We start from the raw sequence: 72,089 nt of genomic DNA, 5'->3' as shown, positions 1-72,089 counted from the left end.
TAACTCTTGAAACTTTGAGTTTATGTATTTTGTAACTCTTGAAAGTTGAAACTTTGAATTTATGTATGTATGAAACTTTGAATTTATGTAGGTTTGACATTTGGATGTACAATAATTTTAATTTTTTTAAAAAAAATGAACAATTTTGAACTTTACAAAAATTAAAATTTAGAAAAGAAAAAAAAAACCGACAATCCAAAATTCAAATTAATCCAACCAACCCGAAAATATGAGTTGGGTTGAGAACCCAATCCAATTACACACTAACTCTATATCTTATATTAATATTTACAGTAAATTTAAATTTATTAGAAGCACTCTCAATTTAATATTTGAAACTACATAAAAATTGAGATCAAAATGAGATTATAATTTAAAAAATTTGATGGTGGAATGTATGTTGTAGGATTGAAAATTGGAACTGAATCAACCACACTACCATCTCCTTTCGAATACAATTTTTTTTAGCAAACTCAAACCCTTCCAATAAAACGACCAACAAAACATTAACAAAATTTGAAATAAAATGGGAAATGAAAGATCAGGTAAATGGAACAACCTCAAACAAGACTTTTTTTTTTTTCATTATTTTCAAGTTCTATTATACATTATCAATGAAAGAAGAACCAAATTAATTATGAGCAATTTTCTTAATGAATATTGGTAAAGAAATTAAATATTTTGTTCCAAATACAACGAAATCCATTTTGTTCTTTTTCTTTAAATCTTCTGTCTCTCTCTAGTTTCCCTCAATTTAACAATCATTGCTTTTTTGTTGTCACTGCCGGAGATGCTGCCTCATCAACCGTTGTTTTCTTTTCCGCCGATGATTGTACCTCCACGCCGGTTTTCTCTCCGTCGGTGGCTTTTTTCGGCTCTGTTGCTGCCTCCACGGCGGCTTTTTGTGGTTCAGCTGCTGCTACAACGGCGGTGGCTTTCTGGGGTTCAGCTGCTGTTATAACGGCGGTGGCTTTCTGGGGTTCAGCTGCTGCTACAACGGCGGTGGCTTTTTGGGGTTCAGCTATTTCTACAACGGCGGTGGCTTTCTGAGGTTCAGCTGCGGGTACAACCGCGGTGGCTTTTTGTGGTTCCGCTGCTTGTATAACGGCGGCGGCTTTTGGGGGTTCAGCTGCTGCTACAACGGCAGTGGCTTTTGGGGGTTCAACTGCTGCTACAGCGGCGGTGGCTTTTGGGGGTTCAACTGCTGCTACAATGGCGGTGGCTTTTGGAGGTTCAACTGCTGCTACAACGGCGGTGGTTTTGGGGGGTTCAGCTGCTGCTACAACGGCGGTGGCTTTTGGGGGTTCAGCTGCTGCTACAACGGCGGTGGCTTTTTGGGGTTCAGCTGCTTCTACAACGGCGGTTGCTTTTTGGGGTTCAGCTGTCGTCAGTGCAACGATGGGGGTAGCTTCCGGTGCTGCTTCTATTGGTTTCGCTGCCTCAACCTTTACTTCTTCTTTGGGTTCTTCTTTTTTTGTTTCAGTTGGAATTTCTACTTCTTTTTTGTCCTAAAATTTAAAAATAAAATAAGTAAATAGTCTTATTGAAAAAAATGAAACTTTTCTCTTTAGAAAGAAAAAAGGAATGAGAAATATATTACTAATTTTAAAATAATACAAAATTACCAAACCAAAGTTTATTTTTTCTTAGAAAATATAGATTAATTAAGGGTTGGACCTCTTTGGTAGACTCAGATGAAATACTAAAAGGTTAAGTTATAAGAAAGAACCTGAATGAGCAAACATCCAAGAGAGAGCGGCTGGGTATCCTCCTCAACCTTCTTTTCGCTCACATCAACCTTCTTCTCATCAACTTGATCATCGCTTTCTTTTTCTCCATTTTCGACCTTGGCTTCCTTGGGTACGACCTCCTTCTTTGACTCTTCCACAGGCAAAGGGGTGACTTCTTTCTCAATGCCTGTCTTTGGCTTACTAGCACAACCACCCATGTTAAAGTATTTGAGGAAGAAAAATTAGGGTTTTAGTTAAATATGTTAAGAGAATGGGTAATTTATATATAAGAGAAAGAAGACCAAAGAGTACTTCTTTCTCTTCTTTATTCAAAAGGAATCACAAGCGCTTTGGAGAAGATAAAAGCGAGAGAGGAAGTTGAAGGCTGAGGATGATGAAAAGTAAGAGAGGATTTTTAGGTATTTATATTGCACAAAATTATTCGAAACTTTTATATTAATGAGTGGCTAAACAAGATTTGGGGTAAAGGTTGTTATAATTTCCATTTTCAACCATAATAATTGTATTAAAAGAAAAAAACTATTTTTGGCAATTGTATAACTAATTGAAATTGGTCAAATTTAGCTGCCAACTAAATTCTGTCTGGGTTTTGGTTAGGGTTAGGGTCTTTTTACAAAATAGAACAAAGTGACAAAATATTTATATTATAAAACAATTTCGAAAATAAAAAAAAAGCTCACAGCTCCACTGTATAAAATACTAAAAAATAACCCGTCGACAACACACGCCTAATATATTTGGTACACAATCATTTAGGTTTGACTATTGTTTGATTTACGACCGTTTAGATTTGGTCATTTAATTTGGCAATTATTTTTTAATTTTATCATTTAATTTGGTTACACAATTGTTTAATTTAGTTACGTTTAAAATTGGTTACATGATCGTTTAGATTTGGGTAGGCAAATCGTTTCTGTTTGCTACATGATCATTTAGATTTGGCTAAATGATTTTTTAAACGCGATCATTTACTTTTTTTTTACACGATTGTTTAGATTATTTTTTTACACGATCATTTAGATTTGTCTATACGATCATTTATTTTTTCAAGATTCTTTACTACACGGTTGTTTAGATTTGGATAAACAGCTTTTTTTTTAATTAATTTGGTATGCGATCGTTTAGATTTATCTACACGATGATTTGTTTTTTTACACGATCGTTTACTTTTTTATTTGATCGTTTACATTTGGCTACGCCAATCTAAATGATTTTTTTAAGATTCTTTATATACGATCTTTTAGATTCTGCTATTTTTTGTACACGATAGTTTAGATTTGGTTATCCAAATTTAAACGACGTAAAGAAGAAGAAAAGAAGAAAGACGAGAAATCACAGAGGAAAAAAAAAAGAGGAAAATAAGAAAGAAGATGGAAAGATTAAACTACGTATAAAAAGAAGAGAAAAAGAAGAAAGACGATGGAAATAAATCGCAACGAAAAAAAAGGAAAAGAAGAAGAAAGACGACGAAAGAAATCGCAACGAGGAGGGAGACGATGAAAGAAATTGCAAGGAGGAAAAGAAAGACGAAAGGGCAAACATGAAATATTTAAAAAATGACTAATTTTATGGGGTTTGTTACACAGATCGTAAATAGTTTGGTGTTTTGTTATCTTTATGAAAATTTTCCTTTTGGTTATTTTATTTTTTAAAAAATATATACGAAGGAATTTTTAGTTTTATATTATAAATTTAAGGTAACTGTTTAAATTTATAATCTTACTATAAAGATAATTTTAAGTGAAGGGGTCTTTTGATTAAAGTTGTTCTTTTCCGGGGCTAAAAAGAGGATTTATTTGCAATCTTATTTGTCAAGATATGATTTAATTTACCAAAAATGTTTATTTAGAGATTAGTTTCCATTTATCCTTCTGTTTATGGAATAGAATTACTTTATTTTCAGTAATAACGTTCGAAGGTATATTGTTTTTAAAAATATATTATTAGATTAATTATTTGGCCATCATAATTTGATTGCTTTTAAATAATATGGGGGAAAACATCTAATTGTATTATAAATTTTATTAAGTAGATGTCCATTATGCTTAGGGTTAAAATATATTGCATGTGTTATTGTGCATCTAATTCACTTTGCAAAATTATATATAAATAATGTTATTCGGTAAATTTTGTAAGGTTAAAATTCTAAAGAAATTAGAGATAAAGATATTTTAGAAAAATTCCCTATTTTCATAATTTTTTAATATACCACTTGTGCAGCAAGACTAATCAACAAATCATGTAGTAACTACATCGCCAGTCAAATGTTCAACATATTTAATAATTGATGGAGAATCAAATCCAACGTATATACCTAACCTCATTTGAGGACGTATATTGTGGTAGAGCAATTGGAACATATACTTCACACCAAAAAAATACTCAAATAATAAATATCTTTGGACAATTCAATTTTAGAAGCACAAATATCTAAAAATGTAAATACATAACCATAAAAAATCCAACAAAAGAAAAAAAAAATCAATAATCGTTGCGAGATAATATAATATCAACTAGACAAAAAAATGTTTAATTCGATCACGTTCTTCATTCATCTTTATTTCACGAACTGAACGATTATGTTCTTCATTAACGTCGTCCTCATGATTTCTTTCATAGATGTTATGACAAAGTAGATTTGGCTGAGAGATGAATATTTGCAAATCTCTATATTTGAATGTATATGAACACATATTGAAAAAATATTCAAAGTATTTTTTTTAAAAAAAAAGAATGATGGAGTGAAAAATAGATAGAAAAAATAGATGAAGAAAAATAGATATTTGGGAAAGATTTCTCATTAAACACCACATAAACATTTGTTCTAAAATTTGGTTGCATATATTTTTTTTAAAATAATTTATTTCATAATCTCATTTTTTTAAAAGGTATTTTAAACCAATGCCAAATACCTCAATTTTTCTTTAAATGAATTATTTTAAAAGTTAAACACTTTAATAATCAATCTAAACATATCTTTAATCTCTCTATAAAATTTCAATTTACAAAGATAATAAACAATAACAACAATAAATATAAGACTCTAGCTGAAAGCTTAACCTACTTGTGTTTACTGTCTATAATCGGCTTTAAATACTTCTGAAGCCCCATTATAGTTTCACCATATAATTTTTTGAAGCAAAAACTTACAACAAAATTTCTGAAGTTGTTAGCAAAAATGAAAAATAAAAAACTCAAATTAAAATATCACCAACCCTTGTTAAACTTTTAATTAACTATAAAAAGATGTATTTACAAAATCCCAATTTTCTGTTTGAACATAAAACTCAATATACCTAAAAAATTCAAATAATAAATCATGTACTCACCTTGCTACATTGAACCCAACTTTAAGCAAGTATTGAATAAGAAATTTTGGAATCAATCACAAATTGTCATGTCATTTACTAAAATAATTGTATTTGAGATTACTTAAAAATTGGCATTCCAAATTAAATTTAAAGACAAACTGGTCAATTCTAATGATGTTACATGTCTTTATTATGACAATTTGATCAAATTAGTTATCTTGGTTCAATTAAATATTGTTTACTTAGGCTAAAATTTAATTGAGTCAAAAAATAAGTTTAATTTAGCCCAAAGTTAAATATGACCTAAATCCATGTGATTGAACCCATGGGTCAGGTCCATGGACCAACTAAGCCCAAGTCCATAAAAGCTCACCAAGGAACTCTATAAATAAAGTAGTTCTCTTCATTTATAGGGTTGGAAATATTTTACTCTAGAAGGCGTAGAGAGAATTCTCCCAAGAGCTAGAAGACTCACCAACTCTTGAAGTCGATCGTCCTCGAAGAGTGAAGCTCTTTTGAAGATGTCCTCACAAAGAAAAGTTGGTCACAATTAATGGAATCTCCTAAAGGCAAGATCATCATCAAAGAGAATCCTTTGTTCGACAACTCTACTCCTGCTTCTGATCTATCAGAGAAAGAATCACACCTTGAAGTAGTGTCTGTCGTGATGGTAGATGTGACACCTAAGGCAATCATGACTGAGATGGAGAGGAAAATAAATTTCCTAATGAAAGTTGTCAAGGAGCGAGATCATGAAATCGTCATCTTGAAAGATCAAATGAAGGCTTGTGAAACTACTGAGTCGAGCAAGACTCTTGTTGTTAAAACTGATGATAAAGGAAATCTGTGTTGCAAGAAAACTTGACGCAACAATCCATCTCTATCGCCTCCCTGTCAGTCCAACAACTGCAAGATATATGATCACAAGCTTCATAAGAGCTCAATATGGAGGACTACCACAAACTTTTTTCATGTACTCCAATCCATACGTCAAGAGAATCAATGGCCTGCAAATGCCTGTTGGGTACCAACCTTTAAAGTTCCAACAATTCGACGGAAAGGACAATCCAAAGCAACATATTGCTCACTTTGTTGAGACATGCGAAAATGCAGGATCAAGAGGAGACCAACTAGTCAGGCAATTCATTCGAAGCTTGAAAGGAAATGCTTTTGTGGTATATCGATTTGGAGCCTGAAGTCATTAACAGTTGGGAATAGCTGGCACTACAAGAAGTGAGGGGAGTCCTGATGCACAAAAACGTTAGCGAAAGTGGTAAAGACATTGGGAAAGGAATTCCCAACGTAGAAAGCTACATCATAAAGGTCGTCGGAAGAAATGTGTTGGGAGAACGATTCCCAATGCCTCACCAACAAGGCATCGGGAATAACCTTCTCCCGACGTCGTCTTTACTGACGCCATCAATGCGTCGGCAATATGTAATTCCCAACGTCCTCATTTTTGACGTTACCTATGCGTCGAGAATAACTACTCCCGATGTCATTATATCCCATGTCGTTCATGCATCAGAATAACTATCCCCATTGTGTCGTTTACAAGGAATTCTCGATGTTTTGTTGCATCGAAAAATTCTTTTTATATGTAATTTTTATATTTTAACTATGTAATTTTTATTTTTTTTCCTAAAATATTTTCCTATAATGTTTTTCAATCGAGTCTCTATTTTCTAAAATATTGACATTTGTTTTGGATTAAATTAAAAGAAATTCAAAATAAATTAGTAAATTATGAAATACGAACAAAAATTCAACAAAAAAATTTAGTGTTGATAATACAAAGAATTCAAAAAATGTAATAGCGTTCATAATATAAAAAATGTAATGTTCATAATACAAAAAAGCGTTAACCGAATCGTACGTCTCCTAATGAGCCTTGTACGCCATTCTACACTACAGATTCTACAATGATACAAAAATGGCTAATTTTAGTACATATATATTCATATCATCACTGTATACCATCATTTCAAAAACTTATGAATAATGAAAACATATATACGTAGCGCAAAGCTAGGGATCATGTAGCGGTCCTTGCTGCACTCTAGTCATATCTTCCATTAGCTTCCGCATTTGTGCCACTTTTGAAATTAACACTTGGTGATTTCTTGTGTGCTCTTCAATCCATTCTAATGCTTGATCAAGCTTAGCTTGTAATTGAAGCTCTCTTTCTGTGGACTGTGGACATGACTTCGAGGAATTGCTCGCACTCGTCGTCTTACAGACCTTCGACTTGGATCCCCAACCAAGGTCTTTTGAGTAGCCCGGTCATCTACCCAACACCTGATCGCATGTCCTCTAAGGTAGGCTGGGATTAGAGTTCTAGCATTTGATTCTACAACAAATTTAAAAACAAAGTTAGTAAGTTAAAAAATATATTATCAAAGAGGACAATTAATAAGGAAAAAGTATTGCTTTGATAACTTATATGCGCATCCTCTACGGCCTGCGACACAAACGTTTCGACTGGAACATATGTTTGTCGAAACAACTCCACATGGTTGACCAGCTTCCCTCTTTGCTCAGTGAGCTCGTGTTGTCATTGTAGAAACGACTTTGACCCTCTACTATGATTGTAAGGCTGCTTCTGTCTAGCAGCCTTGTTCGTCCGTGATTGCTCCTGCATGAAAACAATTATATTGTTTATTTCTTATATATATTAAAAGTTGAAATTATAATTAACCATGACAAATGGTTCAATTGCTCACCTAGAATACACGGCTCATGTAGTAGTCATAGAGGAAGTGTCAATTCTTACTACGTCCCACCAATAGGTTTGGTGGGTTTGCACGAGCCTCCTCGAGGTCACTGTACTTTTTGAAGTACCTGTGACAGTCGTCCCGAAACTCTTTAAAGGTGCTGAGGATCTGATGCTCAACAAACTTATTCATTGCTTGATCATTGAAATCAAGCACAAAAAGCGACTACACATTACAAAGACTATACATTACAAAAACAACACATTAGCTTGGTTAACTTAAATATGTTTCAAATGAAATCATAAATGTGTAGTGGACTTACGTGGAGGTCGCCCTTGACAACCTCGAAGTATTCTCTACCTATGTTTGCCAACTTAACGCAGCAGACGGGAAATATCTTTCGTACACACACGCTTATCACCTGGCTGAAGCGAACGCCGTGTGTGGAAATAGGCTTCTTCGAGTCAGGGCGATTGTCATCGAAATGCACCCATTGGCTGCAACGTAGCGCTCCAACTCTAAGAGTTGAGACTGCGTACGTCTCCTAGGAGTCAGAGTCGGAGTCGCATATGGTCGAGAAGACGACCCTACTCAATAAATTATAAGAACATATAATGTTAGAAAAAACATGAAATAATCATAAGTTAAAATGTATACAATTTTCAGACTCACCTAAATTGTCGCCCACCGACGACGACCCTCCCACAAGGTTATCTAAATCGTCTGCAAACTCGAGGAGCATAGCGTCCGTCTTGAGGAAATTATTGTGTGGGTATGACAATATAATGCTTGTGGACATAGAAAACAAACATTCAATAAGAAAATACGAACACATAGCTAGAATCAAAATATATAAACTACATAAATATGTAGGTACATCGTTCGTCACTATAATTTGTCGTCGTCACTTGCATGTGACAAGTGTTCATCTACATCGTCGATGAAGTCATCACTGACATAACACACAACCAGTCTTTCAACAATTGTGGGATCAACGTCAGTTCTGTACAGAGTGTCATCCTGGATGTGCTCATCCACTTGATGACTCACAACGATTTCTAGTATATTAAGGTGCTCATTCTCAACATCGTCCACTTCTGGCACATCCCATATACGCTTATTCTGGACGATTTGCACAACTTTCCAATTGCTACCATTTTTTGGGTCATCTAAATAAAAAACTTGATGTTCTTGCGTCGCAAGAATTACAGGTTCCTCCGCATACCAAAAACGGGACGTGTTGAGAGATTTATACCCTAGTTCAACATGTGTTCTTTGACTTTTATTGACATTTGTGTCATACCACCGACACTTAAATAGCCATACATTTCTTCCTAATGGATATTGAACGTGCAATACTTCGTCCAGAACACAGTAGAAATTATTCTCGCCACTTTCACTTGCATCGCTTTTACCAATGACCATCAGTCCACTATTTTGTGTAGTGTTGAGAATCAAGTTCTGACGTATGAAATCCCAGCCCACCCACGATGTGTCCATTGTAACAACGAATGTCAAATAATGGTTCCATTGCAAGTGAGAAGAAATTGTGGGATAGATTTTCAGACTCATACAGTTCTAACATCTAAAATCAATGTGAAAATGATTATAGACATTTCACATGCTTAAATACGTTAGTGCATACATGTAACATGAAAACTTGCTATATACCTATGCTCGAAACCATTCAGGGAATGCCCGTTCATGTCTTTTATATAAATCTTTAGCATTTTGAGCATGTCGACGTATTAGCCTCAAATGCTTCGTGACGGGGATGATTATGAGTTTAATTTGTGTAAGAAAAATGTATAACAAATATTCAACAACTATACCTAAGAATTACAAAGATGAGGAATGCTTACTTGCGATACTTCGATATTTCGTCTACATAGTTCAATATGTACCAATGGAAGAGGCGTTTTTCTTCCTGTGATATAGTACGAAGACTTGATGCACCTAAGGGTCGTACTTTCTGCTTGAAAATTTCAAACTCACCAATTACCTCATCCTTTACAATGGTATCACCAGTTCGCTCATCTTTTGTGAATTGAGTCTCTATACCAGTTAGGTAACGCGAACAAAAGGTGCTTGATTCATTCATCACATACACTTCTGCAATTTATCCCTCAAAACGTGCTTTGTTTCTAACATATTGTTTTAAAGTACGTAGACTTCTTTCAATGGGTTACATCCAATTGTAAGAAACTGGACCAGTAGCCTTGGTTTCATATGGTAAGTTAACGACTAGGTGTACCATAACACTAAAGAAGGTAGGTGGAAATATTCTTTCCAACTTACAAAGTATGATTATGATGTCTACTTGCAGTCTGTCCAAATCACTTACTCTTATCATTTTGTCGCACAAGTCACGAAAAAATTACATAATTTGGTAATAGCAGTGTACACGTTTTTTGGTAAGAATGCTCAAATACCAATAGGTAGCAGTCGATGTAATAAAACATGACAATCGTGCGTTTTGAGTTCTGATATTTTTCCCTCTCTTTTATACACAGATCTCGATATACTGAAAACAAATCCATCGAAAAACTTAACTGATTTTAGAAACTTTCACAACTCAACTCGTTCACTACTTGTTAATGTGTAGCTCGCGTGTGGCTTGACCAATTAGTTACCAACTTCTATAAGGTGAAAATTCTTTCTTATCTTTAGATCTTGTAGGTCCAACCGAGTATCAGTGGTATCCTTGGTTTCCTTTCGATATTCAATAACGTACCAACAAAATTGTCACAAACATTCTTCTCAATGTGCATTATGTCAAGTTTGTGACGTAACAGTAGTCTCGACCAGTAAGGAAGTTTGAAAAAAATACTTCTCTTTGTCCAATTAAGAGCGTTTTTTTTCTTATCCTTTATTGAATGATGTTTACTCATAACTGAAAACTCCAACTAATCTAGCTATTCTAAGATTTCATGCTCATTCATCATCACTAGAGGAGTCCTACGCTCTACTTTTTCATCATGTAGCCTACTTCTACGCCACACGTGGTTCTCTGGAAGATAGCGTCAATGTCCCATGAAGGATATTTTACCTCGTATCCTAAACGATGATCTATCACTCATGCATATAGGACATGCCAATACCCTATTGTACTCGACCTTGATAGGTCACCATACGCCGGGAAGTCATTAATCATCCACAACAAGGGTTGCATGTAGCTGAAAGAACCGACTTGTAAGAGAGTCATACGTACGCACCCTGAAAGTTTATAAATCTTTCAGTTCCTCAATCAATGTTTGGAGATACACACTGATTTTTCTACCAGGAGATCTAGGACTGGGTATAAGTAGTGACATGAAGAATTTATCTCTTTCATGCATTTTTATGGTGGCAAATTGTAAGGAAGTAACACAATAGGTCACATATTGTACGAGGTACTCATTTTACTAAATGGGTTAAACTCATCTGAAGCCAACCCTAAAGGCACATTCCGTGGATCAGAAGCAAAATCAAGATATTTAGAATCAAAGTGTTTCCTTCCCTCTACATCAGTTGGATGTATCAACATATCATCTGTTTCAACACGTTTATCCCTATGTCAGCGGACCTTTCCGACAATACAAACAAGCGCTGTAATCTCGGTACCAAAGGAAAGTGGCACAATACCTTATGCAAAATTTTTTTGTCTCTATTATGATTAATCTTGTACCGAGTCTCGCCATATGTAGGATAATGTTTTAATTAGCAAATTCTTTCCAATACAATACACAGTCGTACTTGCACGCGTGAATAGTCTCATATCCCAAGCCCAAGTCACGAAGTTTTCATTTTGCTTCATAAAATGAACTAAAGATAGTACTACTACACATTGAAAACATTGCTCTTAAGAGTTCTAACAACATGTCGAATGACTTGTTACTCCAACCATATGGAACCTTCACATGCATGAACTTAACCAAAAAATTCAACAACGAAAATTCAAAACAACCGGGGTACAACTCATTACGCGCTTCATTCAATAAGTTCTAAAATATGTTTGTTCTATCTTCATCTATATCTACCCCAATATTCCTCGGCATTTCATCTTCCAAACGACGTTCCTCCGTTTCTTCTTCATGTTCAATCGGGGCTTGTCAAGCATTCAGCATACCAAACATATCATCTTCTTCATTAAATTTCCTACTACTAGTTCCTTCATCAAAAGGGTTACTACTAGTTTATTCCTCAAAGTTTTCTGTACCTCTAAAGCTTAATGACTCTCCATGTGCACCCATTCTGTGTAGTAGGGGGATATTCCAATAGTCAATAGATGTCGTTCCACACCCTCTAGTAAGTTCCAATTTAAGTTCATACATCTCTTGCATGGACACCTTATTCGTCCATAGGTATCAACATGAAACTTGACAAATTCTAAAAATTGGGTCAATCCCTCTCTATACTCAAGGGAAACTTATTCCTAAGTTTCATCCAACCATTTTCCATCGTTTAAGTCCCTAAAGCATAAATAGGTTTGATTATAAATATATTACTCACCTGAATATACAATCTCTCAAAATTTTTACTAAAACTAACTTCAAACTACAGAGGCTTCCATAACTGCAGGTCAACACAACCTAATTATTAACCACAAAATACTTTAATCTTCGAATCCTACCCACCCCTTCCAACAATGCTACCATACAAGTTATCCTACTACCACCCCTTCAAACCCTGAGAAATGCAAAAAAAAATTCAAAACAAAAAAGGCTACCATAACTGCAGGATAATCATCCCAAATCAACAACAAAGTTATTTAAAACTACTAAAAAGTAAACTATTATAATTGAACTAAAGGGTACCATAATTGCAGGATAGCTAAAACGAATCTTAACACATATTACAGAATTTTTAACACAAACAAATTCCATTGCCTTCCTCCCCCTCAAATTTTCAACCTTAATCCATTAAAATTTCAATTCAACCTACCCCCCTCCCCCAACTTCAAATTTTCAATTCAATCCCCAACTTCAAAATTTCAATTCATCCTCCACCCCCTTCAAATTTTCAATTCAACCCTCCTCCCCACTTCAAAATTTTAATTCAACCCTTCTGTTCAAAACTTCAATTCAACCCCCCCAACCCACATTCAATATTATAATATTGTTATATTGGGATTGTGTCATCCAGAAAGAGGGAATCGAGTGATTCTCTCTTTCTTTTTTTCGCTTGAAATGAAAGTATCGACCGATACGATCGCAAAAGAGATGGTCTGAATCAATTTTTCTTTTATTTTGAAAAGTAAAAACAAAAAAGAGTTCGGATTATAAGTTTTTAAGTGGATCCATACTTTCAACACGAAAGAACATAGACATAATGGTTGTCCAATGAGATACTACGCATAATAATATACTATCTCATAATAAGATAGTACCTCGGAGTAGCCACCCACATATTACGTGCTTACCACTTCTTTTATTTATTTATTATTAGTATTTTAGTTATTTCCAAAATAGGATTTTTTTTCTTGTTTTAGGGAACTCATTTCATATCATGCTTCAAACGTTAAATAAAGATGGGGTTTGCTAATTCTTTTTGAAATCCGAAGATAAAAAGTTCCCATGGAACCGAACTCCTGGATCATCTGTCAACTGCTCAATCAATTATTTCTTATATTTCTACATCTAGGATCCGACTTGTATCATTGATACTACTAGGAATTGAATCATTATGGCAAGGAAAATTTTAATTCAGAGGGTGAAGAAGAGGCAAAAATTGGAACAAAAATATCATTTGATTTGTCGATCCTTAAAACAAAAAATAAGCAAAGTTCCATCGTTGAGTGAGAAATGGGAAATTCATGGAAAGTTACAATCCCCACCGCATAATAGTGCACCCACACGTCTTCATCGACGTTGTTTTTTAACCGGAAGACCGAGAGCTAACTATCGAGACTTTGGGCTCTCTGGACACATACTTCGTGAAATGGTTCATGCATGCTTGTTGCCTGGGGCAACAAGATCAAGTTGGTAAGGATTCAAATATCTCTTTCTATTAATTTCTATGATCATAGAGGGACCCCTTTACCATTCTGTATAAATGGACTATTCTATTTGTATAGATATGGTATAGGGGTGCATTCAATCTTTGTTTGTCTATTAGTTCACCATTCTTCTCTTTATCGCGGGGTAGAGCAACTTGGTAGCTCGCAAGGCTCATAACCTTGAAGTCACGTGTTCAAATCCTGTTTCCGCAAAATTTTTTTGTCTAAAAAAATTGAGGTTTGATCTTGGTAACTATTAATTAATTACTATATAATATTCGTTTTTGTTTCTTTCCAGATGGGAGGAAAAGAAGGGGGGAGGATAGAACCACTATACTATCACTAGATTTGGAGATGAGTTACGTTGTTTCCCGTTTTCTGGTAGGGAGAGTGAGAAAATATTGAGCAAATTGTAAAACTCTTTTTGAATGTTGCGCGAAGAGGAAATTGGAAAATTTTTAATTTTTGGTTTTTGGTTTTTTTATTTCAAAATTTATTTAATGACAAAGAATTTATCGTTAATTAATGACACTTTAAATGTGTCAAGAAAAATTAAATTGTGACAATAGAATTGTGTCAAGAAATAGTGTGTCACTTCTATTTTCAACGACACATTTTACTCCTACCCTACCCCTTTTTTATTTTTAACGACACAATGTTTTGATTTGTAGTGTCGTTAAAACCCAAATTTGTACTAGTGCATTGATCTTTTAGAAGATCGAGCGTGCGCTCAATGACATTTCTTGCAGATGAGTGTTTCATGTTGAAGTATTCCTTTTCAGTAGTGGTTGGGACATTTCCAGCACCACGCCACTCTTGCAAGTGGTACCTTTGGCCTCTGTATGGAGCAAGAAATCCCTCCGCGTTTGGATAACCAACATTGCACATATAGTAATTCTTGTTACAAGAACCAATGGTTTGTGCAAGTTCAATTTGGAATTTTAAAATGGTGTAGTGGGATTAAAAATAGTAAATACCCTTTGGCACTTGTAGTCCGTTTGGTTGTGCAAGAGCATCCTGGAGAATGCACGAGTCTGCTATGTATCCTTCCCAACCGACTAGTACATATACGAAATCTCCTTTTGTGTCGTAGACGCCGAGTACATTAGTGGCAATTTATCCCTTACCGTTTTGAACTTAGGGCAATCAATTGCGGGCACGTTCACCTTTATGTATGTCTCATCCTATGCCCCAAGGTAATTCTGCAAGTTTAAACAAACGTGCATACATTAGTGGGGCGTACTGATATGTGACATACAAATGACTTTGACTACGCGCACCTCAAACACTTCCACCATGGATCTGTGCAGTTGTTTGTTACTGACACCGGTTTCTTTACCAACTCGTCATGGAGTCGTACCATAGCCAACAAGACGAAGTTGAAATGTCGAGATACAGTCTCACCGGACCGTACAAATTTCCTTTGAATAATGCAGTTCTTCACGTCATAGGCAAGAACGTGCAAGAACATGGCAATCATCTCCTCAACATCGACAATCTCTGTCGACGAAAGGCTAGCAACAATCCGTAGTAAATGGCATAAAATAGCAAATGTTCGTCTATCTATTCATGTGCTTTGTCGATACACTAGATCAGACTCATGTATCATGTGAAAGTAAGAAAGCTGCCTAATTCTATGCCTGATTGTGGAGCGGCTTATTGTCATTCAAGAGTGCCTCCAACGTTAACAGCATCTGACGTTGGGACACTGTGAACGCAATTAAGACTCCAACAAGGGTTTGTGGATCCATTTCAAAGTACCAAAATTTCATAAAATTGATTAAGTGTGTTATTACAATGTTCATATATATGGTGAAAAATCCTTATTCATCATAAAGTTACAATATGGAAGTTACCTACAACTTTTTGAAAAAAATTGTTAAAACGCTGCTGACTTGTGTTACCTGCCATGTTTTAAAGAAAGAATGAAAAATCAAAGAGACATTTTAAAAAGTGTAGTACGACAATTGGTAACATATGTGATGAAACTGAATGATAAGAAACACTTTTTTTTTGAACTCGTGGAAAATGTTAAATTTTAGTGCGTCATTAGCGAAATTAAAACTTGTAAAAACAAATGAAAACATTGTACTTTAAGTGAGTAATTTTTTTTTTACATGTGATGAAAAGTGACACTAAAAAGTGTTGTGAAACAAATTAGCGGTGAAGATTCAAAAAATATTAATATTGTTTCACTAATTATTTCGGTTTTAATAAACACATTAGGGGGTTCAATATTAAAATGTGAACATTGAGTTTATACATTTGTTTCCTAGTGTAAACTAATTGTGAAAAGACTTAACATGTGTTAATATGTTTTCATTTGAAACTTGTGTCAAATTCCTAAACATGTGTTCATTTTTTTCCTAGTGTGATTTTTTTTTTTTTGTAGTTATTATGTTTAATTAAATTGTGCATGCATTTTGAAAGTACGTACTCAACGTCCATAGGAAAAAATGTATTCAACTTAAATCGAAATATAGAGTGCATGGTAGAAATGAAAAAGAAAACATGTTTAAACAAATGTATTCAACTTAATAAATACAAAACGAAGGAGAAAGAAATAAGAAAAACGAAAATTGTTTTTAGAACAAGTTAGATTACATTACAAGAGTTACCGATAAAGGAAAGAAAACAGAAAACGGTAAGAATAAAATACTTGGTGTAATGCCCCAAAAATTTAGATAATTTTGGAGTTAATTATCTTAATTTGTTTAATTAGATTTAATTTATTGGGTGTTATTTTGAATTCATTTAATGAGAATTATTTGATTTTTGTTGGAATTGAAATTAATTAAATATTTGTTGAATGAATATTTAATTAATTAGAGGTTTTGGCACGTGGTGTTTGTTAAGTTTTTGATTAAATGGTAGGTTAAGAGGATTAAGAAAAGTTGTGGATTTTTAGTGTTGTTGAAGTTGTATTAAATTAAATAATTATGGATGTTATTTAATTAAATTGTAGAGTATAAAGTTTGTTGGAGATTTGATAATTATATGTATATGTGGAAAAATATATATATATATATATATATATATATATATAATTATTATGTTAAAGGAAAAGATAATTATATTTGTTGAAATATAATTATTTAAGAAAAAGATAATATGTATTTTGGAGAACTTATTAAGGGAGAAAAAGGAAAATAATTATATTTTGGGAAAATATAATTATTTGTAAAAGGATAGTTATTTTGGAGAAAGATAAATAATAATTAATTATTGTGGAAGATAATTAATTATTTTAGAGAAAGATAAATAATAATTAATTATCTTATTATTGTGGAAGATAATTAATTATTCTGCAGAAAAATAAATATTGATTCTGGAAAGAAATTGTTATGGTTGGGTAAATAAAGAAAGAGAAGAAATTAGATTTATTTAAAAGAAAGTTGATAATTATATATTAAAATATAATTATTGAGAAAAAGGAATGTAACATCCTAAATCTTTAAGGAGTTTTTATTAATTAGGTTAAATTATTTGGGTGTTATATTAAAGTTCAGAACTAGATTTAATGGTTGGGTTAAGATAATTCATGTTGGAAGTTACGAGTGATTTATTGGAAAAGATTTGATTAATTAAAAGAATTAAGGATTTAAGTTAAATTGAGATTTTGGAGGAAAAAGTTGATTTTGGTGATATTGGATTTAATTGAGTATATATATATGGGTATATATATTTAATTAATAATTTGGGATTTTTTTGTGGAATATGATATTAATTATTTGGTTTTGTATAAATAATTAATATGGAAAAGTGAAATTAATTATATGACGGAATATAATTATATTTATTTGGAAAAGAAGATAATCATGAGAAGAAAGATGGTTGATTTGGACGAGAAAAGATATATTTATTTAGAAGACAGAATGATGGTTAAATAAATATATGTTTATTATAGATTTTGGTGAGAGAAAAATAATAATAATAAAGTATTATTATTATTATTATTATTATTATTATTATTATTATTATTATTATTATTATTAATGGTTATAAATGTCTAAAATTTTATGCATTTAAGAAATTTATTGTGGAAAAATCATGAGAACAAAGATATATGTATATTTTTGTATTATATATATATATATATCCTAAAAGGAAAAAGAAAAGAAAATAATAATAATAATAATAATAATAATAAATATTATTGTTATTATTTGGGTCTATAAATAGCATTGGAATGCTTAAGTTAGAAAGAAAATGAAAAAGAAAAATGTTCTTTATCTTCTTCACTGAGATAATCCTCTGCTGTCGCCGCCTCACCAGTTTTAGTTGTGATTGGTCTCTTTGGAAAGCTTGAGGATTTAAAGTGATGAATTTTCCCATCAAGGATAAGAGAATTTTTCAACCTCCATTTGACTAACCTTGGTAAGCTAAGGTAATTAAATTAATATTTTGTTAATTTAATTTTGGACTTTTTTTGGTTTCTTTAAAGGTTCAATTGGCTAAATCTTGAAGAATTAATCTTGGATTTTCCCAATCAAGGTTGAATTGGTTTCAACCCCATTTTTTTCGAAAGTTAATTAATTTGGGAGAATTTTTGGATGATAGCCATTTGCTAATTTTATTAATTAAGATATTGAAATTTCCTTTTATGATTAGGATCAAATTAATTGGAGAATTTTTACTCAACAAAGGAGTATTTTGTTTGGCTAAAATCTCCAGGTAAGAGATTTTCCTATTAGACCTTCGAACTGAATTTAAGAGACCGTATGTAATTATGATTATGCATTGATGATAGTTAAAATGCATAACTTAATGCTATTGATGATGACTCACATTATATGGATGATTGATGACGATGACTGATATTATGTTAATGACTGGTAGTATGTTGATGATGATGACTGTTAATGTTGATGTTAATGCATGATATATTAATCACATGATTAAGGACGTTAAGATTAATATTCATGTCTTATTTATGATGTTTATGATATGCTACATGCTATGGATTGGCATTCTGTTAACTTTGTCTATTAGAGTCGTACCCACATGAGTGTCCCTCGGGATCACCACCTTTTTATGACTGTGTTGTCTGATGGGATTACCAGTCCAATATGACATAGACATGATTACGAGTGATTCGATGAGGTCACTCATAGCCCGATTGTCTTAGTGTTTCCTTTGGGTACACTTTGTTCTAGGTGTTCCTTTGGATTCACCAAAGACCAAATATGTTCTTACGGGATCACAGATTGCACGTGTTCGGGAACGTGCCAGTTTAGGGGTACTTCTTTATAGGACTTTAATGGGAAGTTAATAGATATCCCTCGTTTTAAGAAAATGTCTCTTGTTATTGTTTCTTGTTAGTAATGACCTCAGCTTAGTATAAAGAGTTAGGTCGTTACACTCGACTAATCCAAAGTACCTCATACAAAGTTTTTGGGAACGACGACGTCTTGCATAAGAGAAAGGAAAATGGTAAGGACACGAGACGTACGCATGACGACTTATAAATAGTAAACGTATGGAATAAATGAATGGAAGAAATAGTATGTATACATACCTTGTACATGCACGAATACCACCCGAAAGCAATAATGATAACATAATGCATTAATACGAAGACCATACAAAGTAAACGTTTTTTAGATGAAAATAAATACGTAACCTCAGAGTTTTGAAATTCGTTCAAAATAATGAACGTAATTTCATAGTTGTCGAAACATCAATAAAAATGCACAATGGGATGGACAATGCAACTACATTACAAATAGGGAATAAAATAAGAACAAGAAGAAGAATCGTATAAGGAAAGATGAACAAGTATTTTTGAAAAAGTGGTGTAATGTGAAGAAAGTGAGTTCAACATACATGACTACCAAAGGAAATATTGAATGTACCTAGAAAACAAGGCAGAAACAAACAACTAAGACAAAAATATGGAAATGGAAAATAAGTTACCTACGAATGAGAAAACACCAAAACAAAGGAAGAAGGCAGCCAATCACAAATGCAAGTGCTAAATGAATAGAGAAAATAAGGTTTATATATAGGGAGATGAGGGAGTAAATAATGACTTTAATGACTACACCAAAAAAGTAGAGGGAATCTTTGCCTCTCTACAATATCAGGATAAAGAAAAAGGAGCTATTAGAAGCTACATAAAAAATACAGCAATAAAAGATAACCAAATATCTTGAAGGGACAAAACAATTTGCACATCAACCCACATTTTTTCCCAATGAGATCAGTGAGTAAAGAAAACTTGGAAACAAATTTTGTATGACAATGAAGCATACAATACAAGCAGCCAGGACAATTCATAGTTAATCAATTTTGAGGACAAACAAAGGAGTTTTACAAGGGATCGAGTCACCCAACAGAAACATTACAAACAAATTATTAAATGAAGTCCATAAAGAAAAGATCAATGACAACAAGGGATACCTAAACTACAGAAATCATTGAATGGAAAACTACCGAAATCAGTAAGCCAAACTAGAAAAGAAATCAGTCAATGGAAAATATCCAAAATTAGTAGACCAAACTACAAAAGAAATGGGTGGATGGAAAACAACCAAAAAATTACATATATGTAACAAAACGATTCATATGTAATGGAAAACCAAAAAATGTACTCATCATCAGCTTTTGTTTGAAAAAAATAGGATTCAAATAGAAGAATACCTCCCTACCATGCTCGATTTTGACCCATTGTCAGGCAAGGTTGTGAAGTTTATGTTCTACATCAGTGAAGGGTAACTCGAAACGACAACTTTAACACCGAGCGACAAGGGGATTTTATCGAGCAACAAGAAAACCATTCTAGGAGGAAAATGAACATGCATGTTCATAGAGAACACCCAAAAAAGAGAAAATTGAAAGGAGTTTGGAGGCAATGTCGGTGGAGGCCTCCTTCAACAAACCCACATTCGATTTTCAAGGAGTGAGAGAGACGGATGAGAGAGATGTAGATTGACGTTGGACATCACTATAGAAAACCTCTTTTCCATGGGAACGGAGGAATGGATTTTTCGGTACAAAAATCGTCAACGGTCGAACCTCACACACAAATGGACGCAAAACAAAAGTGGAAGAGAATAGGAAGAAGAAGGAACCACAGAAATCAAAAGTGGAAGAAGAAGACGAATCAAAAAATGAAAAGATGGATTAAGGGAAGTGATGAACATAACTTGAAGGGAAAGAAATGAGAGAGAAATTCACCAGAGTGAAAATGAAGGGTTAGGGTTAAAACGGGTGTTATGGAAACCCTGAAACGGGTGTTATGGAAACCCTAAAACTAGGATTTCCATAACCCTTGTTCCAAATGGGGTTATGATTGGGATAACCTAACCCCACAGTGATTATCCTACACCTAAACAACCCCTATATCTTTTAACTTAAAAAAATATTGTATCATACGATAAATTTTTCAACTTCTAAATTTGTATATATTTGGTGAGTGAGTTTTAAAGATGTTCAATAAGATCTTTAACTTTCACTTTTTATATTTAAAAACTCTAGAAATTTTGAAAATTAACTAATTTATTTCATATAAAATAAAGTATAATAGTTAAAAGATTTATTGGACACAAAATAAAAACAAATAAGAAACTTTATTAAAACACAAAATTGGAAGTTGGAGGACCATTTGATTCTTTTTAAAACTTAAGAATCCTAAGAGACATTTTCCTTTTAAAATTTATGATAAACATCAATTTATAGCCTTAAACTCAGTTTGAGTTGTGTCAATTAAATTTCTAAAATAATAATTGTCATATTGTAAATTCTAAAATTTCATAAGTATATCAACTTACATGATATAATTTGATAAAATCTTAAGACCTATGTAATTATAGCTGTCTTCAAAAGTCTTTGATATATTAATTTCAAAAGATTGATCTTACAATATAAATTATTAGAATAAATGCACAAACAGTTGCTGAAGGAAAATTTTGTCTAAACATTTAAACGGATGAAGTTATGAAAGTTGAAAAAAAAGAAGAAAATAGAAAGTGTAAATGGAAGTGTTTACAATGATGTAAAATTTAAAGGGGTCTTTTCAAAAATATAAAAAAGCGGCGAAGTATTTACACTATATAGAACAATTCCGAAAATGGAAAAAACCTGGAGGCCCAACATGTAAAATATAAAAAATGCCTCATCAACAATGCGCGTAATATATTTGGTAACAGATTTGGTACACGATCATTTAGATTTGATTTGGTACACGATCGTTTAGATTTATTTTTCAATTATATCGTTTAATTTGTTATACGATCGTTTAATTAATTGGGTTACACGATCATTTAGAATTGGGTACATTTTTTTCAAAATTTGGTATACGATCGTTTAGATTTGGCTACACGATCGTTTAGATTTGGAACCCTAAATCTAAACGATTTTTTTTTCAAAATTTAGTATACGATTGTTTAGATTTGGATACATGATCGTTTAGATTTGGCTACATGATCTTTTAGATTTGGCTACACAATCGTTTAGATTTGGCTACCCCAAATTTAAACGATTTTTTTTTTTCAAAATTTGATATAAACTATTTTTTTCAATATTTTGTATACACAATCTTTTAGTTTTTGTTACCCTAATTTAAATGTCTAACCAATTTTTTCAAGATTGTTATACACCATCAGATTTGGTTACCTAATCTAAACGTTAAAAAAAAAAAAGACGATACGATGCATGCAGCGAATGAAGAAAAAAAGGAAAAAGAAGAAAGAGGAAGAAAGACATGCACGCACCTAAAAAAAGAGAGAAAAACAAGAAAGACGATAGAAAGATATAGATTTGGTTACCCAAATCTAAAAAAATGGAATAAATCGTAGTAAAGAAGAGTACAGAGAAAAACGATAAAAAAATCGCAGAGAGGATAAAAAGATGGAAGGCAAACCTGGAATATTGGAAAAATGACTAACTTTATGGACTTTGTTACACATGCCATAAATATTTTACTAGTTTGTTATATTTATGAAAGTTTCCCTTAAAAGGCATAGGAAAAAAAAGAAAGATTTAGAGGAAATGCCTAATTTGGCTACCAAATTTCGAAAATATCCTAAATTATATATTTTTTACTCAAATAGGAAATCACTTTTTTTTAGAACCACTTTATCCTTATCATTAACTATTAATATATATAATTTTCGATTTTAATAAATAGTTATTTTCTTAATTACATTATTGTTATCATAATTGTATACATTATAATTTCCCTATTTATATTTACAATTAATATGCAATAATCAAATAATTAAAAAAACGTTTCTCACTTTATCTTCGTTTAATTTCGTTAATTATAAATGCAATATCTTTATAATGCAATAATACATATTTTAATATGGTAATATTATTAAAAAAGTATATCTTCATCTAATTTTCTCCATTTTTTCCTCCTCCGTCCTCTCTCTTCGTATTTGCTTGCTCTGTTTTATAGGTATATTAATTCGTGGCTGTATTTTTTGTTTATATTTCTCACGATTAATCTTCTCTTTTTACATTCTTCATCTCCCGAAATTGAATAATTTGTCAATTTTGTACACAACCGGTTATCTTTCTTCTTCCGTCAAAAATCCTCAACCGCCGGAGACTTAAGGTTATATTACAGAGCTTCACCGTCGTTTCTTTACGAATCCATCCGCCTTCACGTATATCCAGTAAGTTAAGATTTGGTGATATATACACAATTTTAAGTAGTTAGATTTACAATAGTAACGTTACAGTAGCTAGATTACATTTTGTGATATATATGCATACATATTATAGTAGTTAGATTACATTTCGTTATAGTAGTTATTTTTCTTATCTGTTCATGTAAATATATACCCAATATACTGTATTTTATATTTAGATCTTACGTTTCAGTAGTTATTTATCATAAATGTATATTGAAATATATAACCGTTCATATTAACAAAGTACATAAATTTGTCCGGATTGACATTCTTGAAGTGTATTTAATTTGATATATACCTCTTATTATTTTCAATAATACATACATTTTGTCATATAATAATACTTTCATATGTTTGTAATATGTTTTACAGGATGACCAGAATTGCAATATACTTTGATGGGTTTTTCAATGAATCACACAATTACTTAGTTTTAGTGTGTCAGAGATTATAGTTAATGAACATATGTGCTATAAAGATTTGTACAGTAACCTTAGATCCAAGTTAGACAGTATTATTAATATGAACAATATTGATATATACCTTTGCCTAGGTTCTATATTGAAGGGATGAAAACCCTTTACAGCGGAAAATATACAGAAACTCAATTTTAATTAGAACCTTAAAAATACCAATACATTGGCAAAAAAAATTGATTAAACATGCTTTAAAAAATTACAGAGAATAAAACTTACGCTCGTTGACGACTCTGAATCTGCCAATCACCAAATTTTTGGGGCACCACCACTTGAAAACCTTCCTATTCTCTGATTGAGATGGTTTGTGGGAACCAAAATTGGAATAAGGGAATGGAGAGATTTTTTTTTAGAGAGAATGGATAGACTTCTTCGCAGAACTCTCTCCCGTTTGAGAGAAAAAAATTTGTTACGCAAAAAATTCCCTCTTCTTCAGTCGGAAGAAGAGGGAAGTTAGAGAGAATAATTGGGAACGTGGGAAAACCACCCACGTTCCTTATTAATTTAATAAATTAATATTAAATTAATATTAATTAATTAATTAATTATATTAATTATATTAATTAAATAAATAATTAAATAATTAAATCATATTTAATTAATATTTCATTTAAATCATATTTAAATGAATATCTCTCACATAACCTATAGTTTTAATTTAATTAATTTAATTAAATCAAATTTAATTAAATCAAATTAAACAAAACTATTAATTAATTCTCCAATTAATTAATTTCTAAATTAAATATCTTATATTTAATTTAATCCATAATTTGAATCATATTCAAATATAAATTTCTCTCATAACTTATAGTTTTAATATGTATCATATACACATTAAATTTTAACTTATAGTTTTAATATGAATCTAATTCACATTAAACTGATATTTGAACTTGTTCAAATATTTTATTCTCTCATAATTTAATTTTGAATCATATCCAAAATTAAATTTATATAATAAAGTCTAATTAAAATATAAACTTTATATTATAATGTATCAATATACATTATATTAATTCCCAAAGTAAATTTGAACATTTCAAATTACAACCAATATAAATAAATCTCATTACTCTTTATGAGCTAGGAAGGGGACCTAATGGACCTACAGATCAGAAGCTACAACGATATGAGATTAATTGGCTAAACTCATTAACCACATTAATCAATATTCGTTAACTGTGTGTACACTCCACTAAAGACTCACAGCTGAACTCTTCTCACTGTAGATATATTTCTGTGTCCACGGATATAGACCAATACCAGTAAGTTAGTCCTTCACAAGTGTTCGTAACTCCAGCTGGGTCAAATTACCGTTTTACCCCTGGGTTACCTCTGGTCCTTAAATACCAGTGCTCCTCTAATGAACAACCTGTTTATGGTCCAACCACTAAACAGAAACCCCTCTCGTGCCATTGAGAGGGTAGGGCCCTTTGTTCAAGTCTCGGAGACACCATTTAAGGGAACACTTATCTACTTACCCTAAAGGTGGGAAGGAGTGAATTCCATCTTGTGTGATTATGTTCCCAGCTCTCCACTCGGTATTGTCCCCAAAATGATAAGAATATTGAGTCGGCAATCTGGCCACTCTCACTCGTATAAATCAAAGGACAATCCCTCGCAAACAGGAGTTCATAATACACTCAGGATTAAGACTAAGTTACCTAGGTCATCCTAATGAAATAGCAATCTAACTAGTTAACGGAGTTACATCTAGTGATTACTATTTCGTGGTCCAGTCTTATGCAAACTCATTGCATAGGATACCCTCACTCGCATGTCACATACATGAACGCATTTGATCAATGTGTCTGTATCAAATACAAAGTGAGCCGTATCCATAGTGTTAACAGGATAAGGTACCCAACCTTAACCCTATACTATAGACTCTTTAAGCTGATCTTGAACATTAATCCCTGTATGTCTCTACATACTGTTCAAGACTCATCAAACAGCTTAGGATGTTAGTTTATTGGATTTGGGTTATTAAGACAAAACTAATAAAATAATCAATAACACTTATTGAAATTAAATAATAAAATACTTTATTAATGACGGTCAATTGATTATATTTACTATCTACGAGTTTTAGGACATAAAACCCAACATATATAATGTGTTAAGAAGGATTTGGCTATAACAAATGATAATGATGTTAAATGGGTTTATCATATAATAACATCGAATGTTGAGCGTCATATTGCCCTTATTGTTCATTCTATTGGTCTTTTATCTATTTGTTTGGGTTCATCGTCGTCAAGTTCTTTTCAAATTCAAATTTATGATGATGGGAGTAGATTTTTTTGAAAACATAGATATGTCTAAGGAAGATTCCAATTTTGCATTGAAAGTCCAAGACATGTTTTCAACTAAATCTTTGTTCAAAAAGTGTGTACAAGTCATTACTCTTAGAGATAATTTTCAGTACGTTACTGTGAAATCGAACAAGGAAGTTATGATTTTGCAATGTGTCATTGAAAACTGCAAATGGTCCTTGCGTGCTTCTTGTTGTATTCATGGGGATAGGTCAATATAAGTTCTTACTAGGTTTGATTTAGAACACACATGTTCAGTAGATGTTCCATTAACGGATCATAGACAAGCCACATTTACTATTATCAAGGACCTAAGAACAAATTTCTTTTAGCTGGTTCTGAATTGTCAACTCCCAAAAATATAGTTTATTTCATTCGTGTTGAACATGGTTTAAGTATATCTTACCAAAAAGCACGGCGTGCTCGTGAGGTTGCGTTGGATGATATTCGTGGATCTCCTGAGGACTTCTACAAGATATTACCAGATTTGCATACATATTGGAACTCAACAACCCAGGTATATTAACAATATACTTAGGTATATTAATATACATTTTTTTCTTATATGTTCTTATTTTTTATGTTTATAGTTTCTATTATTGAATACAAAGTTGATGCCTATGGTAGATTTCTTTACTTCTTCATGACATTATCTGCTTCCATTTTTAGTTGGCAACATTGTCGTCCATTCATTTCTATTGATGGGATTAGTCTGAAGAATAAGTACGGTGGTACTTTATTATCTACTTCAACACCTGATGCCAATGATCAGATCTTTCCACTAGCTTTTTGTGTTATGGATTCTGAAAACGATTCCTCATGGACTTGGTTTTGCAACCAGTTGAAGAGAATTATAGGTGGTCGTATCTGATAGGCATAAAAGTATATGCAAAGCTATAAAGGTAGTATTTCCCAACGTTTTACATTGCATATGCCTTGTTCATTTACTTAGGAACCTTAAGTTGAAGTATAAGAGAATAGTGGATATCATCTTTCATTCATGTGGGAAGGCATTTAATATTGTAAACTTTGAACATGAAATGCGTTTGTTGGAATCTTCTATCCTTGGTATACGTGAGGAGCTTGAATCCATTGGTTTTGCTAAGTGGTCTCGTGCCTACTCACCACGTAGAAGATATAATGTCATGACCACTAATATATCCGAGAGTTTGAATTCTGCTATGTTGAAGGCTAGGGAGTTACCAATATGTTCAATGCTTGAGGTTTTGCGAATGATGTTGCAAAGATGGTTTTTTGAACGAAGAAATGAAGCTGATTATTAAGTGACTGATTTTACGAAAACTATTGAAGGTATATTAAGGGAACAGATTGAACTTAGTTGATCAATGAAGGTATGGTCATTTTAACAATTATTACTTATGCTTAATATACATCTCCAGATCTCATATATACAGTGTATTCTCTTATATTTTTCCATTGTAGGTTAATCCGGTTAATAACATGAAATATCAGGTCATAGATGGAATATCCCAATATGTTATTTACTTATTTACGAAGATTTGTAGTTGTAGGATGTGGGATATATTGGAAATACCTTGTGCGCATGCATGTGCTGTTTTCACCATGAAACATTGATCAATTAAGTCATATGTCTCTCCCCTTTACTTGAATAGCACTTTGAGTTCAATATATAGAGGAGTAATAAATCCTATAGGTGATCATCGTCAATGGTAAATACCTGATGATATTATGTCCATTGTCATCATTCTACCTAATGTAGAACGTGTTGTTGGTCGACCGAAGAATATTAGAATTCCTTCAAGAATGGAGTTCAAGAGACGCGTTAAATGTGACCGTTGTGGACGTGTTGGTCATAACTGCAAGAGATGCAAGTTTTCTTTATTGAACTAGAGTATTATATTCATTTTTATTGTAATGTTGTTAAAATTTTAATTTCAATTTTAAATGTTTCCTAAATTCTCCTTAATTATATGTTCCTATATACTTCATAATATTGGAAATATACTCTGCATTATTTTCCTTTTTTTCAACAATATATTCTTTCCATTTTAATGTATACATTATTTGCCATAGTTTTATACTTGAAATTTTGCAGTTCAGAACGTAACAATATTGTATTAAATATTGTACATTTCAGTTATCTTTAAATTAATAAGTATAATATCATGATATACAATATTTTATTTCATATATACCAACTCAATATTTTATTTCATATATACCAACTCAGTCGTAAAATTTATTATGATATTGCTTTCAAATTCAATAACTTTACAAACGTGCTTTCAATAATTTTCATTTTGTGTTTAACCATAATTGTATTGTTCAAATTATGTAGTTCAGAACATATCACTATTATATTAAATATTGTACATTTCTGTTTACTTTAAATTAAAAAACATAATATCATGATATACACTATTTTATTTGATATATACCATCTCAGTCGAAAAATGTATTATCAAATTGCTTACAATTTCAAAAACTATAAAAAAGCTGGTACATAACAAATTTCTACTGTGTAAATTACAAAACAAATAACAATATCCAAATTACTACATTCTAAAATACAAATTTGTTCCTTTAGTTCAAAATAACATAAACAGAAGCTAATAACACATTCTTCTAAAGACCTTGGAAGAGCAATTTAAAGCTTGATGCTTCGAATCCTTGAGCATTGAACTCTATCCTTTCCTTTTTTTAGCTCTGTAGAGCCAAATTTCATTGTGTATGGCGATTTCAATATCCGTGAAGGTAAAGTCCCTCTCCTCATGCTCTTTCTGACCGCTTGTTGATAAGCCTGTTATTTCATTCATTAATTATTTAGGTACATCTTCAATATGACGTCGTACATATTATTAATATTAGAAATATACATACATTAATTGAAGCAGTCCTAACAGGTATAGGTCTTTGAGCAGGTCTTTTTTCCAACTTTCTCTTCTACATTAACCACATAATGCTTAATTTTACAAAATTTCAAACTATATATATATTGAAACATATTAATATTAATCACTTAATTACTTACCTTCATTTTTATTGCTTCTTTCTCAATTTTTTCTACTTCATTCAGTAGAGCAGTGTTGTATATGTCATCATCAAATAATTCATTATGTCTTCCCTGTTAATATTCATAATTAGTATGTAATATACAATAATATACAATATAAATTACAAATATAAATTACCTCTTCTCCATCATTTCTTTTTCATTGTTTCCATCCTATTCATCATTATAGTTAGTTTGGAAAAATATACATCTATATATATCTAATATACAGATTAAACCATAAATCATAATACAAGAATGAATAGAAAATGTACCTGCTGATTAGTAACATCCCCCTCAACTTCATTATCAACATTCTCATTGTGTGTATCCCCTTGACCTTCATCATTATTGTCATCCCTTGGTATGTTATCATTATCTTCAACTGTTTGATTTACCTTCTCTTTGAACATATCCTTGAGACATTCGACCTCCTTAATCAGCTTGTCCAATTTATTGTTTAAACATTCATCGTTGGCCAGAATGAGTTGTTGAAATTTCAGGAAGTAATCAGGAATTTTCTTAAATATATACATTGTTATGATTGACGATATAACAACATGCATTACTTAAATATATACAGACTTCAAAATGCATGTTTAATCAGAAAATACCTACAACATGCATTACTGAATATTGAATATATGTTCTACACATATTATTTTTACATTTTTTCGACATTTCATTCACAATAATTGATCAATATTTGAATCCTCTAATCACCGATTGACTGTGTATTTCTGCGCACAAAAAAGAGTTCCATATATACCCCTTTTGTTTCCACTTAATAATCGAAACAAAATTACTTATCTTGAACTGTAAAATTATTTTGATGAGGATGTTGCGACGAAGATGGTCGAATATTTAATTTCTACTGAAGGATGAGTTTTTGAAAACCCTAAACACATTTTCAAGCTTTATCACTGCACACAAAATACATTTCCATATATACCCCATTTAGTTCACAATAAAAAGATGAAAAAATTTAGTCATCGAAATGAAAGAATATGGCAGAACACTCACTGGAATGGAAGAACGCTGAAGAAGGGATGGAGAATGTTGATGAAACCCTAACAATTTGTTGCAGAAGAACGCCGATGAAAAGAATGTGTAATGCCTATTGTGGAATTGCCTTTTGTGGTTAAAAAATGCCTCAATATACGACATTAACGTATCAATTTCTTTTTTTTTTAATTCGTTAATAATTAAATATGGATAACGTAGTAATTTGGGCCAAACTTTTACGTAAAAAATTAGCCCATCTAATACTTTAGTATAATATATAAGCAATTTAGGTCCATGGTGTAAAATCATAAGCCTAATTAAGTTATTTGAGTTGAAACTCAAAAAAATTGGGTAAAATGATGGACCGACTAAGTTTACACATTTGGGTCAGAAAATGGGTTTGACCCGACCTGAAAAGATTGTACCGGATCCGAAAAGCAACCGACCCGTAAAAGCTTCTAATGAACCGGAAAAGCGGAAGATTTGTCATATTGCAATTTCTCAGCTTCCAAACTAAACCTAATCAGAGTTCCTAGTTTCCTCTCAGATTCGTGTTTCAGCTTTCAAAGGTATGATTTTTTCAGCTCAAGAATTCTTCCCCCGTTTTTAACTCTTTTTTTTTTTCTATGCTTTTTTTTGTATTCTTGTTCTCACCTTTTCTTTTAGTTTTCGATTTTTATTATCAGATCCGTGTTTAGTTTTCTTCCATTCATCGATCGTGTATGTTTTGTATTTCCCGGTGCTTTTCTTTTCCTTCTATCAATTGGGTTCGTCTGCTCTGAAGTTTTCTAAGAAATCGATGGAGTATTTTTGTTTTTGTTTTACAATATTCATTTCTTTGTTCTACCTCTCAGTAGTAGTTTGTATTTGAGGTTTTTTCCCCTCTTGTTGCATTATATGATCTGATTCTTGTTTCTGATAGCCATTTAACTCCCAATTTTGAAATTGGGGGGGGGGGGGGGTTCCATTTATTTGGAATGGGATCAAGTTTAACGAGTATTGTTATGTGGGAATAAATCGTTGGATTGAAAGCAATTGCTTTCCCTGTGGTGAAAATTGCAAGGTTCTCCATATTTTATAATATCTTCCTTTTTGAATGTTTCATTTCTGAACCTGAAATCTAATCTTACGGCAACGATGGTCTTAAAAGATAGAGTTTAGCTACAGACTGGTTAATTTCAATTTTTTTTAATCTTGTCTCTGCCATTCCTTAAACGAATGCTTGAGTTAAATACATGGACATCTTGAATTTGTGGAAAAAAGTTCATGGTTATTGGGGTCAGCATTTTTGTACAAACTAAAACAATAACCTTTTTCTTTATTCATATTGATGCTTAATTTTAGTTGTTTTTCAGGTTTTCTTGCGTGCTCTTTTGCTCCAAGTCAGTACTATTTGTTAGCGATGTGAGTATCTCCCTTTTTTCCTTTCAGTTTTACCATGTACTATTATCTTTTTGCCTTTTTATTTCTTAGACAATAAACTTTTTTATTGCCTGCTACATTACTATAGATTTGTATCCCTGTAGTCTAGTGTTGTTTTGTTAGCGTTCATATTTTTATTTGGGATTCGTAAATTTCTAAGCCACTATTTCTTCCCTTGTAAGTATATCTCATTGTTGTCCGAAGGGTTATTAAGGTGGACTGTAAGCACATACTTGGGCAAATTTTTCTCTGAATATTGATTTTTTGAGTAACTACCATGACAAGTATCATCTCTCTGTTACGATCTTACTTGAACAAGGTCTGTTCTATAGGTAGCAAATTATGACCTTGAGTTCTAAGGAGATAAGTATCATCTCCCTGTTGCTGAAATTGAAAAGATGAAATATAAAAGCGCCCTTGAATTTTGCACACATTGGGAAGAATCAGTTTGCTGAAGATTTAGTTTCGATGAGACAGTAGATGTCCTAGCATTTAGTGGATGTAGCATTTTGTTTTCTTGGTGATATGATCAACGTGTTTTTGGAGATTATTAAAGTTTAATAATCTGCAGGATAGTTGCATCATTGCATCATGTCTTCTCCGTACCCTGTGTCTTTATCTTTCATAATGTTGAAGATTATTTGTTTTGATGTCAACTTATCTATGTTTCCTTGTTTCTTCATAATATGTAGGGCGGATGAAGAGCCCGTTGATCAGAAGAGGTATCTTGAAGAAGCTTGCAAACCCAAGTGTGTGAAACCACTACTTGAATATCAGGTACAGGGTGTTTTATTGATCTTTGTTGTGTGGGATTGATGAGTCTTAGTGAAGTTGGATATACTTTTTTCTTCAGTTGTTAGACCTTTATTCATTATTCATTTTTTTTTCATGATTACTCAACTTTAAAAGTCTAGTCTCATGAGTGGGTATGTTTCTATTCTCTTATTTGGTTAGAAATTAATCCTGTCGCTACGCTAGATTGAAGATTTTGCATCTCTCCATGTAAGTGCGCCCATTATAAATGAGTAGATTTCCTTGTAGCTTCGAACTTTTTTTTTGTGACAGAACAGGCAGCCACTGGCTCACCAAATGACTGAACCTTATAGGTCTTTCTGGAAAATAACGAAGCCTATTTACAGGAGTGAGTTTGATATTAGGTACTTTCTGACAAGACTTGGGCTTGGGCTTGTCATGGTGAATACCAAAATACCATCCTTCAAAAGCAGGGAACAGATGGTTAGCGGGTAAGGAGAGAAAAAAAAAGGAAAAGAAGTTAGAATTGGATTTGGCTCCACCTTTTTTTTCTGAATTTCCTTTTGGAAAAAACCAATTGACGTCACCTGGTCCTGATCCCGATCAATCGCGCTGCGCCTCTGGGATAAAAGTTCTTCTTATGCTGTATAGTGTTTGGATCATTATTTGGATATGTTGGGCATATTGATGATTTAACTAATAAGTGATCATAAGTAAATGATCTTCATTATAAAACAAACAGAATGAAGCCGCTCAAATGCTAAGTAGCATCATTTAAATTCTCATTCTTTTAGTAATTTCAACAGCATATTTCATCATTCTGTTTCAATTCTGGGCTCTATCTTGCCATAAAAGTAACAGGAAGAAAGTTGCTAGTGCAACCAGTTTCATGCTTTTGGATGAGAATCATTTTCGCCTGACAAGCTTATTTTTGGTCTCCTTATGTTGGGTTCTTTTTGTATGCTCTTGTATATTCTTTGTTAAGAAGCCTAGTTTTTCTTCAAAAGTTACTGCGACCTGCAATTATGGTGAAAGATCCTTGCTTATCATGGGAATCATTTAGGTCATGGAGGCAGCAATAGCCTTCCTTAACAAATTGTCTTAGCTCCCTTTTGTGTTTCAAATCATTATTAACGACAAAATATCTTTTTGCCAAAACTTTAGACATCTTATGTTTCACTGATTCTATTTGATACTGTGCTTTGGGGCTCCCGTTGACTTGGTCATTCGACATCCTTTTATTGTGAGGTTGATAAATCTTAAAACATGCATTGGACTTCTTTTTCCTAGGATGCTAGACCTCACCAAATTTGGAGAATTGTTTATTTTGACCTTCACATATGACCTGTTTCCCCTAGTTTTTATGTTTTCCTCTAGATTTTGATTTTGAAGACCTCTTGTAATTACTCTACATGTTCAATTTTGTGTAACTGGAGTTCTTTTAGTTGAGCTCCTCATTCCTTTTTCCAATTAGAGTTGAGCTCCCAACCTATGGTTGACCTGGTGGTAAAAAAGTAAAGTCTCTCAATAACTAACTAAGAGATTATAGGTTGTCCTAGTGGAGACAATCTCAATCATCATAGGTTAATCCAGTGGTTCAATCCATGGTGGTCACTTACCTAGAAATTAATTTCCTACGAGTTTCCTTGATACTCAAATGATGTAGGGTCAAGCAGGTTGTCCCATGAGATTAGTTGAGGTGGTCCGGAAAGGAAAAGAAAAATAAAAAAATAGAGTTGAGCTCCCCAAAATGATGTATTTTTCCTGAGAATTGGCAAAATTTATTTAGTCTCTCATATGAGTTTCGGATGATGACTCGTTGCTAATTTAGGAATGATGGAGGGTCCTAATATTTTAGTTTGTTAACCATGTCTGAGCAGATTCAAATTCTATCAATAGTATAAAGATAGGGTAAAATTGATGGTTATTGTCTTTCCATGTCATAGGCATGCGTGAAGAGAATCCAAGGAGATGACAGTGGTCATAAGCATTGCACTGGACAATATTTTGATTACTGGTCTTGCATTGACAAATGTGTAAGTAACTTTGGGTTTTGTTAGAAACTAAATCGTAGAAAAAGTTGTACGCATAAACAAGTTAATTTTTTTTAAAAAAACTGAAATAACCTTGAACTAACTTGGAAGACACTTTTTTCTTGCAGGTTGCACCAAAACTATTTACGAAACTAAAGTAATGGGAGAGAGTTGTTAGGGATGTGGGGATCCTATCCTTTTGCTTTTGCAGCATTTTTCTGATTTTTTATGCAATGTCGTTTTGTGAACTTGATTTTTGCATCAACAAAAAATGCCAGGGCTGTGAAATTTTATAAAAACTGTCATAGACCTTTAACCATGGTCAATAAGAAAGGAGATTGGATTCACGTTGGGAGATTGGATTCTGAATAACTTCTTCCTTCAATTTTATGATTGCTTTATATAAACAATAGTGATCCATGAATTCAGTAGTTGTTTCAGAAAACAAATGTTTAGTAACGTGTGATCCATTTTTGAGTTTGCTGTTCTAGGTTTATCAAATGCCTGTCTTGTTTGAGAATAAGTAGCCGGTTGAGGTTCAATTTGGCAGAAGTAGATGATCACTTTTTGGGTCTAATGCTTGCCTGCCTTGATATCCTAAATACTCCGCAGCTCTGTCTTGTAAACGATGTGAGGTTTCTTGATTTTCTAAACGCGGTTCGTTGATATAGATGGTAGGAGATGATGATGCTTCATCTTGTCTGACCTAAGCCTTTCTGAAATAAACCCTTTGCTAAATGCATTGCTTTTTTTTTTTTTTCTTTTCTTTTGAACTTAGAAAATTTAACCAAAGCAATCTTTGAAATGATCGAACATTGTAGGAGAGACTGAAGTATAGGATTACAGTACTTTGTTGCAACATTTTTAAAGATTAATGTTAATTTATCTTCATTTGTATTTTATTATTAACTTACAAGTTAATCTCAACTTTTAGTTTTGCATTTTTTTGTCCTTAAAACTAGGTTTTAACATGTCTTAGATTTGTGTTGAATGGTTCTGACTTTTTCGGAGTTTTTTTTTAAAAGCTATTCTATTTTAATTTTATGGTAATTTTGAATTTTTGAATTTTTAAACTCGATGTCTAATAGATTTATAAGTCTACAAAGAATTTGAAAACTTGATCAACAACTTAGATTTAGATTACAACATAACTTTGGGTTGGGTTAGACATTTTGGTTCAGATCTGATGTGTTTGTGCTTTGTATGTATGTAACTGTGTATCACTCTTGTTTTAAATAATTAAGTAAAAGAAAACCCCAATAGATGACCCAACCCAACAAGTATATATCCATAAATGGATTTGCTAGTTTTGACCAATTTTGAATATGAGTTAATAATTTATTGGAAAAAATTGATTTGATTTAAACGTAAAACCAAAAACATTGGACCTGAATATTTATATATAATTAATATATAAGTATATTAGGAAATAAAATATTGGTTAAAACGTTTATGTAAAATTTCACATCAAAACTCGTCCTTTTTGTCATTGTATTATTTTTCATCCCAATCATTAATTGCGTTCTTGATGTATATTAATTTTTTCCCCACCACCATATTTGTGTATCATATGTTAGCTCATACTTTATATTATTCGTTTTACCTAACCTCCTTACTCAAATAGAAAACTTCAGCTCATATTTGTCCGAATGAAATTTATATATATGTTACGATATAGACTTGATTTTTTATGACTAGTCCATACCAATTAGTGTAATCTAAATGAAAGGTTTGAGCCAATATTGATGCAGAAGTTCAATTTCTCAATCTGTCCATTGTTGTTGTATAGTAAATAAAACTTTTCTACCAAGAATTACGACAAAATATCTAGAATCATTATAGTAAACGAAATTGAAACAAAAATCAAAATGAATATTTTGTCACATGTTTCATTGTTCCTTTTTTTTTTTTTTTTTTCTTATCAAAGGAAATATTTTCACATTTCAGATTTCTATTTTCACTCGGTGAAATAACACAAATTACCAAAACAATATTTATTCTTTCTTTGTGTGAATTCTTACAAAATTCTTATCAGAAAATCAAATCATGGAAAGAAAAAAAGAGTAAAGAAAAAGACTACAAATATAAATACAAATTTGGATCAAACGTAACAGAGAGTAGAAAAAAAAAAAAAAAATTAAAATCTTAACCATTTCATAAACATGAACCCTAACTCTGAATCTCCCTCCAAAAATGGCAAATTTCCACCGCTTAAAAACATCTCAATTACCATTTGATTTTGATGAGAGGGATTCAACAACCCATTTCTTGCTTCCACTATCACTATCGCTGCCACCACCACCTTTACCATCCGTGGCCGTCTCTCCCGTTGTAGTCACGTGTTCATTCTCTTTGTTAATGAGCGAAGAAATAGCGGCCGCAACGGCAACTCGAAACTTAGGGTCAGAAGCAATGGCAGACACGGCATCGGGCGTCAACGGTGGTGGCTTATTATCATCGACCGGTTTCCAGGTGCGACGGTCAAGAGGACTGACAAGATGATTAGGTTGAAAGTTGGAATGGTAAAAGGAATGGGGGAAGTGGGAGGTTGAGGAGGTGGGGAATAATGGGGTGAAAAGATGATTATTAGGGTTTTGAGTTTGGAGGAAAGAAGGAGAAGAAGAATTAAGAATATTAGGGTTTTGATGAAGAGAATTTGAAAGATTGGTATTATTATTATTAGATGAGTCTAAGAGCATAAAGGAAGCAGAAGCTGCTGAAGCTGTGGAAGCCATGGCTGTTGCTCCAACAGGTAGAGGATGATTATGTGTTCCTTCGTAGGTTGTTATTAGAATTGACATATCTTCTAAGCATCTTTGTACCTAAATATGGTAATAAGGTTTTAATGTTTAGTCCTCCTACCATTACATATACATATATATACACATATATATACATATATATCTATACATGTTATAATTCCAAAAATGCAATCTTTTTGTTCTCTTAAGATGAAAAACTCATATGTTTTTTTTTTATAAAAATAATGAATAAGTTTGACTTTTTTTTTTTTTTTTTTTTTTTTTTTAACACGGTGTTTATTTTATTTTCTAAACTTTATTAAGGGTTCTAAAACTTTCATTTTTAGTAAAATGGGACAATTTGAATAATAGTGTTTGTGGTGTACATTCTTTTCTAAAATTTCAATTATGTATCTCATATAGATATTTTTTGATCTATTTAATTCGGACATTATATGAACTTATCATTGAATGTTTTCCTAAAAATATTCAATTTTATATGACAGTTTTTTAATAATAAGAATTTATATTAAACACAAAATTGAAAATTAAAATTTTAGTTTGAGTAAACGAGAGACCCACAAAAATTAAAGAACTAAATTTGTATTTAACCCTGAAAAAGAAATACCTGTTTTCTAACTGGACATCCCGGTGCAACAGTGCAGCGATAATATGCTCGAGGGCATGGATTTCCCTTCGCAATTTTTTGACCATATTTCCTCCATTGACAACCATCATTCATCTACAACAATATAATATTATTAATTGTTATTGCAAGATGAGCATAATTCAAATAGCACAAGACACATATTTTTAACGAAGATGTTAGAATATCTATGAAAACTTACGGTGGCAGATTCACATCTTGCTCTTACAGAAACCCTAGCTTTTCTGTTTTGTGGGGGTGCCATTGCTTGCAATTCAGGCCTTTGTGGTTTGTTTTGGATTGAATTGAAATTTTCCATTATTATTGAACTTTCTTTGTTCCTAACTTCTCTTCTTTCTTCTTCTATTAATATTTCCCTATCATTGTCTTCTTGTTTTAAATCATTATTATTGTTTTTTGTATGGAGCCCTAATGATAACCCTAGTTCACTCTCCCTCATTTCGTCCTCCTTCAATGCCGACCCGACTCGTCTCTTCTTCTTCGCCATTTCTCTGAGTTCGAGGTCTTGTTTTGTTGGTTCTTCATGCCTTTTGTTCTCATTTCCATGGAAGGATAGGAAGTTATGATCACACTCCTGCGTGTATGTATATCAAAAGAGAGAACCAAATTAATTATATATATGTAAAGCTACTTGTGTAATTGTGACAAAATACATATTATTGAGAGTCTTATATATAACTATTTAAGCTTCTTTGTTCTCTTTTATTTGAAATTAACCACAGCCAGATTCCAAAATTAATATCTTTTAGTTTTCTGGACTAACTAGCAATCAATTTTGAAAACAATTTGATAAGCTAGTGTAATGCTTATAAACTTAATTTTGAAAAATAAAAAAACTACAAAAATCGGTTTAGTATTTATTTGGTTTTTTTTTTTAAAAAAGCTAAGTAGTCTACGACAAATGTAATTTTTCACTCCTAAATTTCTTAATTTACAAATTTTCATCCATATTTTCAAAAACAAGCTAAAAAAGTAATTCTAATTAAAAGATAGTTTTTTTTTTCAAAGTTTGTTTAAAAAGTAAACACACACATTTTCCTTAACAAAGTTGTAACATTGTAAAAAAAAATTAAATGAGCTAAATTATTATTAGTAGTAGCGTGTGACAGTTAATTTTGGATGTATAAGAAAAATACAGAATTAGGTAATTAATAATATATTTAAGGAAAGGAAAAATTGTGAGAGTCAGAAAGCATATTAGGGGGTCAATATTAGCACAAAATCCAATGTGTAGATTATTATAAAAATGAATTAAGCTGAAAGGAAATTAATGTTGGCAGAAAATTGATCATATATATACATATATAGACTTCATCATACTTCTTTATTCATTTAAATTCTTCACTACTACCAAAAAAATAGTTTACTTTAAAGGCCACATTTTTTGTGTGTTTAATTGATTTTCTCTATTTAATTATACATAAACAACACTCTTAATTAACTTTGGTTTATTTAATTACTTTGGTTTACTATTCACTTTTAAACTTTTATAACATTTTCGAACCACTTTAGTCAAAGTGGATTTTTTTTTACGAGATTTGGATGACAAAACTAAATACTAGTACACATAGCATAATTTAAAAGTTTTTTTTGTTTACATATAGCAAAAATTTAGTTCAAAATCTCAAAATTTATTATAGATATGATAGGTTATATTCTCTATATCCATTGGGTAAGTTCGACGATGTAGTATCAATAGTATCAATGAAGAAAGAGGAAGAATAGAGTAATTAAGAAAGAGTTAAAAGATATAAAACAATCATAAAATTAATAAAAAGGGGTTACCAGCTTGTTGTTGAGGTTATTGTTTTGTTGAAAGAAACCAATTTTCATTTCAAGATCATAATAATCTTTCATTGTCTGTTCCACAGCTTTTCTCAAGGCCTTATTCTCTTCTTTGATTCGATCCATTTCCATTTGTAACTCTGAAATCTAACCCCCCAAAACACCAAATATTAATATCATATGAACATAATATACATATTTGATGAAAGAGATCAGGGAATTTTAATGCAATTAATTACCTCTCCTACATTAATATTGTTATGTGGCAAAAGCACTTTCAAGCCAGAAGTAGTAGAAGGAACAACATGATGATCGATATCAATTTCTTCTTCTTCTTCTTCGTCTTCTTCTTCTTCTTCTTTATCATGATCATGATCATCTTGATGTTGTTGTTGATCAGTTTTTTGGTGTTTGATCAAATGATGATGATGGTGTTCTTCCTTGTGATGATCTATTTTGAGTGATAGATCAATCTCCATATGAATTTTCTTCTTTCTCTCTTTTGCACTGTTGAGATTATGGAAAGATTTTAATCATATCAAAAACTCTCTCTCTCTCTCTCTCTCTCTCTCTCTCTCTCTCTCTCTCTCTCTCTCTCTCTCTCTCTCTCTCTCTCTCTCTCTCTCTCTCTCTCTCTCTCTCTCTTTATTTGTGTTTTTTTGTTTGGTTATTAATACAAATTTTGAGGCACCAAAGTCAATTCTCTCGTCTCAATGGAAGAATTATTATTACACACACACAAGCCTGCCCTTGCATCTTGGCTTTGACTTTAATGGGGTCCCCCTTTATTATTAATTAACCCTCAATTCAATCACCCCCTTCATTTTAATTCTCTTTAAAACCCCCAAACCCTAATCTGATCCATCTTTATTTATATGTTATACATTATAGAAGGCAGAAGTGTTTACCTTTACTCACTTAATTAGTTGTATGAGTAACATATTTCAACCTATCTTGATATATTTTATAATTTTTACTACAATAACTATAGAAGTGAGAATTAAATCTCCAACTTCTAATGAAAAAACTCACACCAGTTATTTGTTAAACTAAATTCACTTTGGCCTCTCTCAACAATTTTTATTAGAAGATGCATGAAGTGGATCATATATATACTTCTTACAGCTCACACGATCATTAGGGATAACTATGTTGGTAGTTGTCTAATATATTAGAAGAATATTTTAGAGTTGTGTAAGTAAGAGTAGGCTATTATGTTCTTTCTTTCATGCAAGGAGCTAGGTTTTACGAGTTTACATTTCATAATTAAACTTGTACATCTTACAAATATGGTTAGTTCTCTACGTATAATCTTTTGCCTCTCCTTGGGTTTACAATTTCTGTGTCATATAATTCTTTATAGAGTATTTATTTGGATTTAATGACTATGATAACATGTTAGAAATACACAAGATTCCATATATTTTAGAACTAGTTGCTCATGGAGAAGAAAAATCTATCGTAGTTTATTAAAACGGTGAGGTCCATAGCTATGATACCACATCGGATAATTACAAATATAGACTCCATATTAAAACCAAATGAAAGGGATGGGAGAGTCTGTATATATTTTATTAAAATTGGGAAGTCTTTTAATCTCTTCTAAGTGAAATCTTCAAAACCGAACAATGTGATAGCTATTTTAAGTGTTTTTTTACCCTTGGTGAAAAATCGGATTTAACCATAAGTATGGGATGAAATTCAATTTTGATTGAATATCTTTTTTCAACTATATGATAATTAAGAGAAACTTTAGCAGCCGTATTTAGCCTAACTTTTAATTAATTAAAGGCAGCCACATCAATTTATTATAGCTAATTATCGTCGTAGCCTCTTTAGTTGGGCCATTAAACACATCTTGTGAAGGCACAATAATTCTAAAGGCTTAATTGGTTCTTAATTAGTTAAGTTTTTTTTATTTTTTTATTTTTTTGGAAAAAAACAGAATGAATGAAAGTTATCCTTTTACGTCTTAAAATTTTGACTATAATTCTAAGCAAAAACACTCCCAAGCATCTTTGTGTTATGATGATGGTTCTTAATATAAACAAGTTTATTTTAATTAAACCAATATTATTTTAATGAAATTCTTGAATCTACGGATGTGTTGTGTTAACTAATGGATTTTTTTGTTAAAGAGTTTGAACCCTAGCATATATAGGTTATTTATTGGATATGTATGTGTGATTAAAATTTATAATTAGCTGTTGCATCACTGTCATTATTTATGGTGTTTGGACTTGGAGATTAAAAAAATATATAATGAAATGAGTTTATATATATAAAAGAGAATGCAAAACTCAACATATCATCAAACTCATTAATTAAATAATGAGTGTTTAACGAAATCCCATGAGAAAGAGAAACCTTGGGATCCGATCTTGAAATGGTCAACTCGAAGACCTCATAACTCTACACTCATGTTTCTCTATTTTTCTTTTTCTTATATATATATATATATATATATTTATTTATTTATTTATAAAAGATTATAAAAGTATGCAACTTTCCGAGTAGAGAAGAATGCACTAAATGAAGTCCAATGGGGAGAGATTTAATGGTATGGAAGTATAACTAAAAATAAAGTTGAAAAGAACGAATAATTTACTATCTATACTAACAAGTAATGTACCTCTTTTTTTCTTTGTTCGGTGATTTAATTACAACTTATAAGAGAGCTCCAAAATTGAATGACTTGACATAAAGAAATCATATGACGAGAGACTTTAACTTTTGGGAATTTTTATTTTAAAAATTTGAAAAAGTTTAAGACGTGAAAACTTGTTGTGATTGGATACTCTAGATGACTGATTATTACACAAAGATGATTGAAGTTAGGATTATACTTGAGCATTTTTCTTTTCTATGAAGCATGTGAGTTGAGACAAAAACCAAATTGAAAAAAACTTGTGTTGATTTTTTAGGGTAAGTTTTTAGTACTCTTAGAAACAAATCAATGACAAATAAGGATATGTTTAAATGTTTTTGAAACGATCATCAACTGATTAAGAGTGAGAACTGAATTTAAAATTTATTGATGGACTAAAATTGAATAGTTGAAAATATAAGGATTAAAATTGAATAACCTAGGCAAAATCAATATTAATTTTTTTTAGCAACAAGAAAATGAGTAGAAATATATCATTCTCACAAAAGATAATTTTTGTCATGTTATATCAAGAAATTGCTTCTTTAAGTTATTTTATTTTATTTATTAGGGTTCTAAAAAGCTACTATATATGGATAAGTTTAGAAGCTACCTTTTAAAATAAAATTTGAATAGAGAAGAAGAAAAGAAAAAAACAATAATAGTTAATAATTAGAAAATGGTGTTCATTGATTTATGAATATTAATATAATGTCTACCATCATTCACGTTACCAAGGGAAAATAATACTAAAATATAGATGACATATGTCATAGTGAAATATGAATTTTGCTGATAATAATTTTTGTAACGACCCAACTCCTTATGCTGAATCGAAGTCATCACTAAATATAGAACAAGTGGTTTAAGTCTAAAAATTTTATTAAAAAGCATACGGTTCGAGAAATTCATTTATAAAAACATAAACAAGGTAGTCATGCAAAAATGTAAAAACGTTCTGAAATCCTACTCGGGCCCTATCTACATAAAAGATAGTGAAAAATAAAAAGTACTCAAACTCAAATGCTAAAATCTGAACTAAGAAATAAGCGGAAGCGGTAGTCCCTATGGCCCTCCTCGGTCTCACTTCGGGTCGCTCGCCAGCTTGCCCTTGCCCTTGCCTCGTCCTCTACCTGAAAACATAAAATGGAGAGAATGAGTATAAGAATACTCAGTAAGGGACCCACTACTAGTCCCACTAGGTGCCTGTTAACTTCCTGTTAGAGTCCTGATAACTGGTACCCAATCTCTGGCACGTTCCCGAACACGTGCAATCATGCGCTCCCGTAGGAACGTAACTCTGGTCTTCGGTGCCCGGGGACACCTAGGACAGTCGGGATGCGAGGACCCCGTCGAGTCACTCGAGTCATGTCTATATCATGCTAGACTGGCGTCCCGTCGGACCACACAGTCCTCGATAGGTGGTGATCCCGAAGGACACCCATGCAGGTACGACTCTAACAGAATCAAGCTAACAGGTACCCTAATTGCAGTATACATACACATGGCATCAGCATATAACATGTCACACAAATCATTTCTACACTCTCCGTCCCGACATTCGTCGTAACCAAAATAGATCTTGCCACACATAACAGGCTATAGCACAACTATATCGTCATTGCCTCATACTAACATTTGTTTCAGGCATCATAGCTGTCAATTTCTCAATATGCAACATAGGGCATACACAGTCTCATACTTCAAACATGAAACTAGTAGTAGAATCTCTTACCTGGAGATCTACTTGTCGAGTCCTAACGGCGAGGCAGTACGCTTTCCAAGCGACGAAGTCCTAACTGTTTAATGAGTCAAAATTGTAAATAGGTCGCCAACGACTAACGGTTCGAGACTCAATTGAAATAGCTTACCCTAGAAGGAGGTTGCAGTGCTCGAGCCCCTACTGAAGAAATCCCGCGCTGCAGTAATTTCTTGGTCCAAGACGTCCCTTGAGGAAAATAATTTAATTTAGATCCAAATTAATTTAACTAACGTCCGAGCATGGAGTCTTACCGGAAAGACCACAATAATTAATTAGCTTACCAAAATATAGGTGGATGGAGCCAATTTAGTCCTGGCGGCTCGGCTGGAAGAAGACAGGACCGGCTCGGCTTGGGCAGACGCGGCTCGGCTCGGTACAGGGATTTCGCGTGCGGCTCGGCTTGCAACAGGGGGAGACGCGGCTCGGCTTGCAACAGGGGAGACGCGGCTCGGCTACACAAAAGCGCGCGGCGCGGCTTCACACGCGGGCGCGGCTCACGCACGGGTGCACGCGGGCGCGGGTCGGGTTTCCGGAAGGTGGCGCGCGTCGGTTCGGGTCGCGGGGCGGGTCTTCGGTCGGACCCTTGCGCGCGAGGCTTCGGCTTCCGGATTTCGGGCGGCGCGGCGGCTGTTGGTGGTCCGGCTACCGCGGCTTCGCTCGGCGACGGCTACCGACTGGCGTTTCGGCTGCGCTTGCGTCGGATCGAAGCGGCGCGACTCGGCTGGCTGACGGGTTGGCTGCGGACGCGCGGAGGCGGCTTCGACTCGGCTTCGGCGTGCGAGAGACGGCTGCTCCGACGGACGCTCGGCTGCGCAGATCGGCTTGGACGATTCTCCTGGCGCGGCTGGAAGCTCGGCGACGGCTCGGTTGCGATTGCGGCTCGGCTGCGCTGCTGAACAGAGAAGGATGCTTGGCGGCTCGGGTTCGCGGCGGCGGCGGCGGCGGCGGCGTGCGGCGGCGTGCGGCGGCTAGGGTTTCAATAGGAAAATTTTTTCCCCCTTTTTCTTTCTTTGAAAAATTTTCCTCTTCCTCTTTACGCACGAGTCCCAAGGCCTCTTTTTAAAAGAAATAAAAATAATAAAAGAAATCTTTAAAACCCTCTTTCCTCTCTCCTCCAATAACCACCTTTGACCCTTTCCAAGGCCATTTATTTGTTAAGCCAATAATTTATTTCACCCCCTAACTTCAAAATTAATACAAAAAAAAAAACTTTAGTTTAATACTAATAATAAACACACTTTAGTATTAATATTAATGGTCAAAACAAAAAGGAAACCGAAATTGTCGGGCGTTACAATCTTCCCTCCTAAAAAAAAACTTTCGTCCTCGAAAGTTCTAATCCTCGAACAGCTCGGGGTACTGGGCTCTCATATCCTCTTCTTTCTCCCACGTGGCCTCTTCCACTCCATGGTTCTGCCAAAGGATTTTGACCAGTGGAATTTCTCGACTGCGAAGCTTCTTGACCTCCCTTGCCAGGACCTCGACAGGCTGCTCCTCGTAGCTCAGGTTCTCGCTAACCTGCAGTGGCTCGAAGTCCACCACATGTGTTGGGTCTGCGACATATTTCCTCAGCATGGAGATATGGAATACGTCGTGCACTGCAGCAAACTATGGGGGTAGCGCCAAGCGGTAAGCCACGGGGCCAATCCGCTCCAATATCTCGAACGGCCCTACGAAGCGTGGGCTCAGCTTCCCCTTCTTCGCGAACCTCAGAACACCCTTCATGGGTGCAACCTTCAGAAAGACCATATCTCCCACTTCAAACTCGAGGTCCTTACGTCGTACATCAGCGTAACTCTTCTGTCTGCTCTGGGCTGTCAGCATACGAGCTCGGATCTTCTGTATGGCTGCGTTGGTCGTCTGCACTAATTCGGGGCCTAGCATCCTCTGCTCTCCAACCTCGCCCCAGCAGACAGGGGATCTACAGCACTTGCCATACAGGGCCTCGAACGGTGCCATACCAATAGTAGCCTGGTAGCTGTTGTTATAGGCAAACTCCATCAGATGCAGATGGGAGTCCCAACTTCCTGAAAACTCTAGTACGCAGGCTCGCAGCATGTCTTCCAAAATCTGGTTCAATCTCTCTGTCTGACCATCAGTCTGAGGGTGGAATGCCGTGCTGAAGTCCAACCTTGTACCTAATGCAAGTTGAAGTCCTTTCCAGAACTTCGATGTGAAACGGGCGTCTCTATCTGAAATGATGGATACGGGTACTCCATGTAGTCTCACAATCTCTGTCATATATAGCTGCCCCCACTTACTGGCAGTGTAAGTGGATTTCCCTGGCACGAAATGGGCCGACTTCGTGAGTCTGTCGACCACAACCCAGATCACCGTGTAGCCCCTTAGGGTCTTGGGCAGTCCCGTAATAAAATCCATCGACACACTCTCCCACTTCCACCCTGGCACACTCAAGGGTTGCAACAACCCTGCTGGATGCTGCCTAGGTGCCTTCACCTGCTGGCACACCAAGCATCTACTGACAAAGTCTGCCACATCCCTCTTCATGCCCCTCCACCAATAGACACTCCTTAAGTCCTGGTACATCTTCGTACTCCCAGGGTGCATGGTAAACGGGGAACTGTGAGCCTCAGTCAAAAGCTCCGTCTTAACTGCGCTGTCTTCCGGCACACACAGGCGTCCCTCAAACATAAGGCCATCGTCAGAGGATATGGAGAAGCCTTCACCTTGCTCTGTCTCTACCACGCGACGCTTCTCTGCCAAGTAAGGATCATCCAGCTGAGCAGCAATGATCTTTTGCCTCAAGGTTGGCTGAACTGTCAACTGAGCCAACTGTGCGGTAACCTCACCTACTGAGACTGCAATCTCTGCCCTCTCAAAGTCCCTGAGTAAGGGGGTCTGCCTGGTGATTAGCGCTGCTGAATGTGCAACTTTCCTACTCAGCGCATCAGCCACTACATTTGCTTTACCTGGGTGGTATAGGATCTCGCAGTCGTAGTCTTTCACCAACTCAAGCCACCTCCTCTGCCTCATGTTCAACTCCTTCTGTGTGAAGAAGTACTTCAGGCTCTTATGATCGGTGTAAATCTGAATCTTCTCACCGTACAGATAGTGCCTCCATATCTTCAGTGCAAAGACTACAGCTGCCAACTCCAAGTCATGGGTAGGGTAGTTCTGCTCATGGATCTTCAATTGGCGGGAGGCATAAGCAACTACCTTACCCTGCTGCATCAGAACACAGCCCAGTCCCTTCTTGGAGGCGTCACTATAGATTACAAAGTTTCCCGAACCATCGGGCACTGTCAGGACCGGTGCCGTCACTAGCTTCTGTTTGAGCTCCTGAAAGCTCCTCTCGCATGCTGGGCTCCAGACAAAAGGGGTTCCCTTCCTGGTCAACTGGGTCAACGGGCTGGCTATACGTGAGAAGTCTTCCACGAACCTCCTGTAGTAACCTGCCAAGCCCAGAAAACTTCGAATTTCACTAACCGTGGACGGTCGGGTCCAGTTGGTCACTGCTTCAATCTTTGCGGGATCTACTGAAACTCCCTCACTGGAAACCACGTGGCCAAGAAACGTCACCTTCCTTAACCAGAATTCACACTTGGAGAACTTGGCATACAACTTGTTGGCTCGAAGGGTCTCCAAAACTTGGTGTAAGTGCTCCTCGTGCTCAGCCTCAGTTTTTGAGTAAATGAGGATGTCGTCAATGAAGACTATGACGAACGAGTCTAGAAACTCCTTAAACACCCTGTTCATCAGATCCATGAATACTGCAGGAGCGTTAGTCAAGCCGAAAGACATCACAACGAATTCGTAATGTCCGTACCTCGATCGAAAGGCCGTCTTGGGGATGTCACCGTCCCTAATCCTCAACTGGTGATAGCCTGATCGCAGGTCGATCTTGGAGAAGACGGTGGCTCCCTGCAACTGATCGAACAGGTCATCAATCCTGGGCAAGGGGTAGCGGTTTTTGACTGTCACCTTGTTCAGCTCTCGGTAGTCAATACAAAGGCGCATTGACCCATCCTTCTTCTTCACGAACAAAACTGGGGCTCCCCAAGGCGACACACTGGGCCGGATGAAGCCTTTGTCCAGCAACTCCTGTAACTGGACCTTCAACTCCTTTAGCTCGGCTGGAGCCATTCTGTAAGGGGCCCTCGAGATTGGGGCAGTGCCCGGCTCTAACTCGATAGCGAAGTCTACTTCTCTGGGAGGCGGAAGTCCTGGAAGTTCGTCTGGGAAAACGTCGGGGTACTCTCTTACCACTGGTTCGGAAGATAGGGAGACTTCTGGCTCTCTCACATCCACTACGCTTGCCAAAATACCCCAAGTACCCTGGCTGAGTAGTTTACTAGCCTTCATGGCTGAGATGACCTTGGGTATACATACCATACCTGCCCCCCTGAATTTGAAACTAGCCTCGGAGGGAGGGTTGAAGACAACTTCCTTGCCATAACAGTCTATATTGGCATGGTTGGCTGACAGCCAATCCATGCCTAGTATCACATCAAAATCCTGCATGTCTAACACTAGTAAGGTCACGTCTAACATACGATTCGCTATCTCTACCCGACATGCCTTTATTTGTTCTTTGGATAACAGGACCTCCCCAGATGGAGTAGAAACCGACAAAACACTACCCAAAGGTTCTACCTCTAAACCCACATGCTGAACGAAAACGGAGGATATAAACGAGTGGGATGACCCAGAGTCAAATAGCACAAAAGCATAATGCCCCAAAATTGGGAGCGTACCTGTCACCACAGTGCCAGCTCGCTCGGCCTCCTGCCGGGTAGTGGCGAAAACTCTCCCCTGCTGGGCCGCAGAAGGCTGGGGCGGTGTCGTCTCGAAGGGTTTCCGAGGACACATATCAGCAGTGTGCCCCGGCTGTCTGCACCTGAAGCAGACTCCACTTCCAGCCAAGCAACGACCTCCGTGGACTCTCCCGCAGGTAGTACAAGCGGGTAGCTCTCTCAGAGTCCTCCCGGCTGCTGCAAGCTCCCGTCGGTGTCTCTGGAAGACACCTCCTGACCTCAGTGTTCGCTGCGGTACTACGTCAGGCTGCGTCTCAACCTTCCTCTTCTGTCCCAAGGCTGACCCTCTGCCGGCAGCCTTAGACGCATCGGCTCTCTCAGGCAGGCTCAAATCCAGTGCTATACGTAGTGCATCAGCATGCGTGGCTGGGCGGAGGGCTCTGACAATGCCCTGAAGGTCTAGCCTGAGTCCTCTAACGAATTTCTCCGTCCTGGCAGCCTCGTCCCTTACCATATCGGGAGCAAAGCGGGACAACATATCGAACTCGGCGTCGTACTGCTCCACCGTCATGTCGCCTTGCTCCAAGTTTAGGAACTCTTGCAGCTTGGCGTGCTTCACATTGGCGGAGAAAAACTTAGCATAGAAGTTCTCCTTGAACTGCTCCCATGTTATTTTGCTTACATCGCCCCCTAGCATTCTCTCCGCGGTCTCCCACCAGGCGGTGCCCCTGTCCTCCAAGAAGAAGACTGCACACTGCACCTTCTGGTCTTCTGGGCACTTCATGTACCGGAAAATAGTCTCTATGGACGTCAACCACATTTGGGCCTTTGTGGGGTTGTCCATGGATCCGTCAAAGGTCTTGGGATTATACTTCCTGAAATCCCGTAAGTGTTTCGCCTCGGTCGACAGTTGAACTGGTACTGGTTGAGCTTCCTCAGGGGCTGGAGGAGCGACGGCCTGAGCCTGAACAGGGGCGGCCTGGGCCTGAGCAGGGGCGGCCTCGGCCTGAACAGGGGCGGCCTGGTTCTGCTGGGCGGCAAGGAAAGGCGCCAAAACAGCTTGCAGCATGTCCTGATAACGCTGCTCCATCGCGGCGAGATCCGCCTGGGTGACCGGTGCGTTTGGGTCGACTGCCGGTGCAACAGGTGGCGCCTCCGGCTGGCCACGACCGGCTCCTCTGCCTCCCCTACCACCTCCTCGGCGTGTACCTCTACGTGGCGGCATTCTCCCTAAATTCACCAACAAACTTTTCACCACAAGAACTTAACACCCTATATCTAGGTCTTAGACTATTCAGGCAAAATTGTAATCTTAACATTAGCAAGGCTTTAGACATACCTGGCGAGTGCCGAAGGACCGTATAGCCATAGGGTGAAGTAAAACCAAACAAAAATGACTTACATCGTAGGTCAGTCTACAGAACCTAAAACACTGTGCTCTGATACCAACTGTAACGACCCAACTCCTTATGCTGAATCGAAGTCATCACTAAATATAGAACAAGTGGTTTAAGTCTAAAAATTTTATTAAAAAGCATACGGTTCGAGAAATTCATTTATAAAAACATAAACAAGGTAGTCATGCAAAAATGTAAAAACGTTCTGAAATCCTACTCGGGCCCTATCTACATAAAAGATAGTGAAAAATAAAAAGTACTCAAACTCAAATGCTAAAATCTGAACTAAGAAATAAGCGGAAGCGGTAGTCCCTATGGCCCTCCTCGGTCTCACTTCGGGTCGCTCGCCAGCTTGCCCTTGCCCTTGCCTCGTCCTCTACCTGAAAACATAAAATGGAGAGAATGAGTATAAGAATACTCAGTAAGGGACCCACTACTAGTCCCACTAGGTGCCTGTTAACTTCCTGTTAGAGTCCTGATAACTGGTACCCAATCTCTGGCACGTTCCCGAACACGTGCAATCATGCGCTCCCGTAGGAACGTAACTCTGGTCTTCGGTGCCCGGGGACACCTAGGACAGTCGGGATGCGAGGACCCCGTCGAGTCACTCGAGTCATGTCTATATCATGCTAGACTGGCGTCCCGTCGGACCACACAGTCCTCGATAGGTGGTGATCCCGAAGGACACCCATGCAGGTACGACTCTAACAGAATCAAGCTAACAGGTACCCTAATTGCAGTATACATACACATGGCATCAGCATATAACATGTCACACAAATCATTTCTACACTCTCCGTCCCGACATTCGTCGTAACCAAAATAGATCTTGCCACACATAACAGGCTATAGCACAACTATATCGTCATTGCCTCATACTAACATTTGTTTCAGGCATCATAGCTGTCAATTTCTCAATATGCAACATAGGGCATACACAGTCTCATACTTCAAACATGAAACTAGTAGTAGAATCTCTTACCTGGAGATCTACTTGTCGAGTCCTAACGGCGAGGCAGTACGCTTTCCAAGCGACGAAGTCCTAACTGTTTAATGAGTCAAAATTGTAAATAGGTCGCCAACGACTAACGGTTCGAGACTCAATTGAAATAGCTTACCCTAGAAGGAGGTTGCAGTGCTCGAGCCCCTACTGAAGAAATCCCGCGCTGCAGTAATTTCTTGGTCCAAGACGTCCCTTGAGGAAAATAATTTAATTTAGATCCAAATTAATTTAACTAACGTCCGAGCATGGAGTCTTACCGGAAAGACCACAATAATTAATTAGCTTACCAAAATATAGGTGGATGGAGCCAATTTAGTCCTGGCGGCTCGGCTGGAAGAAGACAGGACCGGCTCGGCTTGGGCAGACGCGGCTCGGCTCGGTACAGGGATTTCGCGTGCGGCTCGGCTTGCAACAGGGGGAGACGCGGCTCGGCTTGCAACAGGGGAGACGCGGCTCGGCTACACAAAAGCGCGCGGCGCGGCTTCACACGCGGGCGCGGCTCACGCACGGGTGCACGCGGGCGCGGGTCGGGTTTCCGGAAGGTGGCGCGCGTCGGTTCGGGTCGCGGGGCGGGTCTTCGGTCGGACCCTTGCGCGCGAGGCTTCGGCTTCCGGATTTCGGGCGGCGCGGCGGCTGTTGGTGGTCCGGCTACCGCGGCTTCGCTCGGCGACGGCTACCGACTGGCGTTTCGGCTGCGCTTGCGTCGGATCGAAGCGGCGCGACTCGGCTGGCTGACGGGTTGGCTGCGGACGCGCGGAGGCGGCTTCGACTCGGCTTCGGCGTGCGAGAGACGGCTGCTCCGACGGACGCTCGGCTGCGCAGATCGGCTTGGACGATTCTCCTGGCGCGGCTGGAAGCTCGGCGACGGCTCGGTTGCGATTGCGGCTCGGCTGCGCTGCTGAACAGAGAAGGATGCTTGGCGGCTCGGGTTCGCGGCGGCGGCGGCGTGCGGCGGCGTGCGGCGGCGTGCGGCGGCTAGGGTTTCAATAGGAAAATTTTTTCCCCCTTTTTCTTTCTTTGAAAAATTTTCCTCTTCCTCTTTACGCACGAGTCCCAAGGCCTCTTTTTAAAAGAAATAAAAATAATAAAAGAAATCTTTAAAACCCTCTTTCCTCTCTCCTCCAATAACCACCTTTGACCCTTTCCAAGGCCATTTATTTGTTAAGCCAATAATTTATTTCACCCCCTAACTTCAAAATTAATACAAAAAAAAACTTTAGTTTAATACTAATAATAAACACACTTTAGTATTAATATTAATGGTCAAAACAAAAAGGAAACCGAAATTGTCGGGCGTTACAATTTTATCCCTTTCTTTGGCATAAAGTACAAAATAATTAAATAATGTCATATGAATATATTAGCTTTGGTGTTACATATGGAAGCATTGATTTCTAGATCTATGGAATATTAAATAATAATTATGTGAACTCTATTCCATTATTTTAAGAGTCAAAAGCCAATTGTTATTATTGCACAACCTATATGGTATTTTATAATTGAAGAAGGACTTCCCCCTTAATTAAGATCATTTTTCAAGGATAACACTTCTATATTATATTAAATTATACTTCTAATTAGTCTATATTTTGTAAATATATTTTCTGTAGTAGTTTTGTTGGTTATTTTTCTTTTGAAACTTAAAAATAAGTCTAAGTAGACGATTTTTTAGAATGTTAATAATAAAATACAAAGAGAATTAGGATAGGTAAAGATGATGATTGTATATGTAGGTAATTAAAAAAAAACAATAACAAATACTTTTTAGTGTTGGTATAATTAATTTAGAGAAATAATTGTGTTAGTTTGTTTGATAGATTTAAATTTTTAAAGGTTATTTTAAGTATTATTGTTCACATATATAAAATCATGTCACATACATATATATATAGTCTCAATTTACTAGTTTAAATTTAGTGATCCAATTTTTGGTTATTAAATATTTATACTAGTGTGAGTTTTCATAAAAAAGAAGTATTGTAACTTTATATTATGTATTGGACATATAAACTTTATCACACATGTGGATCACTTGTATGCTATCAAGTGACATAAATTAAGTCTAATATTTGGTAAATCAAATTAGAGTGTGGACTAAAAGTACTCTACAATAGATATTAAATGTAAAATGAAAACTTAATACCAACAACTAGATTACAATTTTACTTTAATTAGGTTAACTGCCTAATCAGAATATTCTAATTAAAACTTATTATTAATAATAATAAAAAAAAACCACATTTCATTTAAATTTATATATATATATATAAAGGTTTAAGACCTTGAACATTATCATTTTATCCTTAGACATCGTTAACAAACTTTCAAACATATTAAACTAATGTTTGAGAAAAATAATAATATTCTCCATATCGATAATTATGTGATTTTTGAAATTTAAGTTCACTTTTTTTGTAATTTTTTATCTTGGTTTTTTTTAAGGAAATGATTATCTACTTTAAAAATTTTATGTTTTATTTTGTTCTTAATTTTTATTTCTATTTAGTCAAACGCTTGTTTTCTTCCAAATATATTTCAATTCTTAATAAAATCTATTTTTTCTAGAAACTTTTGTAAATGTAACATTTTTGGGAAACTTTTGTAAATGTAACAAAATACCAAACTATTTACTGTTTGTATAACAAAACCTACAAAGTTAGTCATTTTTTAAATATTATAGGGTTGTCCTTCCATTTTTTTCCCCTTGCGATTCATCTCCCTCTGTTATTTCTTTATTGTCTTTCTTCTTTCTTTTTTTTTTCCTGCGATTTCTTTCCATCATATTTCTTATTTTTCAATTCTTTATTTTCATCGTTTAATCTTTCCATCGTTTTTCTTCTTTTCCTCTTCTTTTTTTTTCTTCACTTTTCCATCGTCTTTCTACTTTTCGTCTTCTTTTTTTCACTGCGATTTCTTTCCATCATCTTTCTTCTTTTCCTTTTTTCACGTTGTGTACAAAAAATAAAAAAATCTAAAAGATCTTGTATAAATAATCTTGAAAAAAAATTATTTACATTAGAGTAGCCAAATGTAAACTCTTGTGTAAAAAAGTAAACAATCGTATAAAAAAATACAAGATCGCGTATAAAGAATCTTGAAAAAAAAATCTTGTAAAAAAAGTAAACGATCGTGTAAAAAAAAAATTTGTATAAAGAATCTTAAAAAAAATCATTTAGATTGAAGTAACCAAATGTAAACGATCGTTTAAAAAAAGTAAACGATCATGTAAAAAAATAAAATATCATGTATAAAGAATATTGAAAAAAAATCATTTGGATTGGAGTAGCCAAATGTAAACGATCGTGCAGAAAAAAGTAAACGATCATGTAAAAAAAGTAAAAAGATCGTGTACTAAAAGAATTAAAAAAATCGTATACCAAATTTTGAAAAAAAAAATCATTTAGATTTGGGTCCCCAATCTAAACGATTGTGTAACAAAATTAAACGATAAAATTGAAAAGATAAATTGTAGCCGTATCCAAACGATCGTGTATAAATTGTAGCCATATCTAAACGATCACGTATCAAACAATAATCAAATCTAAACGATCGCAAATATATTATGCATTGTTGATGAGACGTTTTTGGTATTTTACACGATGGGTCTCTAGATCTTTTTCGTTTTTAAAATTGTTCTCTGAAGTGTAAATATTTTGTCGCTTTTTTATATTTTTGAAAAGAATTTTTTTTTTAAGTTTTCTAAATGTGGCTTTTGCTTTAATTTTGAAAACATATTAGTGGATGATAAATCAATTTACAAATTTATTGGTAGAAACAATATTTATAAGCTTGAACTTCAAAAACCGTTTTTAAAAATTAGTTAAAGTTTATGTAAAATTCATATGTGAAGTTACTTTATCTTATTATCTACTTTCAGAAACCATGTTTTCAAAATCCATGCATGCCAAGTTTGAAAACTTAAACTTGGATAACAATTCAAATTTATGTTACCTTGAAAAAATAAGTACTATTATTATAAAGAAACAACCATAAAATTACAAACACAATTCCAAAAATCAAATAATTTTTAGTTAGAGTCTAAATAATTTCGAAATATCGTCTAACTGACATGTCAGGCAAAAATTTGAGAATTTATAAAGATTTGGAATTGGTTAAGAAAATGATCGAACATGATATAACATAGTGGTTAGTGAAAAACATATACTTTTTCTAAAACAGAAATGTTAAATTGACCTGATATATTTTTTTCGGAATTAAAAGTTGAAATCATTTGGTCATCCTTTCAACCTCTCTTAGTAAAATGTAATGACACAAAACTCCATTGAACACTAACTTAACATTCCAAGAAATGAGCAACTATAGTTTTCTGAAACACATATACAAGTGCTTAGAAGTTAACTTATTTTTAATATTGGAGATGGTCTGATGCGTAGATTTTAGTTGACTAGATGCGTAGAAAGCACATATAACAGGGGAAAAATAAGTAGCAATTTCTCTAAAAATTTGGGACTATCTAAGTTCAATCTTGGCGGAGAACAACATAATTAACTTGTGAAGAACTTGGATCATTTACACTAAGATGCCAATAGATTAGGGTTTTTAATGCATTTTGTCAAAAATATTGGACAAAATCTACACCGAGAGCCAACATAGAAGGCATAAAAGACACAAATCTAGGCCAATCTTGAGGCTCATTGAGCAAATCTCAAAGTAATTTCATCCAATCTCGGTCGAGATTCATGTTCTTAACGAGTATAGATGGATGAAATTGCACCTGAGATTCATCAAATGAACCCAACCTACAAGAAATTAAAAACAAGATATGCAAACATCCAACTACTTATATCTCAACCGCTTCAAATTTCACAACAAACCCTATAAGAAAACTTAAAACGCAATCCTAAACTTCAAATCGTTCAAAGTGGAATGAATACCTCTACAAATTTAAGCTTGAGGACACTCTAAAAATGTTTGAGGAAGCAAAAATTAAGTTAATTAAATCTCTATGATTTTCAGACCCAAGAAGTTGAAACGCAACCACAATGAGTACACGATTCCACAAAAGTGAAGATAAAGCCTTTTGGTACAAAATGGCATTTTGATAACTACAAAGTAACCTATATTTTGAATTTAAAACGATTATATTAAATTTTAGGGACGATCTTAGTGGAGATAGTCCGAAAATAAACACTAATGAATACTTTAAAAACAAAAGACGTGCCTATTTTTTTTAAAAAAAAACCAAAAGGCACCCTTTTAGACAATTTCCCATAAAACTCTCTTTTAATTCCTAAAGAAATCAAAAAAAAAAGAAAAAAAAAAAAGAACACTCAATTATTACAACAAGTTGCAAAAATCAAGGTTAAGGATATTTAAAAAACGTAGAGTATACATAAAGTCCATAGTTTTTAATGTTATTAAAATAATAATTGGATAATGTATTTTAACATATAGAAATTACATAACAATAAATTAACACCTATGTATCTACCTCCAAAATAATGGAGGGATGTATAGGACTTAGAGTTTTTAAAGATGTTAATTTGATGGGTTGGAGTTCAAAAATAACATCTCAGACATATTTTAGTAATCAACTCCAATACAAAGAGAAAAAATAAAAAAACTATATCATTAATCACAATTGACAAGATCAATTTTTTCTATTCTTCAAATTCAACAACTTCAATCACGAATATTTGATATATGTATAGCCTTGTACGCAACAAAAACGATTCTTACAAGAATTTTTGGACTTATTCAAACAACAAACACATATTTTGTCTCTATAGTTGTTTTTAGATTGACTCCTTTTTGATAGTCACACTTTTAAATTCAAAATCTATTATCTAAATAGCTCTTGTTTGTTTGCATTCATATTTCTCAATTTTAAGACCATATTCATTGCAAACCCAAGCATGGACCTCTAAAAAAAACTACAAAAATTTGGTCCACTTTTAAGACTTTTACAATTCCATTTAAGTTTATTAATTACTATTTTGTTCAATGTTTTACTTGTGTTATATGTCAAAATACCATTTTATCCCTTTGTTTTCTTAAAAAAGAGTAGAAGATTGTTGATATAAAATTCTTTCAAAATTGTATTTAATTAAGAACCTATCATTAATTTATGGGTGAGGTATTGTTTAATTAAAGTAGCTGACATGATCCTTTAGCTAAGTTTGAAACCAACGATTAAATTTATGTTTACTTTCCACAACAAAATTCACAACCACTTTAATTTATTTACTTTAATTTCTTGACTTTTAAGATAGAGTATAATTTTTTCCTCCATTTTTTTTTTATTTTTGAAAATATAGATTCCTTTAGATTATTTAGTAAATCTTAAAATTGTAGACCGTAGTTAATTAGCTGATATATTCTTTTAGGTTAAGTTTTTCCATGAGGTTTAATTTTAATTTGAGTATGAATTAATAATAATAATTTGTAATAATTAGAGTACTATACCTTATAATATTAACCCTATTATCTAAGTTGAGATGACTAAACCATCTACTAGGCCTTTGTAACTAGTAATTCAAGGGGAAAGCCTAGCTTCTTCTAAGCATATAGTTTATTATAGAAAACTAACTTCAATTTCACTTGTTCTTAGATTAAATTATTTACGCACTCACCAAATCAAATCAATTGAAGCAGTTGTATAAAAATGGCCACATCCACCCAAAAATAGCTCAACACACATAATATTGGAATTACCATGTCGGTTATTATACAATCATATAGTACTACAAAACACAAGAAAGAGAAGTCCTTCATGTATTTTAAACTAGTTCAATAATATTCTTGTAGATACATTCTTTATGAACTCTAGATCAGAGCCAAATCTCAGTTGAAACTCATTATGAACCCCCTAAAATTTAATTACTATTTTATGAGATATTCTTTAACTACAACTGACGTTGGGGGCCTATGTGACAACTAATCTTCTCCAAATTTTAAATTTATGTTAATTACTATTGGGGCACATATAGATGAGATTATTCCCCATTTGTGCATCTATATATAAATGTATTGAAATAGATGTGCATATTGAACAAGTCGCATACTATGTTACATGTATAACTGGCTGAAGTGTGAATTGGATGAAAGTGATTTTTTGTTAGAGAATAAAGATAAAAATAATTATCAAAATGATTAACTCTTCTAAAGCTTACAGATAAATGAATGTTACCAACACAACATTATAATAATAATAATAATAAAAAAAAAAAACACAAAACAACCTTTAAATATTTTTTTTTGAGAAAACATATAATTTTTTCTACTAGAGAAATTATTGACATAGCAAAGGTTGCATGTGCACCCTCACTTCATACGTCCTCTGTCTTAGTAGCAAATATCATATCAATGATGAAAGTTATAAGGAACCGTAAAGCGCACATAATTAAGATTGAATTCTATTTGAAATAAAAATCAAGAACACATCGTATTCAATTAAACTCCAAAATTTTCATAAGCAAATAAATCTCTCAATCAAGAGATTTTCTCTTCAAAAAATTTTCATACATCAATTGTAAATCGCATTCATTTGAACAAAAATAACAAACATCGTAAAAATTAAACGCTTAGATGACTTTAGATATAATCTTAATAAATAATGGTGTAAATTGATTCTCTTCTAACCGTTGAAATCAATACCATTGTTAGATTAGGGTTTAAAATTCTTTATTATTGTAATGTTAGAGATATGGTAATTTCTAAAGATTCAAAGAATCAGACGATCATAAAATATTGACTAATTAATAAGTAAGCTCAATGGTTTAGAAACAAAGAAGAGCAATGTTTCTTTAAATAGAGCAAGAGAAGAGAGAGTAATTACCAAATTAAAAATAGAGAATGATAGAGAGGAAAGTATTAGGGTCTTAGCTTGCTTACACATCTAAAACTTAGAGTTGACCTCCAATCTTAATAAACAAATAACAACCATTTCAATTTTCTAAGCAAAAATTATATATATATATATATATATATATTTCAATTTCAAAGCTTTTATTTTCTCTCTCTCTCTCTCTCTAAATCTTCCCTGCAGCTATCTACTTTTAAATAATTTAATATGGCCATTATATATCTTCCTCTCTCAATTTTAAGATATTTTGATTTTAATTTTGAACTTAATAGAGATTGTTTGTGTGTGAATTGTTATATATATTGATTTGTTGGTTTCTATTTAGTTTAATAGTATAGAAGTTGTAGCCTAAAGTTCATAATTTATACAGTAAAAAAGTTATATATATGGTTACGTTAATTATGTGTGAATAGAAGTTTGGAATAGATAGATATAATTGTGAGGTGGGAATGATATTATAGAAAATAAAAGTTGAAGGCCTGAGTGATATGGACAAAACGAGAAATCAACGCCGCAACCATTTCATGTCTTGGGATACTACTAATTATTACCTTATTTTATACTTACTTCTTTCCTTCTCTCTCTCTCTCTAAAGGGAAACCCTTTGTTCATGTTTGACTAATTAATTAGGCCTTTTTGTTTTCTTTTATGGAGACATCTCTTTATTAACTAGTAGGATGTATATATACTAAAATGGGGTTTGTACAGCCGATCGAAACTCAAAAACTATAGTTAACCATTAAGTTTATATCGTCCATTAAAATGTAAACTATATTAGCTAGAATCATGCATCTTCTAGTACTAAATGTTATGTTGTTGAACTCTAAAAAAAACACCAAATGGTTTTGTTCCTTCAAGCTCAATCTAAACTAGGTTTAGTATTTCTTGTGGGTAAATAAAATTAAAATATAGTTTTGTAAATTCAGTAAATTCTAAATATATTGACGAACAACTTTCATCATAATTAACTCAATAAGTTAAAACATATAACTTCTAATTAAGAGGTAGGATTCACACACATGCATAATGACATGCAAACTCAACATATTAATAGATATATCATTAAAAAAAATCACAACGTTATTACGATAGATCTAACAAAATTTATTAGCTTTGTTATATTTACCCTTCTAAGAACTTGTTGCTATTATTATTAAAAAAATCTTTTTAGCTGCAACATATTTGAGACGACGATCTTCTCGGTTGTAACATATTTGAGGCGATGATCTTCTCTGCTGCAACATATTTAAGAACAACAATCTTAGGAGACGACCTTCTCGACGGCAACATATTTGAGACGACGACATCCTCGGCTGCAATATATATGAGACGATGACTTTCTCGGCTACAATATACTTGAGACAAAAATCTTTTTGGCTGCAACATATTTGAGACGACGATCTTCTCGGTTGTAACATATTTGAGACGACGATCTTCTCAGCTGCAACATATTTAAGAACGACAATCTTCTCAGCTGCAACATATTTGAGGGGACGACCTCCTCGGTGGCAACATATTTGAGACGACGACATCCTCGGCTGCAATATATATGAGACGACGACATTCTCGGCTACAATATACTTGAGACAAAAATCTTTTTGGCTGCAACATATTTGAGACGACGATCTTCTTGGTTGTAACATATTTGAGACGACGATCTTCTCAGCTGCAACATATTTAAGAACGACAATCTTCTCAGCTGCAACATATTTAAGAACGACGATCTTCTTAGCTGCAACATATTTGAGGGGACAACCTTCTCGGCGGCGACATATTAGCGACGACGACATCCTCGGCTGCAACATATATGAGACGACGACTTTCTCGGCTACAATGTACTTGAGACAAAAATCTTTTTAGCTGCAACATATTTGAGACGACAATCTTCTCAGTTGTAACATATTTGAGGCGATGATCTTCTCAGCTGCAACATATTTAAGAACGACAATCTTCTCAGCTGCAACATAATTGAAGGAACGACCTTCTCGACAGCAACATATTTGAGACGACGACATCCTCGGCTGCAATATATATGAGACGACGACTTTCTCGGCTACAATATACTTGAGACAAAAATCTTTTTGGCTGCAACATATTTGAGACGACGATCTTCTCGGTTGTAACATATTTGAGACGATTATCTTTTCTGCTTCAACATATTTAAGAACGACAATCTTCTGAGCTGCAACATATTTTAGGGGACGACCTTCTCGACGATAATATATTTGAGACGACGACATCCTCGGCTGCAACATATATGAGACGATGACCTTTTTGGCTGCAACGTATTTGAGACGACGATCTTCTCGGTTGTAATATATTTGAGACGATGATCTTCTCTGCCACAACATATTTAAGAACGATAATCTTCTCAGCTGCAACATAATTGAGACGACGATCTTCTTGGTTGTAACATATTTGAGACGACGATCTTCTCAGCTGCAACATATTTAAGAACGACAATCTTCTCAGCTGCAACATATTTGAGGGGACGACCTCCTCGGCGACAACATATTTGAGACGACGACATCCTCGACTGCAATATATATGAGACTACGACTTTCTCGGTTGCACGAGACGACGACATTCTCAGCTACCATATACTTGAGATAAAAATCTTTTTGGCTGCAACATATTTGAGAGAACGACCTTCTCGACGGCGACATATTAGAGACGACGACAACCTCGGCTGCAACATATATGAGACGACGACTTTCTCGACTACAATATATTTGAGACAAAAATCTTTTTAGCTGCAACATATTTGAGACGACGATCTTCTCGGTTGTAACATATTTGAGGCGATGATCTTCTCTGCTGCAACATATTTAAGAACAACAATCTTCTCAGCTGCAACATATTTGAGGGGACGACCTCCTCGGCTACAACATATTTGAGACGACGACATCCTCGACTGCAATATATATGAGACTACGACTTTCTCGGTTGCACGAGACGACGACATTCTCAGCTACCATATACTTGAAATAAAAATCTTTTTGGCTGCAACATATTTGAGACGACGATGAAGATGAAGATCCTCTCGGCTGCAACACATGGGAGAAGATGAAGATGAAGATCCTCTCGGCTGCAATACATGTGAGAAGATGAAGATGATAAATCTCTCAGCTGCAATACATGTGAGAAGATGAAAATGAAGATCCTCTTAGACACAACACATGGAAAGACCCTTGTCTACAATATATCAAAGAGGAGTAGAGTTCGTTGGTCAACATTTTGGAGAAGAGGCAAAACCGCACCTTACGAAGGTAGACAATTAAACATCTCTGTTGTCACAAAAGAGGCCACCGAGGCGCTAGCTACGGTTCAAAAGAGCCTGAACGCTGCACGCGAAGAATTTAAGAACTTCAAGTTGAGGATTTAACTTTGCCCCCTTTGCCCCTATTCTTTTTTTTCTTTAGTTGTATTCTTGTAAATATAAGAATTTGTTGAATGGTGATGAGAATGTTCTTATTCTGGTGTGACTGCTCCTGAATTTCATTTTCTACTGTTTACGCATCATTTACTATGCACTTACATCATCACAATGAAGAATAATATTTTTTTTTACGTGCGACTGAACTTAAAGTGAACTTTAAGCTGCCTACGTACCCTTTTTATAACATAGGGATCAAGTCATAACGTAGTTCAACTTTTTTTTTTTTTTTTTTTGCCATTCACCTTTTAATCTCTTGTGGGCTAGAAGCACCATGCAGTTTAGGCTCTTGCAATAAGGAGTTTGCATATTTAACAGCTTTTATTTTCAACAAGAATTTGTTCATCTCCTTCGTTTGTAGGATTGGTGAAGATAATAAATCTTGGTTTCACAGTCAAGGAACATTCTGTATTTATGTCAACAGACAACTTCCTCTTCATGCGTGACGGGACACAACTGTGAATCTTATCGTCATCATTTTCTTCATGAAATGGTTTTGCCTTCGAAGATTTCATCTCTCTTGGTTGTTGATCATTTGTCATCTTTAGACGATCAAAAGCAGATGTTGAAGGTCGATCTTTCTTCGATGTGGAGATACTCAGACTTTTGAAAGTTGAAGTTCGAGTGTAAATAAACGTTGGACATTGGTTTTCCTCTTCTTTCGTGGCCATACTCAATCTTTGAAAGACTGAAGATCGAGTAGTTGAAGGCTTGATACGATCAAAGACAGAGGTCCTTTGATTAATTTCATTTGAATTGTTGACTTCTTTAGAAGATCCATAATTGTCGTCGACTTCTACTATGCTGGTAGCATGACATGCAGTGACTTCAAGTATTTCTTCTGGATGATCCTCAAGGAAACTTCTTGGGAGGAATTCTGCCAAAGTTATCGATCGTCGAAGTTGGAGGAAGTCCTCATCTTTTCCTTTTATGGGCTTAGGATTCCACATCTTCTTGTTCCTTCTTCCTTTCTTTTTATAAGAGATGCTTCCTTTTGCATACTTTTGATGGAATCGCGACTGCTTTTGAATGGAATTTGGTTGTCTCCCTTTTTGACGAGTGACTATTATCCATCCTTCGCCATCATCTTTACCATGCGCTTCTTTATTTTGGGAGTTTATCGTCACGATCCTTTGTTGGAATAGAACAAGTATAGGTGCAGAAGTCCCAAATTGAATCAAGCTTTTTCTTTGATCATCAAGTTGTGTTAATGGCGGAACATTTGAAGTCATCTCGATCGCAACATGATTCGTCTAAGCTACTTCATCAATATCTAGCTCGATCTTCTTTTCACGAGCCAACTTTAGAATTAGCTCTTTCAACACGAAACACTTTTCAACAGGGTGACTAATGACCCGATGATACTTGCAGTAGTTAGGATCATCTACTTTTCCTGCTTGTTCTGGTCGTTTGCATTCTGGCAGCTGAATAAGTTGGTTCTCTAGCAGCTGCTCTAACATGTCCGGAACATCAGAGTCAGGAAATGGATAAACTTTTTCCTGTCTTTCTTTAAGAGTTGACTGTCGCTTTTCATCGCCATCATGCTTTCTTTCGATTTTTGTTTCTTTTCTTTTAGAGAAAGATTTCAAAGGAGTTGCATGAACAACCATTGACTCTTTTATGACACTATTTGCAATCTTTTTAGTGTCATCAAGTTCATTCTTGTCACTCCTCGATTTTGGAATCAAAAAATCTTTTGCTCCTCTATTAACGATACTCAATTCCATGTCATGGGCACGAGTCGCCAACTCTTCGAACGTGCGAGGTTTTATTCGCTGTAAAATATAAAGAAGTCCCCAATGCATGCCTTGGGTGCACATCTCCACTGCAGACAGTTCGGTGAGTCGATCCTTACAGTCAAGACTCAGAGCTCTCCATCGGTTGATGTAGTCGATGACTAGTTCTCCCTTTTGTTGTCTTGTGTTTGTCAACTCCATCATGCTGACGATACGTCGGGTGGTATAGAAACGGTTGAGAAAGTCCCTCTCAAGTTGCTCCCAATTATCAATGGATTCAGGCTCCAGATCGATGTACCAGTCGAAGGCATTTCCTTTGAGAGTTCGAACGAACTGTTTGACCAATAAATCTCCTCGCGTACCAGCAGTTTCACATGTTTCGATGAAGTGAGCAACATATTGTTTTGGGTTGCCTTTTCCATCAAACTGTTGGAACTTGGGAGGTTGGTATCCATTCGGCATTCTGAGATTGTCGATCCTTTTCGTATATGGTTTGGAGTACAAGGAGAAAGTTTGAGCAGGTCCACCATATTGCGTTTTAATGGAGCTTGCAATCATCTCCTGTAATTGTTGAACAGACAACGATGCAATTGAGGTCAAATTTTGTGGTTGACTTTCTTGCATAACTGCCTTCCCTTTGTCAGTATTCTTGACAGTATGTTTATGACTTGATTCAGCAGCATCACGACTTTCAATGTGGTTCTTTAAAAATGCAATCTCATAATCCCTTTCTTCCACCACCTTCATGAGCATGTTCACCTTCTTTTCAAGCTCTGCCATTCTATTTTCACTTGTATCTACGTTAGTTACCATAACTGACATTATATTTGGGTGAGGCATTTCCTCACTTGAGGGTTTAGAGGACGAGTAGTGTTCGTCAATCGCATGATTTTCTTTGATTACAATTCCACCTTTTGGTGGCTTGGAGATTTGCTCCCAAATATTCTTTGCAACTTCAAAAGGTGGCATATCTTCAGATGACTGAATCTCCCTTGAACGACTACGAGTGTTTGGCCGTTTGCCGATGTCACTGAGAGCTTTGGAAGTATTGCCTTGAGATGTCATGATTTGGATGTTCTTCAAAAAGAGAAAGAGATGAAAGGTAGAGATTGTCCCACTAGGCGTGCCAAATTGTTCACACGAGATTTCGGGCGAAATTTAATTCGTGGAATCGAACTTTGTATTGATTTATGTATTGCGGATACAATCTCTAATATTTACTCCTTTGATTCTTTCTCTCGGATACAAAAAGTAAAATTTAAAACTTCGTGGTCTTCGATCTTCAAGAAGTTGTAACTACAAGTCAATTCAAGCTTCAATCTTCTGGAATTCAAGGAAAGTTTGATCTTCCAAGTCTTCGATCTTTCAGAAGGTTGATTTTGAGGTAGATGATAACTTGCACGTCTTGAGAGTCTTCAGAAGTTTTTGTCTTCACTTCTTCAGAGCTTCGATTCTTCTCTTTAATCAAAGGTCCTCTCAAGATGAATGAGAAGGTCTCTATTTATAGAGAATCTCGATGGGCTTTAGGTGGGCTTGGGCCCATTTGCTTGTTGGGCGGGCTTAGGCCTGAGCCCATCTGCTTGTTGGGTTTGGGCTTGGACCCATCTGCTTGTTGGGCTTGAGCTTGGACTTGTTTTCTTGACAGGCTTGGGCTCTGACCCATTTGCTCGATCAGTTTGGGCTTGGATCCATTTGCTTGGTGGGCTCGAACTCGGCCCACTTATTTGCGCAAGCTCGGGTCCATTATTTCTTTGGCCCAATTTTTTTTAGGGCCTTGAACTAGGTTGGGTATGAGAAAACTTGACTACCTAAATCCAATCAAATTATAATTATCTCAATTTTGCTGTGATGACGTGGCGTGATTTAATTGGTCAAAATTTCCTGTTCAACAACGATCTTTTAGATTTGGTTATCCTAATCTAAACGACGTAAAAGAAGAGGAGGAAAAGAAGAAAGAAAATAGAAAGAAATCGCAAAAAAAAAAAAAAAAAAAAGGAGAAAACAAAGAAAGACGATAGAAAGAAATCAGATTTGGCTACTTAAATCTAAACGATGTAAAAAAAGAAGAGGAAAAGAAGAAAGATGATGGAAAGAAATTGCAATGAAAAAAAAAGAAGAGGAAAGGAAGAAAGACGATAGAAAAAAATCGCAGCGAAGAGGAGAAGAATGATGGAAGGGCAAACCTGAAATATTTAAAAAATGGCTAACTTTATGGGCTTTGTTACACGACACGTAAATATCTTAGTAGTTTATTATATTTACGAAAAAAATTCTTTTGTTTATTTATTTATTTATTTTAGTCATATTGGTAGCCCAAACCCATTTGTATTGATTTTTGTTTTTTTTTAATTCAACAATGAGAGATTTGACATTTTTAATAAACGAAGTTATATTTGAATTCGCCTATTTTTATTTTTTATTTTCCTAGAATAAATAAGACTTAATAAAATTTGGATTGCGGACAATCCCCTTGGATCTGGCAGTATCATTCGTCTCCACAAACCAACACGAGTCCTTTTAGCATGTTTTATTCTTACTCACATGCATCCTAGCTAAGAAAATTCCCAGGAAGTCACCTAACATAGAATTGCTTCGAGCTAAGCACATTTAGTTTTGGAGTTTCTATGATCGAGCCACCGAAAATTAGGAAGGTGCACCTTTTTGGTATAGGTAGTAACTTTTAATTCTTTTAAGTCTTCTTAACCTTACGCTCATGTCCTCAGGATTCCTTTCATTCAGATGTCATATCGGTCCATTCATGTCCCTCTACTAAACTTAGGGCGTTACATGCCACCAGCTTTCGCTTGGTTTGTCTTCAAACTATATCTTACTAGGAGAGGTTCTACTCTGATACCAACTGTAACGACCCAACTTCTCAAACTAAGCTGAGGTCATTACTTTAACCCAAAGACACTCTATAGTTCAACCCAAAATAAATCATTTAAACACAAAAGATTGTAATTTTTTTTTTAAAAATGAGCATTAAAGAAAAGCTTAATTAGGGCTCTGTTTTAAATAAAAATAAAAGTTAAAAAATACTTGTGTTTTGAGTCACCCTGAAACATATAGTCGTTCTAAACATAAAACTCATTTCAATCATCAAAACTTAAAAAAAAAAAAAAACAATAAAAAGGTAAGCAGAAGCATTTTTGAAAGATTCCCATATGACATTCTAGAATCCTTCTTGTCCCTTGTCGGGCTACCTCTTGTATTACCTTTGACCTAAAAAAGTTAAACATGTGAGCATAAAAGTATACCCAGTAAGAGACCCACTACTAGTCCCGTAAGGTGTAAAAACGGTTAACTTCCTATTAGGAGACACCTTGCATCATAGCAGTCTTGTGATCCTATAGGATACACGTCAATCAGTCTAGTCATCCCGTAGTATGCACATAATCAGTCTAGTGACGTAAATATCAGTCTAATGATCCCAAAGGATGCACATATCAGTTTGGTGATCTCGAAGGATGCCAATATCAGTCTAGTGATTTCGAAGAATGCATATACCAGTTTAGTGATCCCGAAGGTTGCACATATTAGTTTGATGATCCCGAAGGCTGCATAATATGTAGTGATCCCGTAGGACATTATGTCTGCAAGGTATACTACCCCATAGCTAAAGCTAACAGTTTCTCCTCCACTACTACAAAAATTGGATTACTTGACGTTAATACAGTGTCAAATAAACCTATACTTGACATTTTAAAAAGATGTCAAGTAATCGACTGTCAAGTATAGTCCCATTCCTTGGCATTAAGAAATCGTCAAGTATTATATTTCTTGACGTCATTTTCGTGTCAACTAAGATATCATACTTGATGTTTTTTAGTGTCAAGTCAGATATTATACTTGACGTTTTTTACATGTCAAAGTAAGATAGTATACTTGACTCTATTTACATGTCAAGTAAGACAATATACTTGACACTGTTAACATTTCTCATTTCTCATTTCCTGTATAACATTCATTCAAATAATTAAAGATGGATTCATCAATAAAATAAACTCTCCGATTAATAATAATTCCATTCTTCAACAATAAGTTGTATGTGTACAGAATTTACAATAATATTATACAAGTAGTATGACTATTCATGTCCCTCCACAAACTACTCTCAATTTACAAAAATAAATAAAATTACTAACTATAAGACTTTAAAACATTAAATTATGTTCTGACCCTCAATAATTATGTCTTTTCGAGTGCTAAATACTTCATGGAGCCTCACAGTAAGGTTCATATCAAATAATTCTTGAAACAACAACCGACCAAGTTTTAGCAAAAAAGAAAAACAATTCATCTTTAAAAGTTTGTAGTCCGATCATCTCAACACATACACATATAAAAAGATACTATGAAAGAGTTGCACATTGAAAATGTAAATGTTCTACTAACCTTCATACGGTAAAGGAATCATCCACTTACACTACAACAAATTTAGGTCGTCAACCATGCATTAGAACAACCATCCCTTAAGTATTTAACAATGGAAATATTATGAAGTACCTCAAAAAGATAAGGACAACCATAAATGAAGTATTTAATAAGTCGTACAAGAATTGTGATTTTCACCCTTACCTTCATCTTCGAGGATGTCAGAAGTAAGTTTCCTTTAGCTTCTTTTTTCTGCTCAATTGATGATAATATCCTCCATGAGGCTTTTTGTGCACGGACCACTTTCTTGTATACGACAGAAAGTAAGTTTCTTTCCTCAACTATCAATTCGACTTCCAGCTTTGGAACATTCTTCATTGCATCCACCATTTCTTAAAAAAAAAAAGAAAAGAAAAAAACAGCAGGAAAATGTAAATTAAAATCAAAATCACCATTTATCATCCAAAAGCAACTACAATTGTAGTTTTGTCGTTAACAAGCAAAGAAAGAGCATCTAGAAACTTTAATTTGCTTTATGCTTACAGATAAGACAAAGGCCAAGAAGTCTGTGTAAGTATGAGTGGAAAATGAGTTACCAAGCTTCACAAAAAAAGAGCGTTCTTCGTTAAATAGAACAAATCATACAAAAAAAAAGAATAAATCAATGGATCAAGAAATGTTGACTTTTGTATAAAAAAAAATTAAATCTCAAAATACAAAGAGACAATAAAGATTAAACTTCAAACCAACTCAATTTGAAACTAAAAAGCCTGGATAACGGAATCAAACCATAAACTTGAACTAAAGCAACTTGGTTTCTTTGTCAGCTTCAAACCCAAAACATATAACTTCAAACCAACATATTCAAAGAGCATAATAAAAAGCACGATCAACCTAAAATTAAACCAGGTTCTTCAACTATGGACCTCAAATGAGCTGAGGTCAAACAAGGTTATTGTGCTTTGAAATGTACATAAAACAACTACTCTCCAATTTATCTGCAATATTATAGTAATTACAAACTCAGCAAGGGGTTGGCTTAAATTTAGATCCTTCATCGTTTCATCTTTCGGCCAAGCTGAGCATCTAACCATTTCCCTCAATCTGAGCCGGATCCTCTGTCCCAAGCTAGGCACGCGCCAGTTGTCATGAGCATACTTGTACAAGGCGTTGTTTGCCTATAGCCGTATGCCCAGATACCCCCAAATCGCTTTATCTTTATGTCTTGTAAGTAGTTTAGTCCATTGCTTTCATTTTCGTGTTGCCGAGCTAGAGTGTGAAATTTTTGACATTTTCATATGCAAGCCTACCAATGCTCAAAATGTTAAAATGTACTATAGGGGAGACATAGTAGTTCAATCCGGACCAAGCCTTGTCGCACTCTTTGCAAACTTAGCTTTTTGGTATAGTTGACAGTCTTCAATGCTTTCATTTATGATGTTTTCAAGGATTTCCTTTCTCTTTCAAGTTTTATAAAACAATTTTCCCAAGAACATGAAGGGAGGCTACAATATATCACGAGTTTGTTCGCGACTTTTAGATTTTATACGGCTGACTTGTTGACGAAGAAGAACAAGTGTCGCACAATCGTGTTCGAAAGGCTACAATTGTGACAAGTGGTATCAAAGCCAAATTGGCTTATCGACAGTTAAGACAGAAACATGTCAACGGTGAATTAATCGAACAAGGCCTAGAAAGACCGACTAGTAGAGCTAGAAGAGCAGATGCTCTGCCTAGTTGAAGTTTCAGACTCCATCCGCTTCTTGGAGTCCCGTCTCGAAGAAATGTTTGAGAAAGCTGATGCAATCGATGCAGTGGCTGGTCGTGTCAAAGGGTTACCGATACATGAGTTGTTGGCAAGAGTTGACACTCTAGAAGTATATGTTGGAAGAACTAGCAAATACGAGTGTGGGGACAGTTCGCTGGGCTCTGTTGCCCACATAGAGGAACGTGTTAATGAGCTAGATAACTCTTAGAACACACTCTTAAAGATGACAAATGACATGTCAGAGGATTTTGGAGCTACCCTTGATGTCGTTAGGAATGAAATCGTAGATGTGAACACGAGATTGAATTTTACAATGCGAGCAATGGAAAACCATGCTCCGGCTGGAGGGGCAATTTCTGTTAGTAAGGTGAAGATTCTGAAACCCAAGCCCTTCTGTGGGGCAAGGGATGCAAAGGCCTTAGAGAACTTCATATTTGACCTCGAGCAGTACTTTAAGACCACAAACACAGTCACTGAGGAAGCCAAAGTGACATTAGCGATGATGCATCTGTCTGATTATGCCAAATTATGATGAAGGTCCCAATACATTGATATACAAGAAGGATGTTGCACAATAGATACTTAGAATGCTTTGAAGAAAGAACTTCGCTCGCAGTTCTTTCCTGAGAATGTCGAAATGTTGGCTCGACGAGAACTGCGTGAGTTGAAACACACGGGCAACATTCGAGAGTACGTAAAACAGTTCGCGGGGCTGATGTTAGATATATGCGATATGTTAGAGAAAGACAAAGTCTTCTATTTTTTTGAAGGGCTAAAACCGTGGCCAAAGAACAAATTATATGAACAAAGGGTCCAAGACCTCACATCAGCATATGCAGTAGCTGAATGATTGTTTGATCTGACCAGTGACTCTCAAGATGTGAGACGTCACCAGAGTTCCTTACTTGGAAGGAATAGGAATAGTCGCCTGAGTTCTCCCAAAGCTGCCGAGGGAGACAAACGTTCTGGTGAAGATCGTAGGCCTTACCAATCAAATATAGAGAACACATGGCAAAGGCCTAATAATTAGAACTCACGCAAGCGTCCTTTCAGTTGTTTCATATGTAAGGGGCCACATTTGGCAAGAGAATGCCCGAATAAAACTTCCTTCTATGCTTTTCAGGCCTCGTTAACCCCAGATTCAAATGATAAATCGAATCAAGCTGAAGGTAAAGCCGACCAGCTAGAAGTATATGAGAACCTTAGAATATGGGTCTTAAAATACCTATCGTCTCTCTAGAAAAAGGCAGGGGAGATAAGTGTGCTAGAAGAAAGGGGCTTATTGTATGTTGACACCTGGATAAACCAGAAATTGACTAAGAGCACTATGGTTGGTTCCGATGAAACTCAACTTTTTAATAGAGGCAGAAGCTAGATGTCTAAGAATCCATTGGGAGAAGGATTCAGAAAGAATGAAGGCTGTGAATTTCGTTACACTACCTATTGTTAGACTAGTGAAACAGATGATGATGAAGTTAGGAGGATGGAAAGGCCTTGTAGACTTTGTGGTTGTAAAGATGGACAACTTTGATGTGGTATTAGGAATGGAATTCCTCTTTGATCATCAGGTCATACTAATGCCCTTAGCCAAATGTCTAGTGATTACTGATTTTTTCCCACCATCCGGGAGCAGATATTTGTCAACCTAACGAGTTTAAAACGATATCGACCATTCAACTAGATAAGAACCTTGCTCGAGAGGAACCAACATCTGTGGCCATCCTACTTGAGGCATGGGGAAAACCGGGGAAGATAGTCCCCAAAGACACTCTGTGTGTTCCAGAGAAGTATTGTGGTA

The 72,089-nt window shown here is 34.8% G+C and overlaps 3 protein-coding genes across 4 annotated transcripts; 1 reads left to right on the top strand and 2 right to left on the bottom strand.

The window, feature by feature from the left end:
* Positions 1 to 546: 546 nt before the first annotated feature.
* LOC103496142 (uncharacterized) lies at positions 547 to 2,121 on the bottom strand. Its single transcript, XM_017046413.2, has 2 exons — positions 1,730 to 2,121; positions 547 to 1,508 (listed from the first exon to the last, which is right to left on the bottom strand). Exons 1-2 carry the CDS (start codon positions 1,946 to 1,948, stop codon positions 762 to 764), a joined length of 966 nt encoding a protein of 321 aa, XP_016901902.2. The 5' UTR covers positions 1,949 to 2,121; the 3' UTR covers positions 547 to 761.
* A 28,565-nt stretch (positions 2,122 to 30,686) lies between these two features.
* On the top strand, positions 30,687 to 34,790 carry LOC103496141 (cytochrome b-c1 complex subunit 6-1, mitochondrial). 2 transcript variants are annotated; one of them, XM_008457881.3, is made up of 5 exons: positions 30,687 to 30,796; positions 31,583 to 31,631; positions 32,342 to 32,426; positions 34,349 to 34,438; positions 34,564 to 34,790. In XM_008457881.3, coding segments are annotated over exons 2-5 (210 nt in total). In that variant the 5' UTR covers positions 30,687 to 30,796; positions 31,583 to 31,629; the 3' UTR covers positions 34,597 to 34,790. The 2 variants fall into 2 exon arrangements, with proteins under 2 accessions (XP_008456103.1, XP_008456104.1); XM_008457882.3 differs by having other exon boundaries at positions 30,718 to 30,796; positions 31,572 to 31,631.
* A 1,615-nt stretch (positions 34,791 to 36,405) lies between these two features.
* On the bottom strand, positions 36,406 to 40,254 carry LOC103496139 (probable WRKY transcription factor 9). Its single transcript, XM_008457880.2, has 5 exons — positions 39,868 to 40,254; positions 39,629 to 39,775; positions 38,025 to 38,417; positions 37,805 to 37,918; positions 36,406 to 37,257 (listed from the first exon to the last, which is right to left on the bottom strand). The coding sequence occupies exons 1-5, from the start codon at positions 40,105 to 40,107 to the stop codon at positions 36,658 to 36,660; spliced, it is 1,494 nt and encodes a 497-aa protein (XP_008456102.1). The 5' UTR covers positions 40,108 to 40,254; the 3' UTR covers positions 36,406 to 36,657.
* Positions 40,255 to 72,089: the final 31,835 nt, after the last annotated feature.

Source organism: Cucumis melo, chromosome 6, assembly GCF_025177605.1.
Source record: "Cucumis melo cultivar AY chromosome 6, USDA_Cmelo_AY_1.0, whole genome shotgun sequence".
NCBI lineage: Eukaryota > Viridiplantae > Streptophyta > Magnoliopsida > Cucurbitales > Cucurbitaceae > Cucumis > Cucumis melo.
This window is presented reverse-complemented; position numbering and strand designations above follow the sequence as displayed.

What these genes read in the sequence shown, in the direction of transcription:
- LOC103496142 (XM_017046413.2), bottom strand. Translation starts at nt 1,948, where the DNA reads ATGGGTGGTTGTGCTAGTAAGCCAAAGACAGGCATTGAGAAAGAAGTC. An exon ending in TTGGATGTTTGCTCATTCAG is followed by an intron (nt 1,509 to 1,729) that starts GTTCTTTCTTAT and finishes TTTAAATTTTAG; the next exon opens with GACAAAAAAGAAGTAGAAAT.
- LOC103496141 (XM_008457881.3), top strand. An exon ending in AACCACTACTTGAATATCAG is followed by an intron (nt 32,427 to 34,348) that starts GTACAGGGTGTT and finishes TCCATGTCATAG; the next exon opens with GCATGCGTGAAGAGAATCCA. An exon ending in GGTCTTGCATTGACAAATGT is followed by an intron (nt 34,439 to 34,563) that starts GTAAGTAACTTT and finishes TTTTTCTTGCAG; the next exon opens with GTTGCACCAAAACTATTTAC.
- LOC103496139 (XM_008457880.2), bottom strand. Translation starts at nt 40,107, where the DNA reads ATGGAGATTGATCTATCACTCAAAATAGATCATCACAAGGAAGAACAC. An exon ending in ATAACCTCAACAACAAGCTG is followed by an intron (nt 38,418 to 39,628) that starts GTAACCCCTTTT and finishes ACATACACGCAG; the next exon opens with GAGTGTGATCATAACTTCCT. An exon ending in GATGTCCAGTTAGAAAACAG is followed by an intron (nt 37,258 to 37,804) that starts GTATTTCTTTTT and finishes TACCATATTTAG; the next exon opens with GTACAAAGATGCTTAGAAGA.